Genomic DNA, 71,340 nt, shown 5'->3' on the forward strand with positions numbered 1-71,340 from the left:
CCAGACCGGAAGCGTGATTAAATGTGCATCTCATTTGTCTTAATCATGGCTGGGAGGGTTCAGTTAGTTGGCACAACTCCACTTTGGGGGTGGCGGGTCCTTGGCGCCCAGGGGACAACAGCCCAGGTTCCTGGCGTTGTTGAGCTAACCTTCCTTGACCAAGGGCATGGACTGAGAAAGGGCTTCTGCCCTGTGGAAGGAGGGCACATGACCAGGGTCGTGGCTTGCAGGCTCAGCCCTGGTGCTTTAAATTATCTTTTTTTTCACTGTATTTGAAAGGCAGGCACACACACAGAGACGAACACACATACACACACACACACAGATAATCCATCCACGGGTCCACTCCCCAAAATGACAACATTGGCAAGGCATAGGCTACGGTGAAGCTGGGGGCCAGCGGCTTGTCTCCCACATGGGTGGAGGGCCCCAACACTTGGTCTATCCTCTGCTGCTTCTCCCAGGAGCATTAGCAGGAAGCTGGATCAGAAGTGGGGCAGCTGGGGGCCCCGGCGCGGTGGCGCAGTGGTTAAGGTCCTTGCCTTGCACACCCGGGATCCCATATGGGCGCCGGTTCTAATCCCGGCAGCCCCGCTTCCCTTCCAGCTCCCTGCTTGTGGCCCAGGAAAGCAGTCGAGGACGGCCCAAAGCCTTGGGACCCTGCACCTGCGTGGGAGACCCAGAAGAGGCTCCTGGCTTCGGATCGGCATAGCATCGGCCATTGCGCTCACTTGGGGAGTGAATCATGGGACGGAAGATCTTCCTCTCTGTCTCTCCTCTCTGTATATCTGCCTTTCCAATAAAAAAAAAAAAATTAAAATCTTTAAAAAAAAAAAAAAGAAGTGGGGCAGCTGGGACTTGAACCAGTGCCCAAATGGGACATCCATGTTGCACGTGGTAGCTTAGTTTGCTGAGCGACAGCACCAGCCCCTATGGTTTTAGTTTAAAAAAAATTTTTTTAATGATGAAATTTCCTGTACTGTCCTGTGAGTTGTAATTTCTTCTTTGAAAGTCTTAACAAAGCTTGCAAGTCCTTTGCTACGCTTTCCAACAGAGTGACACTGAACACCTAGGGGAGGCAGTGCCCCAGGCTGGGGTGGGGTTGGGATGGGGACAGGGTGGAGCGGATAATTTTGCCTGCAAGCCTTACATCACTGTTTACAAGTTCATTCCACCGTGCCTCATCACTCAAGTGCCCATAAAAATGGCATCTTCCCTTAGTGACTGCACATTAAACAATGACGTTGCCTTCCGCTTCTGGGTTCCTGGTGTTTCATTCTTTCACCTTCCTCCCTCCTGCAGGTTTCTGGATGGGAACCTGGTCGAGTACTGCCACCTACTGGCCAAAGTGTATATAGGCCACGAAGGGCTGGGGGCTGGAAGAGGTTAAGGCCCAAGGCGCTTGCTGTGTGATGTAGATGGAAGGGAAATTCTGGGCTGTCCTAAATTTAATTACAAAGATTGGACCACGGAAGGGAGGAGAGTTGGAGGGAGTTAGTTAAGGAGCTAAAATGTAATATTTTACTGTCTTTTCCTCCAAATTTTGGAATTAGAAAATGATGGTTTTCAAAAACATTTATGAAACCCAAATCTCATTTTTCATTTTTTTATGGACTCAAAGCCTTTTTTTTTTTTTTAACTTATTATTCTGCAACTTTAAAAGTGTGTGAAAGCAAGGGAGCCAGCAAGCTCCTATCCTCTGGTTTATTCCCCAGACATCCACAATGCTCACACCTGGACCAAGGCCGAAGCTGGGAGCTTGGGAAAGCCATTGAGGTCTCCCGCTGTCAAAGGACCCAGCTACCTGAGTCCTCAGTGCTGTGTCCCAGGGTCTGCACTGGCAGGAGCTGGAGTCAGGAGTCGGAAGAGCACCCCGCCCTGGGACTGCAGTGTGAGGGGTGGGGCTCTTGCCCAAGCCTCTGTGTACGCCAAGGTGTCTATAGCAGCTCAGCAGGGGGTGCACCGCATCAGAATGTCTCACTCCCGAGCAGTGACGCTCCCTCTGGCTTCCTGATGAAGGGTGTATTTTTGGGGTTTCTGTACCACAAAGCTACGAGTTTTTTCCCTCCAGTAACTATTATGTAGTAGAAAGACAGGAAGATACTTTGAGACTGTTTAAATATGAGTTTACTGCAAACAAAGGAAAATGAAAGAAAGTTAATCTGATTTTGATGCAAAACAACTTTTGCAACCAGCGCATTTTTTTCTTACTATGCATTTTCTATAAACTTTCAAAGATTCCCTCCTTGTTGCAATAAATCTTTGCATTCCATTTTTGCAAGCTCTTGGACTTTAATATTTGTAATTTTTTGAGATGTATTTATATTTTATTGGAAAGTCAGACTTACAAAGAGAAAGAAATAAGAAAGATCCTCTGCCCACTGGTTCACTCCCCAAGTGGCCGCCCTCAACAGCCAGAACTGAGCTGATCTGAAGCCAGGAGCCAGGGACCTCTTCTGGGTCTCCTACACAGGTGCAAGATCCCAAGACTTTGGGCCGTCCTTGACTGCTTTCCCAGGCCACAAGCAGGGAGCTGGATGGGAAGTGGAGCAGCTGTGATTAGAACCGGTGTCCACTTGGGATCTCTAGCAGATGTAATGCAAGGACTTTAGCCACTAGGCTCTTGCACTGGGGCCTGGAGATAGTTCTTGCCTGCAGTTAATTTTTACTGTGCTGTTTTCCCATTGGTGGCTATTTCCAGCTCTTCTGCATGTCTAATTAGGAATTCCAGCAGAAAAAAGTGGTGTCCTTTTCCCCTATTTACTGTTCCTTTTCTCCCACTTATACAGCTACGCATTTCCTTTCTCTTTTTTAAAAAATATCTATTTAGTTGTTTGAAACGTAGAGTTACCAAGAAAAGGTGAGGCAGAGAGAGCTTCCATCCATCAATTCACTACGCAAATAGCCACAATGGCTGGGGCTGGGCCAGTCTGAAGCTAAGGAACCAGGAGTTTCTTCCTGGTCTCCCACATGGGACATCCTCTGCCACTATCCCAGTAGGAAGCTGGATTGGAAGTGGAGCAGCCAGGGCCTCAACTGGCACCTGTGTGGGCTGATGGCATTGTAGGGTGGCAGCTTAACCTACTGCCACAGTGCCAGCCCTGGTTGTGCCCTTTCCTGCGTTGAGGCCAATGGCTCTTCACTGTACTCCATGGGTTATGCTCCAATGCCATCATTACTTATTGAGTGCTGTCTGAGTTCAGGCTTAAAGAACACTTTCAAACTGGACCCAGTAGCTTTTGATGTGCCTTCTCATTAAAGAAAAAAAAAAAAAAACACCCTATAATGAGGTAAAACGAGCAGCAAAAATTGCTTCTGTTTGTAGTATAACTAAGTCAAGTTAACATCTATCATTTTTAGAGCAGCTTTATTGAGATATTATTTACATGCTGCAATATTCATTTGTCATCTTTAGCTAATCCCAAACCTTGTGCATCACTCCAAACGGAGGCTCCATGCTCTCCGTGTCTCCTTTTCCCTGCTGCTTCTGCATGCTTCCCAGTTCTTTGCGGGCCATGTCAGCGGAGTCCTACATCACACAGCCACTCTGCTGTGGCTTCTTCTAGGCGGCAGCATGCTTTTGAGGTGTGCAGCTGTGGGCTGGCAGGTGGCAGGGCCACATTCCTACGCACAGCTCACACCAGTCTCTTGCACGGACCTAGGAGATTTTGTTTCCACAATGGGGCTGTTCTGACTGCTGTGAACCCTGGGTCCGTGTTTGTGTGTGAACACTCGCTTCCTGTTCTGCTCCTTACATGCCCAGGAGTGCTGGATCGGATGACAGCTCCATGACTCACGTGTTGAGGAACTGCCAAGTTGTTTAAAGCAGCTGCACCTTTGAACATTGCTGCCAGCCATGGACCACAATTTCCACGTCTCCACCTTCTGCCCCAGCCGGTTTAGGTCGGTCTGTATTGTAGGGGTCCTTGTTCATTGCGGTTTCAATTTGCATCTCCCTAATGACTTGGTGACGTCAAGCAACCCTTCATGCTCTGACTGGGCATTTGTATATCTGACTTAGAGAATGACTGTTCAAATTCTTAGTTCATTTTAAAAACTGGATTATCTGTGTTTCATTGCTGAGATGTAACAAATCCTTTGTGTGTTCTAACAGTCCCTTGTCAGGCAGGTGATCAGAAATTTTTTTCTCTGATTCTGGGGATTGTCTGATTTTGTCAAGGCTGTTTTTTAAAGCATCAAGACTGTAAACAGTATCTAAGTTCAGTTGACCTATTTTTTCTTTTGTTGTTGTGCTTTTGGTGCTATCGTTGAGAAGCTGTTGCATAACCCAATGTCCTGAAGATTTGTTTCTTTGTTGTTTTTTTTTTTCTGATAATTTTAAATTTTAGCTCTTACACTTGGGTTGGTGATCCATGTTGATTTTTTTTTGCATATGATTTGAGGTAGACTTAAAGCTATTTATTGCATGTAGGTATGATGTTGCTTTAGTACTCAAATTTTTTTTTTTAATTTACTTGAAACGCAGAGTGACAGGAAAAGACAGAGAGTACTCTTCCATCCACTGGTTTACTGCCCATGGAAAGGCCAGGCCGAAGCCAGGAGCCAGGAACTTCTTCCTGGTATCCCATGTGGTTGCAGGGGACCAAGCACTTGGGCCATTCTCTGCTGCTTCCCAGGGAGAGTAGCAGGAAGCTGGGTCAGAAGTGAAGCAGCTGGGACTCGAACCGGCACCTGTAAGAGTCGCCAGCATTGCAGCATTGTAGGCAGCAGCTACCGAGCTTAGCACCTTTTATGAAAAACTGCTCTTCCCTCCCCTACAAATTACTTGTAATTTGTACTCTTGGAATAAATGCACGTTTATTTCTGTAATCTGAGTTTTATCACTTTGAGCAACATGCTTGTCGTTATGTCACTACCATATTTTCCTCAACTTTACAGCCACATTTTTTTCCTTTTTTTTTGTTAAATCTCCTTCAAAGGTAGAGAGATAAGAGGCCGAAACAGAGATCTTCCACACCGGTTCATTCCCCAAATTCCTGCAAACAGGACTGGGCGAGGCAGAAGCAGGAGCCTGGAATGTGGCTGGCTAGGACTCAAGCATCTGAGCTATCCTCTGCTGCTTTCCTGGGCCCATTAGCAAGGAGCTGGATGGGAAGTGGAGCAGCCGGGTCTTGAACTAGCGTCCATAGGGGATGTTCATGTTGCAGATGGTGGCTTTACTTGCTACATCACACTGCCAGTCCCAGGAGGAGTTAAGGCACAAGAAATCTCATCATACACCAGTTCAAACTAGCATGTCGTTTTCACTTGAATTTCTGGGAAGCTGAGGCAAATAACTTAGTTTCAGGTGAGTGAGGCAGAAGTTTAGCACCAGTGATGCCTATTTCTATTTTATTGAGATAAAAATGTTCACACTAATTTTAGTTTGGGAAACAGAGAGAGAGATGCATGGTGAGAGCCCGTACTCATTGGTTCCCTTCCCAAAGTTGTGACACTGCCAGGCTAAGCTAGGGTAAGGCGGTGGCGCAGACCCAGCCACTTAGGCTCAGCCTGATCTGTGGGGGCCTAGCTGAGGGGTTTAGCCCCAAATACTGGCCACCTGTGGTTTTCACTGATCCTTGCATTTGTGCAATTCTGAGTGGTCTTTGGGACCTCCTGGTTGGATGTGGCGGGGGATAAACTGAACTCTATTCCCAAAGCCATAATCCTTAAAAATGGAGCCCCAAAGCAAAAACATACCAGTTTTCTGAGGAACTGGCTGCTGATCAGTGCTTCGTGCTGAGCCCAGCGGCCTCAGTCAAGGTCAAGCGGAAGAAAGTGGGTGAGCTGGTCATTGGACCCTCCTGGGCTTGCGTGGAAAAGCTGCTGCATGCCTGGTGTGCAGCTTGCAAGACACAGGGCTCTGTGCACCCTCTCCCAGCACCTCCTTCCCACCCAAGTGCCTTCAGTTCTTCATGAATGGGAACTCTGAAGGGGAAGAATCCCCCAGGAGCTGCCCAATGGGAGGACTGTCTGTGGAAGGGACTGAAGCCTTCAGTGTGTTCGCAGTGGTCAGCTACCAGGAGCCCTTAGGGGACAGCGTTCAGGACACCGCCATGGGGCTCTCCTTGCTTCAAAGCCTGCTTCCAGACAGACCACGATCCTTGTCCTCAGGCAGTGAGCTGGGGGCCTGCTCAGGACCTGGCCCATCCACATTTTCTGCTCCAGCCTCGTTCCCTCCTGCCTTGAGGGGAATATAATACATAACCAACATATAACCAATCACCAGAGCTACTGTGTCAACACTGCGGCCCTGGCCTTCTGGTTTTTTTTTTTTTTTTTTTCTTCTTAAAAACAAATTAATTAGGGCCCGGTATAGTAGCCTAGCAGCTAAGGTCTTTGTCTTGAACGTGCCGGGATCCCATGTGAGCACTGGTTTGTATCCTGGCTGCTCCACTTACGCTTATGCTTCCTGCTTGTGGCCTGGGAAAGCGGTTGAGGACGGCCCAAAGCCGGGATCCTGATGCACCCGTGTGGGAGACCCAGAAGAGGCTATGGGCTTCTGGTTTCAGATCGGCTCGGCGTCTGCCATTGTGGCTGCTTGGGGAGTGAATCATCGGATGGAAGATCTTCCTTTCTGTCTCTTCTCCTCTCTGTATATCTGCCTTTTCAATAAAAATAATTAACTCATTTAAAAAAATCAATTAATTTTATTTATATTGAAAAGGCAGATTTACAGAGAGAAGGAGAGATAGAGAAAGATCTTCTACCTGCTTGTTCACTCCCCAAGTGGCCGCAATGGCTGAAGCTGTGCTGATCCCAAGCAAGGAGCTTCTGGGTCTCCCATATGGGTGCAGGGTCCCAAGGCCTTGGGCCGTCCTCGACTGCTTTCCCAGGCCACAAGCAGGGAGCTGGATGGGAAGTGGTGCAGTTGGGACATGAACTGGCACCCATATGAGATGCTGCCGCCTGCAGGTAGAGAATTAGTCAATTGAGCCATTGTGTTGCCCTCCCTGCCCTTCTGTTTCACCAAAGCAAAATTTAACTTGGAAAACAAAGTTTTTTAATTGAAAAAAAAATCTGCATTAAAAAATATATCAGATTAAAAGTAGCTGTGAGTGACTCCATGCTGGAAATCTAGGAAATCCTGGCTATGCCATACACTGTGCTAAGCCTTACCTACTGCTAGTGTCTGATATTCACCCTAACCTTGTTACATGGACATTTATTCCCACCTTAAAGACAAGGATCACACCGAGAGGACTATGTCATTTACCCCAGGCCACACAACTCAGCATCCGTAAGTCAGTCTGTAACTAAGATCTGCAAGTCTAGGCTTCCCTCTCCCCCTGGCCTGTCATTGTCACTGCTCTGCTCAGTAAGGAGCTGGCAGTGTCCTGGCCCCGTCGGAGCCCTACTGTGCGCGCGCGCACACACACGCACACACACACCGGAGGGGGCTTGGAAGAGCCATTCTCTCCCACCGTTTCGGTTTCTTCCGACAGTCCGTCAGCATAGCACGAAGGGGAAGCTGTAGAAACAGGCAGTTCCTATTCCCCTTCCTCTTGTGGGTGTCGTTCTTTCACTCTGAGGGCACTAACTTGTGATCTCACACATCATGCCCTCTCATGTCACCTCCGTCCAGAGGACATCTGCCAGCTACTGGCTTAGCATCTCAGAATAAAAACAAAAGGCGGCAAGAATTGTCTAAATTTAAAGTGCTGGAAAATCCAACATTTTATTTACTACATTTTGGTGACTACATAAATGCTGAAACATTTGAACACTGAAAAGCATGATGGCATCATCACTTGCTTTTTTTCTTTTTTCTTTTTTTTGCTTAGCAAACACAGCAGATGATATTGCACGGCATAAAGTGAGAACAGTAGTGAAGCTTAAAAAAAAAAGAAAAGAAACCTTAAAAGCAGTACAGGAGATACTCATTAAAAAAAAAAAAAACAGAATAATGCCTAATGCATTACACTTCTTGTTGCTATACACCAAAATACAGAAGAAATATTGGACAGAGAGAGACAAAATATTAGCAAACAATCTTGACTGGGTACAATAATCATTTAGTCTGAAATGTGGATGTAACGTAGAAGCTATCACTGGTTTCTCATCAACAAAGAAAATGACAGCAACATTTGTCTTGTATCAAAAATCTTGTAAGCCCCTCATGGTTGGTTAGGTTTTTAGTGAATTATTTGTTTTCTATTGTTAGGAAGAACTCCCTCTGCTCTTGGAAGGTTTTCTACTCTACTGGTCTTTCTTTTACCTGATGATTGTCGTAGGCACCACCCTCCTTACATAATAAACCATCAAGCTAACTTGAACAAGGAAACTGAGTCACACTCAATTGCAATGACCCAAGATACTCTGAACACAGAACACGGGAGGAAGGGCTAGGTTTAAATGCATGACGGATGAACTGGTTCACACAGGGCGGCCAACACGGGGAGATACGAAAACTACAGAAGCAAGTGGAAGACAATGTTTTCAAGTTTATTTTCTTAAAAAAAAAAAAAAGACTGATCGCTTGGTTGAGACAGAAAGTCTAAAATGAGCCTACAATGACCATGTAATAAACGCAGAACATACCACAATCCAGACAAACAGAAAAGCGCTGCTCAGTGCTCCATCTTCCTGGGTTTTCTGTCATTCACTGCCCAGCATTTGTAAGGAAAAAAACAAGTCATCGGTGGTATTTATCAACAGAGCACTGAAAGATGTTTATTTGCCCTATCAAAACACATCATGAGTACAAAAATGTCCCTAAGAAACTGCTAACGTCAAACCCAAAATCTAAGTCCCCTACTCCTTCCCCACCCTAAACACCCCACAAAAGAAAAAAAGATAAAATTCTTGCATTGAGAGGGAATGTATTTACATAGATGGATTTCTGACATGTAGTGGAAACAGCTCATCTCAGCAAAATAAAACAGAAAGAATGACACTGTGTGTGTGTGAGGAGGCCCTCAGCCTGCAGAGCCTTGTGCACTAGCCTCCTGCAGCCGAGCCGAGCTTCTGAACTGCCTGGGCAGAGAGCATCCCTGGTGTGGGAGACAAAGGATGAAGAGTGAGAAGAGACAAACTCCAACAGGTCTGGGGTTCCTTCATGCCGGTGACCCTCACACCCAAGGATAACTCTTCTGGTTATGTATGTCGGAGAGGGAAGGGGAGACCTCAGCTGTGGGCACCAGATTCCAACACAGAGATGTGGAAGAAAATATAATGTCTTTGAAACATTTTGTCTTACATTGAATTGATAAATTGAACCCAAGCAATTGTGTTTTGCTTCTTTCAAGGGCTGGCTAGGAGGGCAGGGGATGCGTCCACAGCCTGGCCACCCCTAACTTTCTCTTAAGGACAGGACCCTTCTCAAAGCTTTGCCTAATTGTGTGTCTTCAGGCCCTGCCCCGTTCCTCAAAGTGATTGAGAAAGTTAGGCGAACTTAGAGGATTTCCAAATCTAAGTTAGCTTGTCTCTTTTTACACTCTTGACTTCTCATATCCGTGTGAATGGTAAATAATAATAATAATAATAATAATAAATAAAAATGTAAGAGTAATAATAATGTAGGAAAGTCTCTCACGAATGCCGGTGCTTTGAAATATTAAAAAGGTCTTATTAAATTCTTTGGAATATCAGATTTTATCTGCAAAGTAATCATTTCCTTTAAAAAAATTAATAAATTAAAGGAAGAGCCTGAATAATGCCTGTCCTGTCTCTAAACGACAAAAGGGACTGTCCCTTGGAACACTCGTTTTGGCATGTACAAGATTGGAGGGGGACTGGCAGTGTTCACAGCACACACCCAAGTGCCTGCTAGGACAAACTGCAGGACACACACCCTGCGGGGAGAGCAGCTGGTGCCTCCAGCTCATCTTAGCACTGAGAACCCAAAGATTGTAACGTAAAGCTTTGGCCATTTCAACTCTACTATATACACTGTAAAAACTACACAGTCATAAATTAAAGCAGTGATTAAATAAGCACATATAAAATGTAATTAAATAAAAAATCACAGCACGTTATAGAGAAAAATAGGAACCAGTTTCACAAAAAAAGAGATTATATATATATATTTATATATATTTTTTTTACCCTGTGGAAACAAATTTTTCTACAAAACACAAAAACTTCCTAAGTAGCCATCAAAATGAAAACCATTTCTGATTCCATTCTTGCATTTTTTTTTTTTACAACAACCCTTAACCCATCTGGGGAAGATTTCCAGAAATTAAGTCTTCCTTGAGCAACAGAGTAGTTCTGCCAAGAAAATAAAACCCCAAACCAAAGGGGGAAGAGGGTAGGAGAACATTTCAGACACACAAACTACAAAATAAATAAGAATTATAAAGTTTTTTTTTAAAGTAACCTTAACAGTTATCAAACTAGTAGGTTCTGCCTTATCACATAGACTCTCTATACAACATAACCCTAGAACTTTATTACTATGAGGTATTTGGAGGAATTGGTAAAAGCTGCACGGCTTGCCTGGCGAAGGAGCAGGGGAAGAGGGTGGCGGGGTGGGGACCTCGAGGGGGAACAAGGAGGAGGAGCTTTGGTTTATCAGCAAGAAATTGGGGGGGGGAAGTCATCCTTTGGTATCAAAGAAAGGTTCATTGCATGGTTGCACGGAAAAAGCACCACGGTGAATAATTATTCCTTTTTTTTTTTTTTTTTCCATTTGTGGCCTTTCTAAGAGGCTGAGGTATTCAAAGAGTATAAGGTGAGAGAGGTTAACAGCGGTTTAACACTTTGGTTCAAGCAAGGCACTCGTCCTAGGAGTTTACAACATGTTTGCCTAGAGATTCACAAGAGTAGCATTTCCTAAGGATGTTATCATTATCGTGTCGTTATTAAGAATGAAGACAAGTTTACACACAGAGTGAGGAGGGAAGAGGAGGTGGGGCAGGGAAGGGGCGGGTTCCCTCTGCAGACCACGGCCGTGCACGAAACGTCTTTGGTATTCTTTGGTATCAATCATCAATGTGATTAAAATCACCAATGGAAATCGAGTGAGGTAGCGTCTTTGGTTCACACTATAAATAGTAGATCTTTACACTTACTTTTTTTTAAAATTTTTTTTAATGTTTTTTTTCTTTTTTTCTACACGTGGAAGTAGCTATTTCTTACCTTCTGCTTCTTTGTTCTTACTATTTAGGAAGAGTACTGTAAAGAGTACTGTAAAGCTAACCACACCACAATAATCACCCAGAAGGCCCGACGCGTCTCACAACAGCCTCCGCTGTTTGAATGCACCCTAAACACAACTAGATAGAAAAGGGACAAGTGCTTTCTCTTTGTTTGCTAAATGCATAGTTTTCATCCTTTATGTACAAAGAAGGGAGGACCTCTCTGAGGGAAAATGCCTTTGTCTAGCTCATGTGAAAATGTCCGAGGACTCTTTGGTATAGCAAAGTCTGCATTTAACCTGCCAAGACGGGTCGTTCTGGGGGAGTGATGGGAGTAGAGAATGAGTCCAAAAGTAGCATAGTGCTTTTATACTTTCCTGGAAAAATAAGGTTTTTTTTTTTTTTTCCTGATGAAGGCAGGGAGTACAATGGGTGACATGTTCAGTTACAACTTGTAGATTTCCCCACAGTTTTCTTTGGTTTGGGGAGGAGGGGGTTCTTCCAGCTGCATCCAGGGAATGGGGACTAGGGGCTGGGGGACTGACTTCCTGGCCGTCCAGTCTGTCCTGTGAGCTCTCACTGAAGGCTCGGCTTGGGAGCTTCCCACCTCCGCGTCCCTCTTCCAGCAGAGCTGCCAGTTGTGAAACTGAGGGCCTCGATGATTTGTGGCCCCAAACAAACATCCCCTCCACCAAAATGGATAAAAAAAGCAAAACAAAACAAAAACATGCAGAGATATCTATAGCTATTCTCTGAAGCACAGCTTTGGGAAGAACAGAACAGAGCCGACAGAAGAGTGGGGAGAGCTGCTTCAGCTGAGTCGTTTTGGAGGAAGGAGATGTGAAGGGGGCATCAGTGGTGTGAGGCCTGCTCTGTGGAGTGCGGTAGGTCCAGAGGCACGAGCCGTCACCTCACACTGCACTCAGCAGGAGTGGAAAAGCATCTTCCTGCTCACCAACTGCACAGTCACAGCCAGTCCCACCAGCTATAACATGCATATTGCTTGTGAGAAGCGCAGTTATATCTTATGATCTCTAGAAAGCAAAGCCGGGGGCAGGGGGTGAGGTCAAGTAGAAACATTGCTTTTTCAGGCTCTGACTTGTGCATCTGTTTATGAGAAAATATATCTCTAGGCCCTGAAATTGCATAATGGGTGCAATTTAATGCTGGTATGAAAATCATCTTTGGTGTTAGCAAATAGAAGAACTGGTTATTTTCTGATAAAACAATTATGTAGCTGTAATTTTTGAGACTGTGCCTACACAGTATTGGAACAATAGGTTGAAAATGTAATAATGTAGTTAGAGTAATTTTCAGGGTAGTATAGTCAAAACAAAGCCAAAAATATGATTTGTTTGAATATAACTTTTATGTTTCCTGGTGGACTGAATTTGTTGAGATCATGTGTAGACACAGCTTGAATTTCCCTGCCTTTTAAATTCTCACATTTTAAAGAAGTAAGGCTTTCCTCCCTCCTAAATTATAAATACCTTATATAGCTGTACCCACAATTCCCTCCATTCCTGGAGAGAACAAAGCACTAATTTTTTTTTTCCTTTTTCTTCATGTCATTGAAAAGATTAAGACTTTTAGCAAATCTCATAAAGGGTGGCCATTTACAGGGTTGCTTAAGAGCTGAATTATAATTGTGCCATACTTAGAAGGGAAATCTGGGATTTTGGGAGAAACAAACAAAATTATTAAGACAAACTATGTCAAGGCAAATGTAGTAGTTGGTCAGTGGAGAAGCAGATGTTAGCCTCTGTTCCTCACTTTACAGCGGACCTGGAGGGGACACTGGCATGGCTTGCCGGTTTCGCTTCGCTTCTTAGGAGGAGTGACATTTTGCATTAAGATGATTTAATTTTTCCCTAGTAAATCTTACTAAACAACTTAGGGCTAGGAAAACATTTGACTTTAGGTTTCTCGTTCGGTTTGGTGACTCACCGAAACATATCCAATTCTTTACCTAAAGGAACAACACACATCCTCATCTGGACCAATTCAACTGGGATCAGAGAGAACATCTCTGGGTCTCAAGGGATTCCAGGGGTATTACTAGCACGAGTTTATTACCCCACCCCCCCTTTTCTTTGCCTTGATTTCTATAGCCCTGCTTAAGTGATTAGGAAAAACAGAAATTCAAAATTTTGTTTTTGGAAGCTCAGGTCTTTGATTTTACGTGTCGCTGTTAGAGGAATCTACGTTATAAGATATCCAGCTTTACATAGTAGCAAGAAAGAATGTAACCTGCTTTGGCTATTACGTTTCATGAAATAAATAGTTTCCCACCTGTAGAACTCAAGTCTGGTCTTCCACTAGAACTCTGGCATTTTCTAGCCAGCTCCATCAGGACCCCCAGGGCTCAGCTGCACCTAACTCTCTTGTTGATGCCCAAGTCTTATGTGTGAGATAGGCAACAGAATCAGGCTGATTACTTTTTAGGGTGCTTGCAAATTCACTTTCATCATGATAATGCTACCATTAGCATGCTGCATGACACAATTTGTGTGTGTAAGATACTTAAGTAAAAGGCATTCGCTGCTAAGTGCACAAAGCGAATTTAAGTCAAATTAACCCAGATATAGATTTTTTTCTTGGATGGTGTTTAACTCTGCAGTTTATCTACCCTAGTTGAAACATCCTTTTTGTGGGGGTAACAGATTAGACCCTACATTAGAAGGACCCTCAGGCTTTCTAGCAAGGTGAACAGGCTATGGGATCCTGGCTGTGTCTCCGCCTGAGTGACACGTGTGGGTCCTGCGAAGGAGTGTGCCGCCTGAAAGCACATCTGCGCTCCAACTTCCTCTCTGCCGGGATACTAATTGCTTCCCTGAAGCTACATTCTTTCTTGCCAGTTCTGAAAACTCATAGTTTAAATGCTTTGAGTCATAAATAATAGTCATGATTCTATGTGGATGTGTATTACAGCTAGATCAGTTCATATGTATAACTTTACATAGTATCTTGTGTAAAAATAGCTTTGGTTATTAAAATCATTGCAATAAAATACCTGCACTATAATATTAAGTGTGTTCTTTGGTACCTAGGTGATTTATTTATTTATTTTTTCAATGGATGGACTCTCATTTCATTTCTTAAAAAATATCTGAACATTCCTTAACAAACAAAGAGAATGCACTGGTTTAGGTGTCATTCAAATTTCCTTTGCTGGGTTTGAATCTGCATTTAGGTTGTGGGCCAGGCAGGTTCAAACGTTTGCTAGTCTAAACGAGTGAACTCCCACTCTGAATCCAATGAAAACAAACAGTTCCTCACGGTGCTAGTTGCACTTCTGTAGCACAACCCTTCCTGAAGACCAGCCCTGCCTAAAGTCCCTAACCACTGGTGGTGTGTGTATGCGTGTGTGTGTGTGTGTGTGTGCAGGTGTGAGCGTGTGCCTATGCACAGCACTTAGACACCATACACCTTCCCAACGTGGCGGAACAGATAAGTCAGATCTTAAGACGTCCACTCCACGGTTCAAAATCACTATGCTGCTAACCCCTCAGCCGCCAAGCACAGCGAGAACGTTCGTGGGTGGAAGGTGTGAGATCCAGGGTTTTCCTCCTTATATTTCCTGTTGCCGACTTGTTGCTCCGCTGAAGTGTGTGTCTCCGAACAAAGTCAGAATGCAGGTGAGCTAAGTCTTTGGTTTCTTTGGACTATAAATAACACTTCTTTTTTCTTCTTCTTCTTCAAATATTTCTCAGTATAAACCTGCTATCTTGAGGTCCGAGCTAAAAAAAATGTGTGTGTGTGTGTGTGTGTGTGTGTGTGTGTGTGTGTGTATTTCTTTTACTTAAAGCTTTTCCACCGAGGTTTTAGTTTGTGGTTCTTCCTTCATGCTTTGGTACAAGTGCTTGATGAAGAAGATGAGTTGCCTGAATTAGAGCTGCCCTCGTCCTGCCACTTGTCCAGACTCCTCCTCCTCGCATTCATGAAGAAGTTGCTCACGGTGCTCAGCTCCAACCCCAGCTGCTGGGAAATGGTGATCTGCAGTTCTTTGGATGGACGCTTGTTTTCCTTGAATATTGCGTGGAGAGTTCGACGCTGGACATCTGTGAAGACCAACCTGGGCTTCTTGGGGGTGTTGCCTCTGTCCTTTCCGTGTTCTTGCTCTTTCCTTTTGCAGGCTGCAAGAGAACATGGGAGAAGTTAAAAGGAATCTGCTGGCGGGCAGCAACGCATGGCACAAAGGCAGCGCTGATAAAACATGGGGGCTGTGGCTCCTGGCCTGCTTCTGTCCGCTGTCTGATTGGAGCACCATGGTGGGCGGGCTGGGGAGAGGGGTTGGCAAGGAAGCCTAATAAGGGATGGAAGGTGAGGGAGCACATGAAGTTCTCTGAGACCTGGGTGTGCATTTTGGCGTTGGTTTTGTTCCAGATAAGGCCATCGACTCAAATGGGGCCTAAAATTCCTCATCTCTAGAATACCAAGTCTTGGCTAAATGAACTGTCACTCTGAGCATTCGTGTCTACACCTGCACAATGGTGGGGTAATAGCATACTTGTCTGGCGAGGAAGTGGCAGGACACACACACGTATAACACATTTGAAGTGTTTCACAAATGCAAGACTGTGCCCCACAAAGGTTCATGGTCCGCCAATGGTAGGATGTTAAAAGACCAATTATGGGGCTGGCGCTCTCCCATTTGCAGCGCCAGCCTCCCATTTCAGTGCCTGTTTGAGTCCTGGCTGTTCTGCGTCCTGTCCAGCTCCCTGGGAAATCAACATAACATTAGCTCAAGGATTTGAGCTCCTGCACCCACACAAGATACCCAGAAGAGCTTCTGGTTCCTGGCTTTGGATCAGCTCAGCTTTGGCTGTTGTCATCATTTGTGGAGTGAACCAGAGGAAGACCTCTCTGTCTCTTTTTCTCTTTCTCCATAAATGTCTTTAAAAAATAAAAGCCTGGGGCCCGGCACGGTGGCGCAGTGGTTAAGTCCTCGCCTTGCATGCCCAGGATCCCATATGGGCGCCGGTTCTATCCCAGCAGCCCCGCTTCCCTTCCAGCTCCCTGCCTGTGGCCCAGGAAAGCAGTCGAGGACGGCCCAAAGCCTTGGGACCCTGCACCTGCATGGGAGACCCGGAAGAGGCTCCTGGCTTTGGATCAGCATAGCATCGGCCGTTGTGCTCACTTAGGGAGTGAATCATCGGACGGAAGATCTTCCTTTCTGTCTCTGCTCTCTGTATATTCGCCTTTCCAATAAAAAAATAATAAAAATAAATCTTAAAAAAAAAGCCTGATTACAGGTGTAGAAATGCAATACAAAGGAACTGTGTCTGTTCTCCTGGCAATTCTGTGTGTAGGAAAACTGATATCCAGCACAGTCTGACACTGATTCTTCAGTGGGCCAGGAATTTAGTGGGACTCAGCATCAGTGCTACACCAGTCAAGCTGGTCATGGCTTCCAGTGGGGCCTTTCAAGGGGAGGGTAGCCTCCTTATTGTTGTCTATGGAAGTCTTGCTTTTAGAGTCTTTCTCTTCACTCACCTGGTTCATTTCTGGCCTTTGTGTGCTGCTTCCTGTATTAAGAAGCTGCTCTGGCACATCATCCCAGCATGGTCCTTGGGCTCCCAGCCTTGGGGTCTCCAACCTACTGCTGGACTCCATTCCAGCCTAATGTGGCTAACTAGTTTCCACCAACCAAAGGGTGCTCAGGACTGTCTCATTAACAAGGTCCTTTTCTCCTGCCCCATCTCTGCCATCTTCAAGGGACCTTACAACATGCATACAGAGAGCACCTGAGTATGCTCCCAGATAAAGCTCCTGGGCCCCAGCTCTGCTCAGAGTGTGACTTCCAAGGCTGTAACAGGCACCTGGCAGCAGCCTCTGTCCTCTCCACACCTCCCTCCCTGACGCGGAGAGGCAGCTGGGGTGTGCTTGCTGGTGGAGGTCAGAACTGCGGCTCTTTCATGCTGTGTACCTCAGGTAGCTGTCTTGCCTCCAGCTTCACCCTGTGCCTTCCTGTAGTCCATTCTTGGCTCTCCTTAGGTCTGTGCCTCCCCCCCCACCCCTTGGCCTGTACTAACTGCTCCAGACCCTGGTTTTCAGAGTTTCCCTCAGGTGTCCATTAGGTCACATTAGCTCAACAAAAAATCAGGTGGCGAGCTAGCTAGTTAAAGACTTCAGGGATATTCAGGCATTTCCAGTCTTTAGAGTCCAATCTAGGAGTCTCCAAGTCCCTTATTTGTTTATGAATGATGGGCTTGTGTTGCTATATTACTATATTACACACATTATAAAGCATGCACAAAACATAGAAATTGTGAAAGGGGTAAGATAAAAATAAGAAGATCTGGAAATTCATTTCTTCAGGTGTCTGTTTGCTCTAACCCTGCAGGGCATCAGCTCTGCTGGTTCAACTACTAGTATATGTAAAAGAATTTCAGAAGGAATGTGAGAGCAGCTTAATTCTAACAGAAATTTGCAGGCCAGTCTAGTCCTATGATGCTTTTTATAAATTCCCGTTAGTTCACCAGCAATGCCCTTTGCCTACCATAAGGGGCAGCATCAGCATAATGGGAAGCATGTATTAATTGTCCATTTTTCTCAGAGCACTGTGCTATATACACCCAAGTCAGATTCCCTGAATAGAATTCCCTCTCTTCCAGGGCTTACAGCCCTCACTGGGTAACTCAGCAAAGTTCTTAACATATACTGACCAGAGTGAAGTCCACTCCACAGTGTTTGAGTTGGCCAGTGTACAGTAGCGATAGACATGCCTGACTGAGTCACTCACTCAATTCAAAAGTGAGTATCCCACAGGCTCTGCTCTTAAAGAGGTCAGCCTGGTGGACACACAAGCAAGGAACTGCAGGACACATAGGAAAGGACCTGCACTGGAGGACATTAAGGAAGGCATCGCAAACAAGTGTAAAAGGGCAAGTTGAGGTTTGCTGGTGTGAGCAGTGGGCATCATTAAATGTAGGTGGAGCAATGTTGATAAAGAACTGATGGGTATCAGCAGGGCATATTAATGGCTATGTGTATATACAGAGAAGACAGTTATGGAGGATAAACCTTCATGGGAGACAGATCAGAACTAAACTATCTTACAGGGAAGAGGGAGCTACTGAAAGATTTTTGAGTAAGGGTACAGTATGGTTAAATTTGAGTTTAGGGACCCTCCTCACATCTACCCCACCAATGGTGTTTGGGAGATGAATGGGCAAGCAGCAAGATCAGGGACCAGGATGCCACACTGAGTGATGCAGTACTACCCTGATGCCCCTTCAGGACTGAGGCACTCATATTCCAGCAGCTGGAAGAGTTGGCGGCTGGTGACCCTCAGTTGGAATCCACTCTGGGAATTTCCCTTGGTCAAAGATAATGTTACCTTGGTGGTGGTGCTGGTGGTGGGAAGCTGCCCACATCCAGTGGGAGATGGGGGAAGGGAAAGGTGAGGGTATGGGGGAGGGTCATCAGTGGGAATGTTTTGGTTTAAAGTCTCCTCTTTCCACCTGCCCTCACCCCACACCATCAAGTTGAGACAAGTCTGACGGGCCATCCAGTTTCAGAACAACCCACAAGATTGGCTGAGACTATTCTTGCACAACAAGATACTTCAGCTTCATCTTACAGGAGTTGCTCTCTCAAGCACTCTCCAGCAACCTTCCCACAGGCAATTCTCACAACACTGGAGTCCATGTCCCAGAAAACCCGACCTCAGAAGCCAGTCAGGAAATGTCTATACTGAACACCCCAAACTAGACAATGGCAACAGGATGGAGAAGAGTTTCTTAGCAGGTAGATTCGAGAGGAATCATTGGCAACTTGATGGGGAGGACTGACATGGAAGCATCTCCCAGGTTTCTGGCTGGATGTAGCATGGGGGCCATTAAGGGATGTAACTGGAGAAATGAGCTTTATGAGGGCTGGAATCGCTTCTACATGGGACAGAATGCATTGGAAGTGCCCACTGGCCATTCTGTTAAAGATCTCCAATAGGTGATTGTCCAGAAGACAGCAAAATATATGGGGTCTGAAGCTCAGGGGAAAGATCTGGGCTAGAAATATAGACTTGAAAGTCATTAAGACTCTAGATGATAAATAGCACCAGAACATACACATATGGAAAAGGAAATAAGCTGAGTGTTGGATGGATTGTCGACTTAGTTATCATCTGAAAGGCAAAGCTAAGGGAAATTACAAAGAGATATCCATCTTCTACCTAACCAGGATGAGTATCTAATGACTTTCAATCTGGTCTTTGGCATTTGACAAGACTGATTGGACTGAAGCTACCTTTGAGCCTGCATTTTCCAAATGGTGTCAGAGGAATGACCATGCCTCAAATTGGAGCTCTTAGATAACATGGTTTGCAGGTCAAGAGCATTTAGGTAAACCTAAAAATTACTAACATGTGTTAGCACATGCAATTCTTCCCCCCAATTTATTTAATCCCCCAATACTTTTTGGCTGAGATTCTCAATGTCTGCTATGATACTAATGTTGGAGACACAGAGATTGGATGTTCCTGTCCCCAAGATTTCAAGTATCATGGATACTACAATGTCAGAACCCAGGAGATGAGATCGCTTTGGAGCAAGGGCCCCAGCAGGCTCATTCTGTATCTGCAGGGCACCCTGGCACATGCCGCAGGCTGCCAGGGGGGCTCAGCATTAAGGGCCGGTGTTCATGATTAAATGGATATAGTTACATCTGGAGAGAACTCTGGATGTATTTATCAGGTTGAAGTTGCTGAAATAGCAAATAGAATAGAGAACCGACTACAAAGCTTGTTGAGGGTAACTGGGTGATCAGAGGAGGCCAAATTTGGAACAATCCACATAAAGAACATCCTGCTTCTAGAAGCTTTCACAAGCACTAGAGTTGTTGAACTGTTAGGAGAGTATCAATGAAAACACTGCTTTGGGATTTACATAGTATTTTTTCCAGGGTACAGACTGCCCATCGTAAGGCAGGAAATTGCCATCTGGATGTCGTCATGAGTGCCCCCACAGGTATGCCAGGGAGAACGGGTAACGGAAGGGAAGTGCTGCTTAGGGAACTGCTGTGCATGAGTTTTATATGACAGCAGTATTTATGTGCGGCTGTATAGCTTCCATTAAGGATAGACATCTGTTTATCATGGCCCTAGATTAACGGTAAAGAGATTCCTCTTACTTGTGAGAGGCAATACTAAAGAGAGGGAGGCGATCTGTCATGAGTCACCTCCCTGAAGTGGGCAGCAGACATAGATGCAGAATGCAGTGGGGCTGTTTCAGACAGCTGACCTTGACCTCTACCAGTGAAGGGACTTGCAGTGAGTACAATACAGGAAGTAGAAGCAAGCATGGAAGATTGTAAAAGTCAGAGCAGGTGTGCTTCAGAATACATGAGTCAAAGGGAAAAAAAGAAAAGACAGGGCATGAGGACCCGGGCAAAGGACAGAGCTTCTATTTCAGGCAAGCCTTGGGACCAGCAGGCAGGGCAGAGCCGGGAAGTATGAATCTGCAGGATACTGAAAGGCACTTTGTGAACAATGCATTGTGAGCTCAAATCAGTTCAGGAAGTGGTAAACTGATTAATGATAAAGTTTCTTCAATCGCATAGCCTTCAATGTATTAGTATTGGGGCTGGCACTGAGACATAGTGGGTAAAGCCTGTGGTGTTGGACTCTCACACAGGCAACTGGTTCAAGTCCCTGCTGCTGCACTTCCAATGCAGCTTCTTGCTGATGTGATGGCAGCAGGGGATGGCCCCTGCATCCATGTGGGAGTCCCAGAAGCAGCTCTTGGTTCCTGGCTTCAGACAGGCCCAGATCTGGCCAGTGTGACCATCTGGGAGTGAAGTAGCAGAGGGAGCTGTCTCTCCCTCTTTCTTTCTGTAACTCTACCTCTCAAATAAACAAATACTTTTTAGAAAATCTACCAACTATCTATCTATTTGTCTGTCTATCTATCTATCTATCTATCTATCTATCTATCTATCTATCTATCTATCTCAATGTACACCAATACTTTCTAGTTTATGGTCTGTTATAAACTTTAATCAAGGAAACCTTTACTCAGGGAATTTCTCTCAAGGATGGCATTCCTTGGGACAAGGTTTCCTCAGAACTGTGTTAGCAGATCTGTGGTGATCTGTGTCAAGGCCTGAAAATTTGTCATTTGAAACCTGAATCTAAGGAGCTGGAAATGTTTTCAGCTTTTGGTATTGCTGCAATGTGAAACTGTATCCTTATTTATCTAGTGGCCTATTTTCTTTAAACAGTATTATCAAAGCCATTGGCCTAGGACAAATGGAAATTAGAAACAAACCATTGAACAACTAGTCTTTCATTATTTAGAACTTCATAAGTCCTGTCTTAGAAAACATGTGTAGGGCCCGGTGCGGTGGCACAAGTGGTTAAGTCCTCGCCTTGCACGCCTGGGATCCCATATGGGCGCCGGTTCTAATCCCGGCAGCCCCTCTTCCCTTCCAGCTCCCTGCCTGTGGCCCAGGAAAGCAGTCGAGGACGGCCCAAGGCTTTGGGACCCTGCACCTGCGTGGGAGACCCGGAAGAGGCTCCTGGCTTTGGATCGGCATAGTATCGGCCCGTTGTGCTCACTTGGGGAGTGAATCATCGGATGGAAGATCTTCCTCTCTGTCTCTCCTCTCTGTATATCCGCCTTTCCAATAAAATATAATAAAAATAAATCTTTAAAAAAAAAAGAAAACATGTGTAAAACACAGTATCATCAGCTGTCAGTAAATTCCTTGTAAATTGGCTTATGTCCATTTTTCTGCCTTAGTGAGACAAAGGACTTTGCAGTCCTAAAGTGCGGATTGAATTGTATAATAAGCATTTCTGACAATCTATAGGCATAAGCATACTGGCCTGGGAGACACTTGTTAAAACTAAGTGGATTTATAATACAACTTCGAAGATGGAATCAGATTCTGAAAGTCAAAACCCAAACCAAACCAGCTGTGTGGCTGCTGACAGACATGCAAACTCGGGCACAAGATTCCCCAGTCTGAGCTTAGCGTTCCCAGTTGCAAAATGGAGGACAATGGCTTTCTGACCTCATAGAAAGGTAATTAGCATTAAATAAGATGTTGAAGCAATTAAAAGTACCAATCTATAAGGAATATTCTAAAGTTTTGCAAATTAATTCACTGATCCTTTCTTTTTTTGTCAGGATGCAATTATAAATCCTGAATTTATAAGTCTGGAAGGGAGGTGATAGCGTGGAAAAGGCGTCATATTAATTGTCAAATTCTAGCTCAGGTTCCAGCTGTCATTGATTAGCAGAGTGGGTTAAATCCCTTCCCCAACTTGGATGGGACTCTTTAATTGTATAAAGAAGGGACAGGGTTGCATAGCTGACAGCCCCTTCTAGGCACAGCTCTGTGACTTGATGTGTGTACACAGCTTTCAACATCACCCCCGGGGGAAGCAGAGGGTAGTGCAGACGTGGCCAGGACTGTTGGTTTCTCAGTAATGAATGGATCCCTGGAGCAGGGCAAGAGTTAGACTGTTCACTCCAGAAAGAGCTGGGGACAGTTGCTCCTGAGTAAGCCTACACATGCAGCATGCTTACATCTGGGCCATTTTCTAATACCTTTTCTATGCCATTGGTAGGGAGCTGGATTGGAAATGGAGCAGCCAGGGTTTATAAGATTAGATTAATTTTTAAAACTGGTGTTTTTACTTATGCATGATTTGTAAAGATCCTTTAACAACTTATAGTGATACTCAGGAGAAATATGGAAGTGTGTGCTTGTGTGTGGGGAGGAGGGAAAGGTGTGAGTATGTATATAAATACATGCAAAACTGAGGACTGACATACTTCTAGGGAGCCATGGTATCTGACAAATAAGAAGTGAATAGGAAACTACATTTCTGTCACTTCGAAGACAGTGTTTAAATCTTATTTAGTTACTCATCTGAAAGACAGAGGGACAGGGAACACACAGATCACAATTGCTAGCAACATTGCAAATAAATCCTAGTGTCTGTCACACAAAAGACTCCCAATGTTTAGTCACTCCTATTCCCTTGACTTTTGCTACTCCCTCCAGCCCACTGGAGCTACAGTGAATCCTGGCTTTCAATAGCTTGCCACCATCACCCCCTCAACCCCACTTTTTCTTGGGGGACCCTTTAAGGCTCAGCTTGCTGTCCCCTGGAGCTATTCCAGGACTTAAAGTCATCCCTTCCAGGATGCTACCTGAGTAGCAGGGACCCAACCATGTGAGCCATCACCTGCTATTTCCCAAGGGCGCAGGAAGATGGATGCACAGTGAAGCCGGGACTCCAATCCAATATGGGACGCAAGTGCCCAATGCAAACAGCACCATTTAAAAAATATATTTAAAAAGAGAGCAAGAGCAAAAAAGTGCTTTCATCTGCTGGTTCATTCCCCAGTGGTCACAATGGCCAGACCAATGCCAGCACCCGGGAGCTTCTTCCAGGTCTCCCATGCGGGTTGCAGTGGCCCAAACATCTGGGCCATTTTCTACTACCTTTTCTATGCCACTGGTAGGGAGCTGGATTGGAAATGGAGCAGCCAGGACATGAACTGGCACCCATACAGGACACCAGTGTTGCAAGCAATGGTTTTACCTGCTCAACCACAATGTGGCCCCACCTCTCGCCAGCAGCATGCTGTATGTGATGCTGGCATTCTATATGGGCACTGGTTCAAGTTTGGCTGCTGCACTTTTAATCCAGCTTACTGCTAATGCACCTAGGAAAGCAGCAAAAAAATGGCACAAGTCCTTGGGTCCCTGCACTTAAATGGGAGACCTATACAGAGCTCTGGACTCTTGGCTTCAACCTGTTTCAACCCTGGTTGTTGAGGCCAGGATTGGAAGAAGTAAATCAAGTGGATGGAAAATCTGTTTCTTGCTCTCACTCTGCTGACTTTTAAATCCATCTTTTAGGGCCTGGCAGCATGGCCTAGTGGCTAAAGTCCTCACCTTGAACGCATCGGGATCCCATATGGGCGCCGGTTCTAATCCCGGCAGTTCCCACTTCCCATCCAGCTCCCTATTTGTGGCCTGGGAAGGCAGTGGAGGATGGCCCAAAGCCTTGGGACTCTGCACCCATGTGGGGGAGATGTGGAAGAAGTTCCTGGCTCCTGGCTCTGGATCGGCATAGCACCGGCCGTTGCGCTCACTTGGGGAGTGAATCATCGGACGGAAGATCTTCCTCTCTATCTCTCCTCCTCTCTGTATATCTTTGTAAATATATAAATATAAACCTTTTAAAAAATAAATCAATCTTCTAAAAAGCAAGGCATACATATGGGCCTGGGTGGGGAAGAGGGGACAGGGTCCCTACCTCTCACTCCTGATCACCAAGAGAGCCACTCGGAGAAGCAAACTCGTCATGCTCCCCGAGTCCCCCACAATCCTCTCTTGTCAGCTGAAGCTGTGGAACTTGGAAGTAAGGACAGTCTTTCCTGGGGTCTCCCTGTGGAGCCTCAAATGCCAGTGGACAGAGTGCTGCACTTTCCAGACCAGAGCTCAGGCTGAGCATCCTGGGACAGAACCTGATCTGCCTTGCCTGGGGTGATTTTTCTGTGCTCTGTTTATTTTTCTAAGCAGGGCCTCCCACTGTCTTTGGAATGAGGCAAGTTCAGAAGGTACAGCACAGAATGCAATTTGAAAAGCCATACTCATGAATTCTTACTGACAAAGCCAAGGATAGGCTCTGTGTGAAGGAAGGGACCGTCTTCCCAGAAGGTCTGGAAACTGTGATGGCCTGTAGCAGGAGGTGGAGCCATTGCAACATGCTGGACACAGGTCGCCTTCAGCACACGCAGGTGGAAAAAGTCATCCAAACCTCTCCCTGTCTGTCCACCATTCACTTCTTTAACAAAGCTGTCTGGGGACAGACACCTGGTTTAACTGGGATCCTTCCATAAACCACCTGGACTAACCACTCCTCTCTAGGTTGCTATGTGTGAACTGCCTTACAGGGCTTTGCTGCTGCCCAAGGTAGGCACCATGTTTAACTAGTATTATCTCTAGTTGACACATGAGTGGCCTGGGGCTCTGCCAGGTTAAGGCAATTGCCTAAGATCACACCGACTGTGAACAGGAGAGCTTGGATGTGAGGCAGCGGAGGGTACAGAGTGTTGTGAGGACCAGAGGTGTGCACTCAGAGGACCACATGCTCTTGCCCTTTCTGTGCGATTCTGGAACATTTCAGTTCCTGCCCCCGACAGGTGCACACCCACACTTTGTCTTTCCGTCTTTCTTTTTGTTTCCTCTGGCACAGGCTGCACCTGAGCTGAGCCTTCCTGCTGAATGAATGCATCTTCTACTCCAGTGACACCTGCATGTGCTCTTACTGGTCGTGCCGCACACTTTCTGAAGCATGGCCACAAGCTCTCCTTTACTCACAGGAAGAGAAACCCACCATCCTAACCCTTCCCTCCTCTGAAATGCAGATTCAAAGGAGCTGGGAGAGAACCTACTGCCTTGCACCTGCTCATCTGATGGGTAGCAGAGGATAATGTGGCTCTTGTTTCAAAACTTGCTTCAAAAACCCTGAATGCTAAATTCCTAAACTTCTGTTAATGCCTGGTCCACTGTAATGCCATTACATCATCATCTCTCTCATAGCTTAAACTCCAATGACGGTAAATAGGTGACATGGATGTCCCAGGGACGATGTTTATCCCACAAAGGAGTCAGATGGCATGCTGATGAGTGACATGCTAATCACAATGGTCTACAGTGAATTGTAAAGTTTATTGATCCAATTTCTCTAATTAATAGCTTTGTAAAAGACTTTATAACATTCTTAGCAACTGAAATTTACAAAATAGAATTCCTTTAAAAATAATCTCCAATTTTGATTTCACTAAGTTATCTGACATTTTTCTATAATTAATTCCAAGTTAGTGACATTTTCCTTGCTTGCATTTCTGGAAAACTATCTGTAGGCTCTATTTGTAAATGTTTCTCAGCTAATATATATTGTTGTTAGCTTCACAAGGGTCTTTCACAAACCATGAGGAGGGTCCTTGGTGGTTGCCCTACCACGACATGCAAGAACGTCCTCAGGGCCCAGCATGGCGGCCTAGCAGCTAAAGTCCTTGCTTTGCATGTGCCAGGATCCCATATGGGCGCTGGGATCTCATATGTGTATTCCCAGGTCACAGCTCCCTGCTGCTGGCCTGGGAAAGCAGTTGAGGATGGCTCAAAGCCTTGGGAACCTGCACCCACGTGGGAGACCAGGAAGAAGCTCCTGGCTCCTGGCTTCGGATTGGCTCAGCTCTGGCCATTGTAGTCACTTGGGGAATTAATCATTGGACAAAAGATCTTCCTCTCTGTTTCTCCTCCTCTCTGAAACTCTGACTTTGTAATAAAAATAAATAAATATTAAAAAATGTTCACCTAAACTGTTGACATATGTCTTGTTAGAGTTATAGAGTTAGACTACCCGAAAAACAGCCAGGTTCAGCAAAATCATGCTTCAACACTATAAACTGCTAAATACTAAAATTAAAATAGACATGAGACAGCTGAATAGCAATCAGTAGCCATTTTAAGGTGTATAGAACCCGGTTACATATAAACTAATAACTGAAATGTCAATGTAGAAGTCACAGGATGTGGTTCAGAACTTGCATTCTTTTTTTTTCTCTCTTTTAACACATTTTTTACTCAATACCAAGTCAACTAATTCCATAACGTTACAAATTGCTACTGATGTAATGTCGGGCTTTTACTTGATTGGGATAATACTGTGCCAGCTCTACCTTCAGACAAGAGATGGTCTCCCCAAGAATCCATTGAACTTATCTGGACAACAAGATGCTGGACTTTATGCTTGGTTTTTGCTTGTAATGAAAGAATCTCAACTGAATTTGAAATGTGGTAATGCAACAAGGTGGAGGAATCCACCATGGGGGGTGGGGTTTGGGAGGTGGGGGGAATTCCAGTGCCTATAAAACTGTGTCACATAATGCAATGTAATCAATAAAAAAAATAATCAAAAAATAAAAAATAAAAAAAGACTACACTAACAAAATCAGATTATTAAAAAAAGAACCCTGACAACCACTTTTCAGTGCTTCTTGGCCTTTTGCTCAGATCAAATGCAGCACAACCACTTTTCCCACCTTCATTCCCACTCATGCCACATTGCTCAGAAGTTGTCAAGACACTATGGACTTTCATACCTCCACTCCTTTGCTCAAACATTTCCTCCACTCAGAATGTCCTTCTTGCCTCTTTTCTACATGAAAACTTCCCTATAAGGTCAAGGTCAAGTTCAAGTATCTCCCCCCCCCCCCCCCCCGTAAAGCCTTCTTCATTCCATTTCCCATTCAGGCAGCATGAAATTACTTATTTACCTACCTACTGTTCTTTCACAGTCCATAAGACCTGACCATGGTTTATTTCTTGACATACTTAACCTCCCTATTGGGGAACTAGGTTGACAACAGCTCCACAGAAAACAGGAACAACCAGGGTGGACATTTGGACTGTTGGTTAAGGTGCTTGGAGGGCCTGAGTTAGAGCCCTGGCTCTGTGCCCACTCCCAGCTTCCTTCTAACGTGTACCCTGGGAGGCAGCAGGAATGGTTCAAGCAGGTACGTCTCTATCACACATGTGGAAACCCTGCATTGGAATCTGAACTCATGGCTTCATCCAGGCCCAGGCCTAGCATTCACGGACATTTGTGGGGAATAACCTTGTTTTCTGTCTCTCAAACAAATTCAATAAAAAATAATTAAAAATAAAATCTACTTAAAGAGAAGGAAAATACAGACATCCGAGATACAGCTCTTTTTGCAATGTGTACACAATTCCATGACACAGCCATAATCCCTTGATAGACAGTTGATTTTGAAGCAGTTTAGTGGCGCTGTGGGGATCTTCCTGTCATTGGGGGGGGGGAAGGTTGAGGAAGGACAGCTGACCCCTTGCTGGAAGAAACTACTGCCGCTACTCCTCTGACTGGAGCAGAGAGTGGTTCAGGCCCAGGCAGGGAGCAGGATGGAGAAACATCACGGAGAGCAGCAGGTGCAGAAGAAATTAACACGGGATGGAACACTGAAAAGAGCTGGGGGCAGCTCCCTGCTGGTGGCAGGGAGAACAGAGGAGAGTGGCCTGGATGTTTGAGCCCCTGGTTCCTGGCTTGGGAATGGCCCACCTCTAGCTGTTGTTCCATTTGGAGAGTGCATCAGCAGACGGAGGATCTCTCTCTCTCTCTCCTTTCCTCTCTATATTTCTGCCTTTCAAATGAATAAGACATCTTTTTTAAAAAATTTACTTAATTTTTATTGGAAAGTCAGATACACAGAGAGGAATAGAGACAGAGAGGAAGATCTTCCATCTGAAGATTCACTCCCCAAGGGGCCACAATGGCCAGAACTGAGCTGATTTGAAACCAGGAGCCAGGAGCTTCTTCCTGGTCTCCCACGTGGGTGCAGGTTCCCAAGGCTTTGGGCCGTCCTCAGCTGCTTTCCCAGGCCAGCAGCAGGGAGCTGGATGGGAAGCAGTGGGCTGTTGGGATATGAACCTGCACTCATACGTGATCCTGGAGTGTGCAAGGCAAGGACTTTAGCCGCTAGGCTACAGTGCTGGGCCCTAAGACCAATCTTTAAAAATAAGAAGGTAGCTCTGGGCGTGGGGAGGTCTTACAGGCTGGAATGTGCATTTCACATCTGAGAGAGGAAGAACATGTCACTGACACCAAGAGGTGAACCAGAGAACTGAAGGTCTATTTCCTTTTAAATCTATACCTCCCCCCCCCCCGCATGCTGGCACAGTGGCCTTGTCCAAAGGCTGATATATATGCAGTAGGTTGAAAGTATTATTGCACATATATCCCATGATGCATGGTCTGGGCTATGCTGTTTGCAATTAGCATGCATTAGAATCACCTCAGCTGTACCTGCTGAGGTGGAAGGGGGGTGCTAGAGTATGAAGTGGTTTGAAAATGAACCCTGCTCTAAACTTTTTTAAAGTAGGCTTATTTTCTGCACATAAGCAATTTTGGAACTATTTTAAAGTGCATCATATACTAAGGATTGAGCAAGTGAATAAATGTGTCTTTCACATACACACACAAAGAAGCAAGTTTTGGGGTGTCAGGGTTCTCACTGTCAATGAAAGAAAGTTAGAAAAAGCAAGAAAGAATCTTGGGGCTGATGTTATGGTACAGCAGATTAAGTAGTGCTTTGCTACACTGGTTTGCCATACGTACGTGTACACACACACCAGCACACACACACTGAAGGACACCCTGTCATCATGCATCTTACTGGGTGAGAAATTGTAAAACTCAACTGAATCACTAGGGAAATGTCAGATGTACATAAAACAAGAGCAAATATGGGTCCAGCACAACAGCTTAATGGCTAAATCGTCACCTTGCAAGCACAAGGATCCTATGTGGGCGCTGGTTCTTGTCCTGGCTGTTCCGCTTCCTATCCAACTCCCTGCTTGTGGCCTGGGAAAGCAGTAGAAGATGGCCCAAAGCCTTGGGACCCTGCACCTGTGTAGAAGACTGCACCTGTGTGGAAGACCTGGAAGAAGCTCCTGGCTCCTGCCTTCAGATCAGTTCAGCTCTGGCCATTGCGGCCACTTGGGGAGTGAACCAACAGATGGAAGATTTTCCTCTCTGTCTCTCATTCTCTCCATAAATCCTCTTTTCCAATAAAAATAAATAAATCTTTAAAAGATAAATAAGATGGAATACATTCTTGAATCATGTGTAAGTCATAAGACAAAGATGCCCCATTAAGTAGAGGCTAGAAGAGAACGATGGCAGAAAGACCATCACCGGATCAACTGAACCTTGGGCAATCAACCAGTGTAAAGGGAAAACAGATATTGTTTACAACTATTTGATTTATGCAACAGTTTATATATTTCAAATAATTTCAGAATACAACATTTGAAATCATGTTTTAAATATTACTTAATGGTGCTAAGATGTGTTCAATCATAACCTCTGTAAACTAAACTCTGTGAAAGAAAAGAATTTAAAATGAATTTTATATAAGTAGTTGCACAGACAATCGTGAGGAAACATTAGATAAATGCAGATAGAGGAACTCTTGCGAGGGAACTGGGGGTGGTGTTGTGATGTGCAGTTAAGCTGCCATCTGGATGCTGGCATTCCATATCAGTGGGCTGCTCACTTCCAAATCAGCTCCCTGTTAATGAGCTGAGAAAGCAGTGGACGGTGTACTGGGTCCCTGACACTCATGTGGGGGTCCTGGATGGAGCAGTCGCTTGAGCCTTCACCTGTTGCCTCCTGGAGTATGCATAAGCAGGAAGCTGGAATTGGGAGTGGAGCCACACCTCAGAACCCAGGTGCTCTGGCACAGGATGTGGGAGTCCCAAGAAACACTTCACCCTGCCCTGAACAATATCCACAGCCTGTTTTCTTTGATGAAACAAATGCACTAAGGGGACCATTGTTGAAGCACTTGGCGTATTTTTTTTTCCAGTCCACCCAGAAGGGGGTTCACCTGTGCCTTTTCTTCAATTCCATTATTCAGATCATGACACAGGGACACTTTCCGCTGAGCATGTAAACACATTTCTAGGAATGGAATTGGCAGCCAAAACTAACAAAGGAACTCATGGTTTTCCCCTCAAAGTCACCCTCGTGAGAAGCAAAATGCCCTTGGTTCTTTTTTTTAAAAGCGGGTCGGTCGGTCTCTCTCTGTCTCTGTCTCTCTCTCTCTGTCTCTCTCTGTCTCTCTCTCTCGGCCTCCCACCCTTGAAAAGTCATGGATCCAATGAGTACCTGAGCAACCAGTAATGGGTTGCTGCTAAGGGGAAGGAGCTTGCTAGGTAACTCAGAAGTTTGTTGGGAGGAAAACTTGGTTTTCTCTGTGAAGCTTTTTAAGGAACCTTTCTTCTAACTTTAAAAGAAAATGCTATTCACATACCATGTATTAAAATAAATATATATTAACTGAAAACAATTATTCTTTAAAATCTGGGGGTTAATGGTGAAAACCAGTAGATTAGAGAAAAGTAATGTTTTCTCTCTTTATAAGGTACCTGACTTTCCAATGCTCAGTGCTTAGTTCCCATTGCAAACTGATTTGCAAGGGACTCCAGCCAAGACTTGTCAGCGCTGCTCTGCTCTGCCAGCAGGTCTGTGCTTCCATCTTTTCCTGCTGTCATTTAAAACAAAAACTAAAACCTCCTGATCTACCGTTGCTGAGAGTTATTTCTGCTCTCCTATTGTGAGTCTGGGTAAGCCTTTCATCTGGCTGTTCAGGGCTCAGCTGGCTGGGGAGTGACCCCTGCTGCCCACCGCTCCTCGGTAATGGAAACTGAACTGCAGAGACAACTTCACCAGCATCACACATCATCCCTTGCTCAGGAAGTTGCATTTTGGGATGAGGCATAGATAGTCCTCCTGATTCGGCACCCTGAGAAGCTGTCCAGAGGCCCCAAAGTACACTCCTCTTATGGAAAGGTTTGAGAGGGTGGGCTACTCTGAAACATTCCATCTATGCTTGTCCACTCTGTGGTTGCAGGTGTATATATATGCATATATATACATATAAATGGCCAGCTTCCCAGGAAGGGCCATCAGCTCTTGGTTCATCTCCATTTCCCATCATGTCTGCTCCATTTTACTGTGGAAACAGCTCTCAAAATTTACCCACCCATTTCCTCCATCCTTGCTAACAGAGATAACTGGATTCTTACAATTCATCATCATCCCGCCCCCCCATCATCACAAACACACACCTCAACTACCAGGTAGTCCCCTGCTACTTCTGCTCCCATCACCCCACCATCATGCCAGCATACTGTCAAAACAGAAACCTGACCATTTTTGCCTCTTGGAAGATCACAACTTCCTTAAGGCTCTTCCTGGACTTGGCTTCAGGTGGGCCCAATTCTGGTCACCGTGGCACTTGGGGGAGTGGATCAGTGGAAGGAAGATCTCTCTCTCCTTTTCTCTCTCTTCCCTCTGTAACTCTGCCTTTCAAATAAATAAATCAAATTTTAAGAAATAATTTTTTTGATTTTTTTTCCCAAACTTTGCCTTTCCAGAATACACACAAATACACACAACCTCAAAAATCCCGTTAATAGCTCTACGGATCTCTGCCCTGGGACAAGGGTGCTGAACACTCTGTCCCGAGGCCTAAGCACAGAGTCTGCTGTGTAGCAGATGCTCAAATGAATGAAAAAAACTAACTCCTCTTTCTATATCAATGCAATTTCTTCTTTCACATCCCACACCCTCTAGACGGTTGCCTGACATTTTGTTATAGGATTAAAACTTGCCCAACAGTTAATGCAAAAGCTCCTGGGGTTGTTCCAAATGGGGGTTGGAAAATGAGACAAAGACAATCTCTTCCTCCCCAAAGTTAAAATTTTTTTTAAAAAATTACTGCTTACAAAGCAATATGTATCATACACAAGACTTGAAGCACAGTGACAACAACAGAAATGCGTAGGAACCTGCTGCCCAAGAAGAGAGCTGGAGAACTAGCTCTCTTGCGACCCCCTCTTGATTGCAGGGCTTCCCCCACCACAGGCAGCAGCTCGCCTGACCTGGGCATCTTGTTCTTGCTTCCTAAAAAGGAGTATTTGCCCACATTTATGCATCTTGAAACAATCAGCCGTTCAGCATTGCTTGCTTTGAGCTTTGAAAAAACAGCATTGGTCTGATGTGGCTTTCTTTGTTTTCCTTTTCCCTTTCTCTCTCTTTCTCTTTCTTTTTTAAAGTTCCCTATTTCCCCCTAGACTTTCCTATGTTGCGTATAGTGTGGTTTTATCTTTTCCTCACAGTATACTATCACACTGCACGAACATATCAAGAGCTACGTATTGTACATTTAGGGTTGTTTTCAGTCTTCTTTCTCTCTCTCAGAATAATGCTTTTATTCTTAGTCTTCTTCACACATACCCAGGAGCATATGTGAGCTTATCTGAAATGTAAGTAGACACCAAAGATGAGACCTGCTAGATGTGTGTAGGTGCAGGGTTACAAGATGAAGGCAAATTCTTTCTTGTAGCAAATATGTTAATTTATATTGCTGCCAGCAGTGTTTAAAGTTCCTGAGGGTCTCCCTGTCTTTGCCAACAACAGTACAACTGGGATTTCAGACAGGCCATGGCAGAAGGCAGTACCCCTGACTGGACAGGAGACTTCCACCTGACTTCTTGATGGGAGGGCCTGGCTTGACACTGCACAGGAGACTGACCCCCTCAGTCTTTTCTTTTTTTGTAGCACAATTCAAGTTTATTCCATTTGTTCTTGCAACACAAAACTTTAACACCGATTTAGCATTTAGATGGATACTAAATGAGAGACCCAATTGTGTCCAAAGTATAATATTTTGAAAAAAACTTAACTCAAATATATCAAAATGCACAAAGCACTAGTCTTCTTTAGAAAGATATGATTGCTTCTTCATTTACAAATCATAATCCCCCCTCAGTCTTAATATCGGGGACAAGGCACTGCCCAGGAAGAGGACCACAGGGCTACCTCTGGGTGTGGCAGTGGATGCACAGTCCTCTCAGGGGGCACCAGGCATGCAAGGGGGGACCTGGACAACAGCTTGAAGGAGACTCAAACCCAGAAAGGCTCACTTCCCTGACAAGGACTGAGAGCTACTGACTGCAGAGCCCTTCTCCAGGGCACTTGATTCTTAATCCAGAGGCTTTCTTTTCTTGATAATTTAAGATGACAACGACTCAGTAAGTATTCAAATAACCGACCTATTTTTAGAAGGCCGTTGTTGTATCAAAGTGATTACTTTGCTTAGTTCCTTTGCTGTGAAGTGATCAGGGATACTATTACTCGGGGGGTAAGTAGGTGGGGGGAAGACCACCTCCACAGTTGTGGTTTCCTCATATCATTTTAACTGGGCCAGAAAGACACAAGCCTCTCCGGGAAAGCAATCCACACTGAGCACACTGCTCATTCTTTATCCTCGGGTCATTCCTCTACTTACCACCCCCACGGCAAGCGGAAACACAAACTCTGGATTCTGCATGGGTAATTCATCTGAATTTGGAGATCATGGCAAAGTGGCCTCAATGGCTTGTTAGTTGATCATGAAACCTAGCTTTCCAACACTGACAAGAGTCCACTGGGAGCAGGGGTGCTTACTGGGGTGTCAGAGTGTACACAGCAAGCACACACATGCCAGTTCCATGCAGAGGTCTCTGTCTGCACCCAGTGAGACAGAGAGCTGCTTCCTGGCAGGGACAGGTGGGTCAAAGCTGGCTCCTAACGCCTGTTGGGGGAGAGGCTCAAACTGGAGCCTCCCGCCCCTGCCTGCCTGCCTGCCTTTCGGCTCTGCACCGCAGTCCTCATTTACCATAAAAAGAAAATACCTTTTGGTTCAACAACATCCGCAGGCTGATGATAAAAGTGTCCTCTTTCAATTATCAGAGTAAAACTCATTTTCGGGGGGTAGGGGGACTCGCAGGGAAGGAACTCGGAGTAATTTTTCCTAGAAATGCTGATCACAGGGTGTTGAAATGCTTCTGGTTCAAGTTTTCCTCCTGGCAGTCATTTTAATCAGCACTTCCCCTATTTAATGAGCGTGTAGCACCATTACATAATCACCCAGCTCACTGGATTAATGATGAAAAAAGGAACTGATTTTTCCAGTTGCATCATTTGAAGTAAATGTTAACTTTCTTTCTGAGTCCTTAGTTAACCGCATTAGTGTGACAAATATGTCTCTGTCTAGCATAAGTAATTAGAATTTAATCACTTTAACTGCATCTTAATTACCCCAAATGAATTGAAAGGACATTTAATAGCAAAGATTAAATTGCCTTAATGAACGATTTTTGTACTCCATCAATACTTCGGATCGGTTTAGCCACTCCTCACAGGCATTCTAATCGCGGAGCCTGCAGTGAGCAAGGAGGTCACTAGGTGGCGTGCGTCGTTCGTTTGTTTATTTAATTCTCCCCATTGATTTGTTTCAGAAGACGACAGCAAAGAAAGCAAAGAGCATATAGTTTATTGTGTTCCTCTGATAACCTCTCTTTGTGACTGTGAGGTCATTGCCAGATGCAAAAACGAAAGCAGTGCTTTCAGAAGCTGCAGTTCTTGACTTGCATTCTATGCACTGGCATATGCAAGGGAAGGCGAAAAATACATGGGTAGCTGGAAACAGGCAGGGTTTGAGGAAATCCTAAGTTGCCTTCTGGACAAGTGCCAACATATTTATATATACAAGCAGAGTTGTATCTAATCTATTATTTGTGTGTATGTGTGCAGAGTCCTCAAATATGTGTAACAGGCAAGCTTTGGCATGACTAGGCAGGCACTGATGTGGAGCCAAGAAATGTAAATGCTTCCCACACTCCGCCCAGAACACCAATGCCTGGAAGCCTGGGAGGATCTGGGCCCCTGGGCCTTTCTCCAGGCTCGGTCCCCCTGGACCAGCCCTGCCCACATCTAATGAGATGTATCTTGTGCATCAATAATTGTTTAAGTGAACAAATGGATGGGGAGACGGATTGCACATCCAGCCCTGTGATATTCCCCCTGACTGCTTCCTCAAAGGAGGGCAATAAAATCTCTTACAAGTCTCAGTACAGAACAAATGTTTTTGTAAGTAACTGTTGGAGAGCCCCCCAGGCAAGATGCACATTGTTTAATTTCAAGAACTTTATTATGCAGAGATGTTCTAAGTTGGGTGTTTATGGCATTTCCACCTCCTGGGTCCACTGACCTGGTGGGCCCACACTGGCAGCAGAAGCCTGGGTTGAAGGGACCGAGGGTGCATGCAGGACTAGGAATCGGGAGAGCAGAGTTCAAGTCGTCAGTGTGGGGCAGCTGCAGTGCTCAGGCAAACTAACTTCACTGAGGGACACATCCAAGAAGGGGATGGCAACTTCCACACAGACCAGTCATGCCACACTAGGCTGAAACATGCCCTGGGAATCCTTCAGAGTCCCTGTGTCCAAGTCACCCTGCGCTAATTCCATCAGAGTATGAGGCGCTGCCTGCAGCTGTCAGGGTTTCTCTTTGTCTTGAGTGTGTCTAAGCCAAAGGGCTCCACTGTGCAGGAGATCTGGGAGCCACTCGCTGCTGAGTATCGAATGAGATCATCAATGTCCTACCCACAATACTCAGCAAACAGAACATGCACAACAAACGGCCAGCTCTGTGCTGACCAACTGCTGTAGCAAGTCTGATCGGATGTACTTCAGGGTCTGGCTTTATTCAGCAATTGTCTTAATCTCCCTCGGTGAAAGGAGAACGAAGTTTCTAGAATTCTTCCAGTTTTATAATAATGTCTCATCTTTTGGGAGGGAACACATGCAGATGACCCAATAGCAAGACCTTGTGATAAACTGCTTATATCTCTTCATCAAAATCCCCAGGCTGTATTGTGGTTGGTCTTATCACCTAACTCAATCCTTATTAATTTCAGGAAAAATTAACCTTTATTAGTATTAGCATACTGGTATTGAAATTTAAAAAGCCTGTAAAATCTTATTGGTAAAAGGATTTCTGAACGTTCCCTGAATTCAACTCCGTGAAAAATAGGATTGTTCATTTCTTTTCAGTGGACTCTGCTACGCTGATGCTTCTCATATTGAACTAAGGTGGCCTTTTCCTCCCTAAAAGGCTTATTCATTGTATTTAAATAGAGCCATAATGAAAATAATGTCAAATAAATATGTGCTAAGCAATTTTCTCCAACACTGTAAGAATGTATTGGTGGGCAACCACAACTTCAGTAGATTCTCCTCTACTCGTTCCCTAGGTTAGGGGCACCCCATTTTGCCAAGAGTGGGGAACTCTGTTGTTGTGATGGGGTCATTTCACATTCCGCCCATCAAGACTCTTTGGTTGTGTTAAAATGCCCAGTCTACACATTTCCCCACAGACAGGCCACACAACCTCGGTACCATCAGCTGAAGGTCACCGCTTTGAACCACAGGGAATTAGGGCACAGGAAGTCCCATTTAATTTTAAATTGCTTACCTGTATTAGGTTTGGACATTTTCTTTCCTAAAAGAAAACCAGGAACACATTTTACCAATATGCCCTGGAAGAACGATTTCCTCTGAGAACTTTGGGTAGCAGCACCTGTTTGATTAACTGAATTTGCCATGAATGTGGAAATGATGACATCAAAACAACTCGCGGCACAACCTCCTTAAAGACCTCGTAGATTAGAGATGACTATAGATTTTCCCCAGCACGGATCAAAGGGACTGAATTGAACGTTTTAGCTTAATGATCCAGCCCCTGTCACACCCACAGGGAGGCATGTGCGCATGTGCACCCGGACGCATACAACAAAGCTGTGGGGACCGGACCTGGAGATCAGCCACTTGATCGGCGCGGAGAGGTTTGATCTTGGCTACGTTTTGTCTGAAACTTGAGAACGCTAGCGGTAAATTTCCCTTTTCTTGCTGCAACGTGGCAAAGGCATGCAAGACCTGGTCACAAAGAACTGCACAGGAGACTCAGCCGCGGTGCCCTGTCCATGGTCCTGACGCCGCACCCGGGACCTCGGCAGCCTGCCCTCACCTTTTCACCCACCCACACGAGAAAAAACAAACAACAAAAACCAAATTTTCAAACTTAGGACCTCGAGGGCTGCCTCTTGTCTCAAATCAGGTAGTTGGAAGTGAATAGAACAAAAGAATCACTAATCCGCCCGGGATCTTATCCTTCTGCCCCAACCTCCAAATCCAGACCCCCAGGGTCACCTTCTCTACGCTGCCCCTGCATTTTTCCTACAAAAGCCAGCAAAAGCACAACTCAGATGGACAGTCTAGACACGTATCTTCCTTGGGGAGGTTACAGCTGGGGTATACTTTGGGGGAGGGAGGACGTAATGCGGTCTCCACAAGTAGAAGAAACATCCAAGCATCGGTAAGACCTTGCTGGAGCTTCTAGATCGCCTCTTCCTTCCCCCAAACGCTCCTTCTATCAAAATTGCTGTCGTTTTGAAAACGACTAGGCCAGTGGTGTTCCAACAACAAAGACGCTGTCGGGATTCAGCTCCACCGGCTGCGGGTCTGAACAACGGGCGCTCGCTAGGCGCGGGGCCTCGCGGCCTGCAGAGGGCGCACGCAGCTTCCACCGCGTAGCCTGTCCGTCATCCCGGGCAGGTGAGCCCAGGCCGGGCGCAGGAGCCTAGGTCCCTTTGGCAGAGGGCTCAAGGTCACAAGAGAAAGACAGACGTGCCCTGGGCTTTGGAGAGCACAAAAGACGCTCCTTTGCTGCTGCCACACAACTGTGCTACTGTCAACACAGCTTCCTATCCAAGCGGTCAGTTGCAAGACTGCAGGGCTGAGCTCTGTCTCCAAAACACCGTGCCCGAGCCAGGGGGTTGTCTAGGGCTCCTGGGAGCGCTCTCCAAACGCTGCTAAAGCTCTCCAGGCTTAAACTGACCAGATACTCCTGGATAGGCGACGGAGTTTGTCTCTGGCGTGGCGTGGCGTCCTAGCTGCGCTGACACCAAGGTCTCCAAACAAAAGCCATCAGGCTTTCTTCGGGCAGTTACTGGGAACCCTACACACACACACACACACACACACACACACACACACACACACACACACACACATCAGCCTCACAAGCAGGTTCCCCACGCAAGCCCCAGCCCTCGCACATTTATTTTTGAATTTAATTTCTTCCTAGACTCACTGGGTTTGCACTCCCTAGTGGGGATTGCGCAGAGAACTACTATTGTCCCGCACTATCTGAAGAACAGACACGGCTGTGAGAAAGACGTTTGCTTTCTGGCCACTGTCTCCAAGAGTCATACACCTTTTTGGCTTTGAAAAGGGCTTGTGTGTGTGGGTGTGTGGGAACCACCGCAGGCTACCCTAGCGCACTGCCACCATTTGGTCCTGGCGGGCTCTGGGATCAGATCAACTCTGCCAGTCTATGGGCGAGGAGACCATCTCAGGATTTGGGAAGAGGCGCTCCCCTCAGGCAGCCCCCTAGCCTCTGGCTTGGAGGTGGACGTGGTCCGGCGCGCCCTGCCTGCCCTTTGTTTGAGCCGCAGCCGGCTGGGAGCAGCTGCGCAACTCAGAATTCGTGTCTCCGAGATGAGACGCTGAGCGAGCGCATGGCGCCCTCTCCTCCCACTCTGAGGCCCTGGAATCCCTGCCTCCTCTCCCAACCCAGGGGTCTTCGACGAGTGGGAAAGTGCTGTTCCAGGTTCAGCCCGGCATTACACTCCCGCAGGGTACAGTTGAAATGTCACCCGCTGGGATAAATATTAACACAAAGCAAATGGACTTGCTCAGGGGCAGTTATCAATCAGCAAGGCCGCAAGGCCATTCAAGGCAAACACGGTCCAGCTTGGGTCGGGCCAGACTTTCTCAGGGCTGCCTTTCCTCCCTCTGCCCTGGGGCTCAAGCCTTCCTGCAGGTCGTTCTGCGGGCAAATACCAACCAGACAAGAATGGGGGGTTCAGACCTGGAAACTAGATGCTCCGTTGACCACTCCCACCCCCAGCACACGCCACACCAATGCAATTCGGAGGTTTCCTGACTTCCAAGTTGGACACAGTTGGAGTGGCCTTCCACCCACCACTGTCAGAACCTAGGGCTGGGCTGCCACCTCTGGGACCCGCAGTTGCTGTGCCTGCTGCTGGGTGTACACTGTAGGTTCTTCTGCACTGCCAGTTCCCACCATGGAGCCAAAGCCTTCTGGAATATTTAATTGGAAACTAATCTCTATGAGTCTTGATAGGTGCCTGCATCAGAGGTGGAGCACCCAGATGCCTAGCCCAGCATCACCCAGCCCCTTCCCCCACCCCAACTAGGATGGAAGGCACACCAAGCCGAGTCACAGGGTTGTGCATCGCTGTAATAGGGGGAGCAGCCAGGATTACATGGAGGGAACATATGTTTTTTTTTTTTTAAAGGTAGTTAATTTGGTGAGAATCTCCTTTCACCCATCTTCCAATGGCCTGCATTTTCCTGACAGGGAAGCAGCTCCCCAATGCCCTGCTTCGTGCAGAGGGTTTTGGCAGGCTGTGTGGTGGTAAGGAGGGATGGGGAAGACAGGGAGACTGGAGAAGCCATGCTGGTGGAATCTGTGGGAGCACTGGCCTCTATGGAAATCGGTATGAGAAGGGGTGATGGTGGTCTTTGGATGCAGCACTGAGCAATGTTGCAAAGGGTGCCTAACCTGTGGGAGCTGGGGGAAGAGAAAGTGGGCTGGCAGTGATGTTCAAGGTACCCCACAATGCATGCTGAGCGCCCCCCACCCAACTCAGGGACTGCTGCGGGTCATTTGCAGAGCTCAAAAAAACAACTTCACTTTTTTAAAAAAAAATACAATGTTAACAAGAGGGCTTTGTTCATTTGTTTGTTTTTTTGTGACTTAAAAAGAAGGTAGTTTTGTAACTCCAGAAGTCCATAAGAACATCCTGTCCAAAAGGAGGTCCTTATGGACACAGGGTACACTAAGTCCTTGCCCTCAGAGAAATTAGCAAAACACAAAACAGAAAGAGAAGGGTCCCAGTCCCAGTCAGCCAGTGATTAGGGGCCAAGCACTAGTTCTGCTGGAGTCGGATTCCCACCTTTCCAGGCAGAGGCAGTATGGCTCACCATCATGTGCTCCTTGGCTGCCAGGCGCTATGGAAGGGGCCCCTTTGATGACCTCTTGGGTCTTCTGAGCATCTGCCCAGCACCCAGCTCTCAATCAGCATGTGGGCTCTCCCTCCCCCTCCAGCGTGGGCTGCTGGAGCTCGGGTCTCCTAACTGGGAGGCCAGAGGGCACAAGGCCCAGTTCCAGAACCTGCAGCTGTCTTTCTGGGACAGAACGGAAGGCAGAGGGGTCAGGAGGGTCAGCGAGGGTCTCTGCTGGGTGGACAGTGCGGAGTGGACTCTCCTTAGTGGGTCACCTTCACCATCCCCACCTCCTTCCCACACTCCTTGGCGACCTTGGTGATGGCTTGGGTAGAAAGAGCAGAAGGAGCAGCCTCTATGTTCCACTTTCTTCAGAAACAGCACGCCTCCTCTCAGCAGCCTGGGGCATCTGGGTCAGTCCTGGGGGCCCTTGGCCTCTGCGCATCCCTCCACCACCTGCCGCCAGGCGCAGGCGCAGCATTACCACCTTCCTTGTGGCAAATGAGCCCGGGGACTGGGTTTGGGAAGCCTGGCAGGGCACAGGCTCACACAGCCTAGCTCACGCAGCCTACCTCTCGCTCAGAACCAGGGTCGTGTGGAGTGTCCAGGCCCTTGGGGTCGCCCAGGGCTCCAATCATAGGCTCCCTGGCACGAGTCCCCCGACCCCCTTCTTATTGGCAGGCTCGAGGTGGGGGAGGGGGCTGGGGCCTGGTGCTTTGATTTTAGACTGTGAAACGGCTCAGTGCCCCGGGCTCAAAGTGGATTGACTGCTTCTCGTTCTCCAGGGACGAATTAATGGAGAACGATCAGTTAATTAACAAACCCTCATTCTGGCTTTTACCTTTCTTTTTGCAAAGGCTCAGGCCTGGGCACCCAGTGGCAACGAGGGTGGGTTGGGCAGTGGACCCCTGAGTCAATCAACTTGGCAACCTCCAAGCAGGTCTTACAAAACCTACTCCGCCCTCCGTGGCGCTCGGTCCTACCTCCCATTCTGTCCTCTGTCCGCACCGGGTCTCCGAATTCACCTGAAGTCCCGGAGGCTGACTGGATGACCTCAGCTGCTCCCTGGGCCCTAGGGTTCTGCGGGGAGCCTAGAGTGGAGTCTGCGCTGCGCTACGCCCGGGACTGTCTTCCCGCTCAACTCAGCGCTCCAGGCTCGGGTTTCTGGCGCAAGCTCTCTACTGGCTGACTTGGAGGTCCAGTGCGCACTCCCACCCTCCTGCAGGGAGATTCAGTCTCTTTTCGCTCCCCCCGCCCCCGCCACCACCCAATACAAAAAAATCACCACCAGGAATAAAACGAAATACAAGTCCCAAGCGAGCCAACAGCAGCGAAGGAGGTCGGTGTGTTTGGCTGGCAGCTCTCCTACCGCTCTGCCGCCCTGGCCGGACTTCGGCACTGCTTGATTGCTTCTTTTTCGCACATTTCGCCCCACGCCCGGAGTGCGTGCTAACCTTTTACGCCGCGCCCACAACGCACCCCCCCCCCGCCGCTCTCTGGGCTCCCGTAAGCTTTGCCCCAACTTTTCGAGGGTAGTTCCCCGGGGTCTGCCAGTACCCAATGCAAAGAGCTCAGGAGCGAGCTCACTTCCGCGAGTTCAATCAAATTTTGCCGGGCAAACTCCCACACATTTCTGCCCAACATCGGATGGGTGCGAGAAAGTACTGGCCCGCAGCAGTCGTGCGCAGTTGCCTGCACGCGTCGCCTCGCTCTTTCCACACCCCGAGAGTTCCCCGAGAAGCGGCGCTTAGGCCGTGTTCCGCCAGGTGCGAGGCTTTCTCAGAACCCTCCCAGGTGTGCGACCTTTCCGGAGCCATCTCCGAACACACAAATGCGTTCCCGCAGCCCCCGAGGTCGCGCCGCTTTGGCTCTCAGACCCTGGCAGAGCCTAACGCACAGAGCCCTGGAGAAGGCAGGTCGTCGGCAGCCGCGGACTCTCAGCTTCCAGGAAAAGGGGTGGAGTAGGCAGGATGAAACACGACTTTGATTTTTTTCCCCCTCCCTCCTTCGATCCCTCTGGTTTCCTCGCCCCTCTCTCCCCGTTCGTTCGCGGGCACGCGCGCTCGCCCAGCACCTTGGCTGGCTCACCTGCTAGGCGGAGTGCAGACATGCGCTGGAACTCCGGCTCCTGCAGCCATTTCCACATCCTCCGGAAGGTCTCCCGGCCGGACTTGAGTTTGCTCCAGGGTTTGGGGTTGCGCAGCAGGTCCGAGAGGGTCCCCTGGGAGCGGCAGAGCACCCTCTGCGCGAAGATGGCCTGTGGGATGCTGTAGCGCTTGAGCTCGGTGGTGATACGCTGCGCCACCTCTTTGGTATTGATCTCTTCCATCTGCCCTGAATTATTTCCATTGCTGACCTGCGCGCCAGTCACCGAAGGGTTGGGCTCCCGGGCCGTGCCCAGGAGCTGCCCGTGGCTCTGGGCGTTCAGGTGGGCGTGGGGGTGGTGCGGAGGAAGGCCGTTGATGGGCACCATGCCGGCCGAGGTGGGTGTGAGGTGTTGCTCCCCGTGGCGACCGAGCATGGCCGGGTGGTGGGCTTCGAAACCGTTGGGGGTGAGCATCTTGTCGGCGGGCATGGCAGCGCCAGGGTGGGCGTAGTGGGGGAGCCCTTGCTGGGAGTTGTGGATGCCGCCCAGACCGGAGCCGGAGAGGGGCGAGAGGCTCTGGCCCATGCTGGCCACGTCCTTGTGGTAGGGGGTGTAGAGGTTATTCATGGAGGCCAGCCCCCGCTCGTCCCGCATGAGCGTGAAGCTACCGCTCACGTTGCCTGCTAGGCGCTGGTGGTGGTGCGGGTGGTGGTGGTGATGGTGGTGGTGGTGGTGATGGTGGGGGAACTTGTCCGACACGGTGGAGATGGGCGGCAGCGGCTGCAGAGGTGTTAAGGTGGTGTAGGTGGTGGGCATGCTCATACCTGGGGGAGTCTCGCAGGCCATGGTCATGGTGGGGTGCAGGGGGCCGGCCAGGCTGTGCTCGGGGGCCCGGTGGTGGTGGTGGTAGTCGCCGCCGCCACCGCCGCCTCCGCCGCCGTCCAGCAGGGACGCCATGCCCATGGAGCGCGGGTGAGCGGGGGGCAGGTGGCTGCCGCGGTGTGCCACGGAGCTGCGCGCGTGGGGGCTGCCGCCCAGCAGGTCGGCCGGGGCGGGCACCGGCTCATGGCTCACCCCGTGCAGCTCGCCGATCGCCTCCATGGTCAGCTGTGCGTTCATCGTGATCCGGGCGAGCGGGCGGCGGACACAACATCGATGTGGCCGGGGCAGAGGCGGCGAGGAGCGCACGGAGTCCGGTCTTCACATCGGCTGCCGGCGAATGTTGCTTCCTCCCTCCGGCTCGCTGTGCGCTCTGTTGGGTCTCTGTGCGCGCGCGTGTGTATGTGTGTGTGTGTGTGATGTGTGCGTGCGCGTGTGAGCAGCTCGCCTTTCCTCTTGCCCCCACCTTCCCTCGGCGTCCTCGGCTTTTTTTTTTTAATATTAATTTCCAAAAAAAAAAAAAAAAAGTCCGCGCGCCGTTGGGAGAGCGCGGTGTCCCTTCAGCCGGCCAGCCCGTCCGCCCTCGGTCCTCGGTCCCCTTTCTCGCCCCTCTCAGAAGAATCCCGAGGCCCCCGGCTCCCCTGACGCGGCCCGCGCGCCCGCCGCGGCTGCTGCTGCCTGCCCTCGCCGCTCGCCGGCTCGAGCCATGGCTCGCTTCCTATCGCCGACTCTGTGGCCGCGGGTCGCTCGCTGCCCGCCGCCCGCCGCCGGCCCTCGCCGCCGCGGCCCGCCCTCGCGCCCGCCGGGCACACGGCGCAGGCGCGCGCGCCCGGCCCCGCCCCCCGCCCCGCCGCGCGCCCCGGGCCGTGACGTGCCCGCACCGCCGGCGGAGGGGGGCTGCGCGCGGCGAGCGGCCGTGCCGTCGCCCCCTCGTGTCACACACACCCTGCTTGGAGAGCTGGGTGGCGGGGGGTCGGGGGGGGACTTGGGCGCGCACTCCCTCTCGCCCGGCCCTCCCAACTGTATTTCCCTGAGGGTCGGCGCTCCCCCACAGCCTCCCCCGTTCCCGGCCACAGGTACCTCACAGGCCTGCGTCAGCGTGGCGCCTGGTCCTCTGGCCCACCCTGCCTCCTGCCGGCCCTTGGGGGAGACGAGCACTCGGCGCCCAGAGTCCCCGACCCCGGGTTCGGCCTCGACGTCCCGCGCCGCCTCGGTCGGTGTCCTGCTGCGCGCCCGCCGGGCTAGTGACTCGGCGAGGCGCGTGGCGGGCGGGCGCCGCGGGGAGGGAGCGAGCGCCCCGCCGGGTTCCCGCGTGAACTTCCGGATGTCCACGGTCCTCCTGCTGGAGCACCCGGAGACCGCTGCCTGGCCAGGGCTGAGGGAGAGCGAGGGCGGACGCGGGCACTCGTCCCCGAGAGAAGACGTGTCCAGATACGAAAGTCAATTTTGGTTCCCAGTTACACTCCAATCCGGAATCGAACCCGGTGTCTAGGACCTGGCCGGGGGACGCGTGGGGAGCCCCACCCACCCCAGACTAGGACGGTGTACACCCGGCCGGCCGCCACATGCCGCGGCTTCCTTTCATTTACAAAAGAAAGGAGTTGGGGGGGGGGAGCGGAATCTGTAACAAAAGGCAGACCCGTGTCCGCTTAGGTGCTTTCATCCCTCAAGAAAGGACAGATGTGCCCATTGTCCAGCTCTTGGCAGTTACAGCCGGGTCAGCGCTGAGCCCCAGCCCCAGGCGAAGACTGCTGACAATGGGACAGCCTCTCAGAGACTGGGTATCTGGATCTAGATATGGAGCGTGGGTGTGTGTTTGTGGGTGTGTGGCCTGCATTGGGCCAAACAGACTGTACGTTGGTTGGAGACACTGGGCTGGAGCCCACCAGCTGTGCGTCCACTGCACATGCTCCCAGCCCCCACCCCCGAGGCCCTGAGAGGGAGAGGCCAGGGCTGGCGTGATGATGTTCTGGTGATTATGTCCTCAGGACAATAGTTTGGGCTCAACAGTTTACCAGCTAAGAGCATGGACAGACCCATCTCCGTGGCCAGCTTCCACCAGAGCATGGTGAGAGATAGATAGGAGGGGATGAGAGGGGCTGGCCAAGCTAATGTCCTTGAGAACGTAGCCGTGTCCTGGGAACTGGCTAATCTGGCTAGTTCCCACTCTCCCCTCACCAAGACACTCCTGTGTCCCATCCAGATGTGTGTGAAGTACCTGGAATGGGGGGGGGGGGTGTTCTTCTCCCTCTGGGTTTTGTGTCTGCTCCGCTGATGAACGTTTAAGAATTGAGGACTCCCAGAGAGGAGAAGGCCTTGAGAAAATTACACTAGCATCAAGGGATCCAGAAAACAAATTATTTAAACTTGTGTCTGTATCTCTTCATATGCAAAAAAAAAAAAAAACCCACCATAAAGCGTATTATTTTTGTTTCTGTTTTCCTCTCTTGCAACATAAGCCAAACAAAGAGCTAAGCAGCTGACAGCCTTTGAGCTAAACTGTTGTGTCCCTGGGTGTCCCCCAGCTCACCGTCCTCTTTCTCCACCGCCCCCCCATGTTAATCCTGCCGAAATGATTGATTTGCCCTTATGACAACTCTCCTCCCCAAAGACAGTTTGTTAAAAGAAAAAAGAAAGTAAATACCACCAAGTGCACAAATTGTTCATGGTTTTCCCTTTGTGTCACTAATTAGGCTCTTGATCTGCAAACCCTCCTTCTTGGAGGCTTTCTCAGGAGGCCACCTGAGGAGGGCTGGGATCAGGTGAGCTCAACGTGCTCCTTGTCCCCAAGGGACCTTGTGAAGAGTCCGTGTCAGGATGGGCTCCTAAAGGAGGAGCCAAGGGAAAGAGGTGGATGGGTTTAGTAGGTGTTAGGCTAGGTCAGTTGAATGTGTCATCTTTTTTTTTTTTTTTTTTTTTTTGTAAAACATGGATTGAAAATGCAAGAGCAAGGTTTGTTTTGGTTTGCAGATCTCGCTCATCTGGGCATAGCTTGCTTTTCATCCTGGAGTTCTGGTAATTAACAGAGTTTGCAGTAATTTCCCTATCAGAGACAACGAATTCTTGAGCTCTTCCTGAGGATGGGTGATGTGTAGAATGGATGCTTTTCTCAATTGCTTTTCTCAATACTCACCTCGTTAAGGTGAGTGCATGGGGTGGGAAAGGTAGGGCAACGGGCTGGGATCGTTATTCTGCTTCCAGGTTGCCTTAGGAGGACGGGAATTTTCTGGAAAGGGGGTAATATCCCTTTCTTTCCCTCTCCTTCTCTCCCCCAGTCCAGTGCCCAGAACAGTGCCTGGCCCCCAGGTAATTCACTATGGATGAATGAAAGAATTGAAGTGCAAGGAACAAGTGCTTGAAATTTGGTAGGTCAAGGTGTGTGTGAGCGAGGGGATGGCTAATTGTTAAATGCTTAGATTTTCAGTAGCTGCACAGAATTTAAAGAAAAAAAGATAGTGTCAATCAACAACACATAATTATAAACGTATATGTGTGCTTTTCTAAGAATTACATGCATGTATATATTTTTGTATTAAAGAGGTGGAAAATAAGGCTACCAACTGGATGCTTATTACTGATCAACTTTCAGGCAGCAAGGATTTCAGGATGTTTATTTTGTAAATATCAGGAGAGGAGTCTGAGAGGTGGGGAAGGACAGGAGCAATCCCTTTGCTGGGGAGGTAGGAGCTTGCTGTTCAGCCGCCAGGGCTCAGAAAAGTAAAAAGGCGTCAGGCCATTTCTCCCCAGGCTGGCCACAAAGGTTCTCAGAGAGCCTCCCATCAGTCGTGCTGTGTGCTGTGTTTTTCTTTGTGGCCGGTAAGAGATCTCATAGCTTTCATGGGACCATTCCAAAGAAACGTTTCTAGTCCCTCTGAGCCATCAGATGTCCCCCTTCTCATCTGTGGGCCTCACAAACAGCAAAGGGATGGGGGTGGGGGTCAGGACACAGTCATCCACCCAGGGCATCTGGGAGAAGGGGGCCCCTCCCTGCCTCAGTAGTATCTCCCCATGTTTGTAGCCAGTCTAGGATTAGGGCAAGCAGCAAGTTATTAGGTATCTGGCCACAGTGGTGTATTTGGTAATTAGGGACGCAGGGTTTCGCTGTGTGTGCCTCCTGCCAAGCTCTCTCTCCTTCTGGACTCTGCCCACCTTGGGAGATCTCTTACTGAGACGATTGTCTTAAGAGAACATCAGGAATCTAGAAGGCAGTGGCCTGGTGTTTAGCTACTGAAAACCATTTTTTAAAATGAGTCAGGAATTTATTTTTGGAAGTGATGACCAATTATTCCAGCCCCCCTTTCAATGTTTAATCTTTTTATTCTATTTTATGTTTTATGATACTGTTCCGTAGGCACTGGGATTTCCCTTACAACCGCCCCAAACTCCCTCTCCTCTACGGATTTTCCCTATGTTATTGCAATAGTATAATCCTTCATTAGCAGTCATCAATGTTTAATCTTCTATTTATACTTTTCCTTCAACAGTTTGGTTAACTTTTTCCCCTCTTAGATTCTGGTTTTTTTTTTTTTCTGCTCATGAAAAATAAACATTTTAACTCTTCTAAATACTGTTTGCACTTTCCCTGTGTGGTCGCCTTACTGGACTCCCCAATTGTCAAATTTTCCCTGCAGAAGGGCTGTCCGTCCCTGAGGATCCCGGCCACTCTGTGTTCCAGGAGCTGCTCAGAACAACCTGCGCCGCGGAGGTCACCGGCCACTCTGCGCGCATCTCTGGTTGCTGCCCTGGCTAGGGACAAAAGCTAGCGACCCGCGCCCTCACCTAAATCAGCGAGCTTCTCCTGGGTTCTAGCCCTTTGCTTGACCGAGGACCTTGGGAGAGGTCACGCCCTGAGCACTGTGGAGGAAGGGAGAAGGGCAGCCTGAAGCTGTGGGGCAGAGATAGTGGTTCGGGAGTTCTCAAGTGGCTCTCTGACCACAAGCCCACTTTTGGGGCAGTGGGCCGCTTCTCTCCCAAGTTTTCAGCAGTTATGCTTGTTTGGTCTAGACTTCGTGCTCATTAAAATCTGCAACAAAACAGATCGGCCCAGGTCACAGGAATTTTCTCAATTTGAAGCGGCTCATCTTCGAATCTTCACGAGTGAGTGGTGACCAGGTTGGGACTGGAGGGATGGGGAGCTGGTTAGAAGGGGCTTTGTTCAAAGCGGTCCAAAGTGAGGACAGCTCAAAAGGGAGTGGGATGGAGTGGGACGAGCAAAAGGCGAGGCCAGCTAACGATGGTCTGGGGAGTGGGCAGGATCCCCCTCCACACCGCAATCGCCAGGAGCAGGAACGGCCCAAGGCGCGGGTTGTGGATCCCTGCGCTGCCGGCAGCTCCGGTTCCGCGGGGCCGGGAGCTGCCAGGTGGGCTCGGCGACCCCGGGAGCTCAACCCAGCCCACTCGGCCATCTCGCCCAGGCCGCGCCCGGGAAAAGCCGACCCCGGGCCCGAGAACGGCGGTACTTGGGAAGGAAAACTCTTTAAACAAATCATTTTGGTGTCTAATCAATTAGTGTTTGCGCAGTCAAGTACCATAGATTTAACAGAATAATCGTTACCTCCCTTGTCTTTATTTGACCCGCAGACACCTAGAAGATTTAAAAATAAAACGCTGCAGTTCTGGGCTCCCCACCCATTGCAGGTGCCTCCCTCCCTTGCCTGCTCAGGCCTTTTCTTCCTCCAGCCTCTTCTTCATCACTCTGCCCCCTTCGCACTCACACTGCCCTGTCCTCCTCCCGGGTCTTGACCTTCTCACCCCACCCCTTTTCCTACCGCGAGCTGGCACAGGAACCAGCCTCCCGGATCAGGACGCTGATTAGGGCGCGCCTGCCCTTTGGCCCGAGCACCACCCAGGCATGGGATTATGGAGTCGCCCAGCACCCAGTGGCCTTTTCCCTGAACCCTCGCCCTCTTGCCCCTTCTTACCCCAAGGGATGCCCTTTGGTTTCTGTCGAGGTCGGAAACCTTCACCTTCCGGGCGGGGGCCTGCAGCGTGCATCTAGGGGTCTCAAAATTCTGAAATGGGGTGATCCAGGGCAAGTGGGGCAGGGTGGGGAGGGGAGGAAAAGCTGAAGGAATGGCGTTGGTTCTTAACCCTCGATGGACGGCTAGACAAGGTCTTGGTGACTGCTGGACCAGCTCCCAGGGTTCAAGACTAAGAGGTTGGGAAGTTGGGACCGGAGCTCTCCCGGTGCTCCTGAATAGCTACTCCTGTCTCCTTCCCACACACACCGGCCTGGATCCGGTGTCCTTTTCAGGCTTCCCAGGTGTGTTCCCATGTGTGTGTGTCTGTGAACACGTTAGGGTACTCAGGACAGTTGTGTGCCACGCCCAGTCCCACAGGCCACCAATACTCAGCTCTGGGCACTTCCTGACCTTAACCTAGATCCCAGAGGGTTGGAAGGATGGAAAGAAGGGCCTGGAGAACAGGAGGTGAGGCTGATGGGCAGGCCTGATTAGGAGATTTGGGAAACAAGAACACCTCTTGGTTTCTCTAATGATTTAGTCCACCCGGCAGGTGTGTCCAGGGCAGGGGCCCCTGAACCTAGGTGTCAGATTGGTTAAAAAGAAAGTGATAATTCCAAAAGGGGGAAATTGTGAGTGAGCTGGAGTTGAAACCTCTTGCTTCCCTTCACACTGCTGGAACCCCAGCCTACAGTGTGGGGAGCCCCAACTACCTTTAAGCCCCAGGTCTCAGTCACCCACCTAAGAAACTTTGCTCTCAAGGATAGATGATTATAATGTGCTTGACTAATGCTGGCGTTTTCCTGTTTAACATACATTAATCCGAGTAACAAAAAAAAAAAAAATCAATATTGCTAACGACATGGCAAACAAATCCTAGTGTCTCTCACACCAAAAAAACCCTCTGATTTTCAGTCACTTCCATCCCTTGAATTTGGTGGTTTGCCTCTATTATGCTATAATCCTAACAAGTCTTCAATCTGATCCCAGTTTTCAATAGCCTTTCTCCAAAAATCATCATGTTTCAAGCCATGTGGATAATCCAGAACCCTCTGAATCCTAGCCTCCCGCCCCGCCCCCGGGGCTATTGAAGTACCCCAGGACAATCCTAACTGTGTCCCTGTCAGTAGCGTCAGATGCCCAAACTCACTGGCCAATGACTATGGTTTTTGGTGTGTTCTGCCTCTAACAAAACCCCATTGCAACAGCCCCCAGCACCTCCCTGGGGTTGGAGATCGAGGCCGACTCCAAACTCCTTCTTGCGCCATCCTGTCTCTATGGAAGCCTTCTGAAGCCCATCTCAGCTGCCGGTTCTTGTCAAGAATTGATCATTATTATTACGAGTATTTAAAAAATGGTATTTTCCACATGGAAGGAATAAACCAGAGGGGCTGGCTAATGAAGGAACTTAGGTTTGCAAAACACTGTAAATAATTTAGTATTGTATTTCAAGGAAAAAAATAGCTTTCTTAAATCATGGCCGCAATATAAATTGCAGACTTACAGTATGGTCCTGGTAAGTCTAAATTTTTAAAGGAGCAATATTCAAAGAGACATAGATGTCTGTATTAATTATTTATTCGCCGGTGCCTTCCTTCGTTTCTAACTTATTATTAATTAGGCGCCTCTAGTCTTTCGCAGAGCGCTCCACTGAGCCGGTTGCAGCTTTAAATATGAATTAAAAGCAAATCCAAGCTACTGTAATGCGAAAATTATTCCGTGTCTTGCATGGCAGAGATGAATAGCCGCGTGGATCAATACCGTGAAACTCGGCTCCCAACGACAGGGTTATTGATAGCTTATATTAATGATGTTAATGATGGAAAAAGGAAAACAACGGCCCACCGACTTAGAAACTTTTTAGCCACTGAAACCCCGCAATAGAAACGGGAAGGGGGCAGGAATTGGGTTTAAGTGTAATAAGAAAATTATTTATGAAACCGGATAAATGACTTCAGAACCCTGATGCATTTGAACCTTACGCTCTCGGCTCCTGGCAGCCCCGGCTCCAGCTGGGGAGACCGCGAAAACCCCAAGCCACGGAGAGCTGGGAGGACAGGAGGGTGTGTGTGGGGGCGGGAAACGCTCTCCACCCGCCTCCGGCTGGCCGCCCCCTCTTCTCCCGGTCCCCACAAGGGCGCCGGTCTCTGAAGCTTTAGGACTGAGTGGAAATGAGGGGGAGGGGGCTGCTTCCTGGCATCCAGGCGGGGGACAGGTCAGTGGGCTCCAGCGGTCTAGTACTTTGCCCCATTTCCTCACTCGGCCCCCGGCAGGTGGACAGAGTCAAGTGCCTCGGCCCGTGTGTGTGTGTGTGTGTGTGTGTGTGTGTGTGTGTGTGTGTGTGTAGGGAGGGAGTTGGAAAGGGGAAGCGAGGGGGACAGGTCTGGCTTCGCACCTGGGCCTCCGGCCCATGGATCCCTCAAATGCAACCTCATGACTGGTGGCTGAGCCAGTCATGCCACAGGAGCGCTTTGCAGGAAGAAGCTCTTCCAACCAAGGGCCCGGAAACTGGGGAGGAGTCCTCTTTTCTGTCTCCCCAAGTCCTTTGCCCGGTCTGGGGTCTAACAAGGTCCTGACGTCCCGCTGCCTGCCAGCCTTGGGGTTCCCGAGTGTGGGGAAGGCTTTGAGCCAGAGCTGCGAACTCCTCCTGTTAGCATCCCCCCCACCCCATACCCAGCCCCTTTTCCAGCCAACCCCAAATATCGACCCACTCCCCATCCTCCTCCCCCACCCTCCCGCCCTCCACCCCTAGTCGAGGGCCACCGAGAGGGAGGAGGGCGCAGAGCGGGGGAAGCGAAAGGTTAAATCCTGACCCTGGAGGGCGGCGGGAAAGGTCAGAGCCCGGGGGGTCAATAGCAGACCCTCGTCCCATCCCCCGCTCTGCTGGGCCGTGGAGCCACCAGGCCCCTTCCCCCGTTAGGGTCCCCGGCCCCTGGAGGCGAAGGCGCTGGCAGCCGAGGTGGGGGCAGGTGTGCGGCGGCTCCCGCCTTGGCTGAACGGCGGCGCGTGTCCTAAGTTTGGGTTTTTGGGCCAGTGGAGGAGGTCCCGGACGTTAGTTCCGTGTGTCGGAAGCGGCAGGAAGCGACGCGCAGGGCACAGGGCAATCGAAAGCCGGGTAATTTTGTGTATTTTCCTGATTAATTCAAAACCTGCTTTCCCCATCTTTCCCTCCTTGCTCCTCTCACATCCCTTCTAGCTAGTTTCCCGGGATCCATTTTAGTCTCCTCCCCTTCAATCTGTTTTTCTTTCGCCACCGTTCCCTTTCTCCCTCGCTCCCTCACTTTCCCATTCTCTTTCTCCTCTTTATTTTTGTCCCTCCTGCTTTCCTCCCTCCTTCATCTACCCTCTTCTCTAGATGGACGCCTGCTGGAGGGCGCTACACTTGCGGCCTTATAGACGAAAGATCCCAGTTCCACTTGGCCTTGAGATCAACGAATCCTGTTTGTGAAAAGGCAGAATGTCGGAGAAGCCTCAGGCGGGGGTTTGGGGGAGATGGAGACCGAACACCTGTGCAGCCGAGGGGCCTGGCCGCTGGAACTGGCGTCCACTGACGCCTTGCGGGCAGGATTTTTCCCCATGATTCTCCTCAAGGTGCACGCAGGCCCTGAGTCTGCTGCTGGATATCCCGGACAGGCATGAACGCCCTTTGCGCCATCTGCGCCCCTTGGCAACAGAAAAAAAAAATTATTTGCCCTGTTTTTAGTATTTTATTTTGCTGAATGAATGAATGAACGAACGGAGCTGGGGAGCCCTAATCCCTAGAAGCATCAGCTAAACCTTTAATCTTTCCTAGACCACCAAGGGTGGCCCAGTTGAGACTATTATCAAGATAATTAGACAAAACCCAAACTTCCTGCCATCCAGGAAAAATCCCTTCTAGGCTGTCAGACTTCAAAGTCCACAATCAACTGCGTGTTTCAGATGAACCCCGGCTCCTGTAGGCGCAGCCTCATCGCCGTCTACCGGCGAACGGCCTCGCCTTCGGAAAAGAAACACAAGAGACACTGCAGAAAAATCACTTGATTCTAGAAAAAAAAATCAATATAGAAATTAGATTTAATGTCTGCTTATGTGATTAAAAATGACAAAGTGTTGGCTTCTATTTTCATAAAAAGACAGAAGGCCGAAGAAAATAATTTACTATCGAGTTCGGCTTTTCTCATTTGCCTGGCAAAACGCGAAGGAAGCCGACAGGGCGGCTGGTTGGGTAGAGCCATGGTGCAGCCTGGGTGCCCCTGCACCGGGGCGGGAGGCGAGGTGAGTTCGCGGTCAGACACGTGCGCTGCTGTTGTGTAGGCAAGGAGAAAAAAAAAAAAATTCTAGTATCTCTATTTGGGTCAACGCCAGGTCCGTTGGAGGGTTCTTAGCTCTGCTTCGCTGCAACAGAACGTTGGGTCGTCTAGTCGCGTGTCTCTAACTTTTCAAGTCACACCTAGATTCTTGGGTTTCTTGTTCTCAGTGTTTTCGAATATGGCTGTCTTATCGGTTTCTGGACTTGGGCAGTGCCAGAGGCTTGGTTCACTCCGCCACGGGCCTCCCGATCCAGATCTAGCCTTGGCTTCTGTTTACTCTACCGCATCCCTGTGCGCGCGTGGCGTGTGCGTAGTAGTGGCTGCTTGCGCCAGGGCGGGCCGCTTTCCTCCCATACCCGGAGGCTTCAGAGGTTGCTGAGTCTGGGTTGGAACCAGGAAAACAGGGTTTCCGAAACCCCCGTGGGCTGCAGTCTCTAATCGTGGCTGGCTGTGCGCACGTTCCAGGTGTCAAGACTACCTTGAGCGCGCTGGTTACCCCGACGCCAGGGATTAGTTATCTATGTAGTAAACAAAACAAACAAAAAAAAAAAACAGGGAGAGAAAGAAAAATCCACAGTGTGCACCTCATCGTACACCTCTCCCTCCCCGCGTCAAGTCACAATCCACCCGCGTCTCCACGCCGCCGCTCGGGAGTGAGTCCAGCGTGAGCAGCGCGTGTGTCCACCCAGTCATGCCTTATTCCAGAGCAAGGTGACTCCCGGCTGCGCGAGGTGTCGGGACCGTGGATCGCTACAGTTAGGGAGCTTGCTTCACAAGGAACAAGAGCGTCAGAAAAACAGCTTCTGAGCTGAGTCCATTTAGAGTCCCCAAACGCACCTTCAGATTTGTAGCTGGCGCCATTTTTACCGGCCACGTAGTCCCGTTTGTCAAGCCTTTCATTGGCCCTCTTTTTGTTGTAGGGCTTACCTTCTGGTAGGTGTGTGTACAAAACCCATCTCAACCATCACCTCCACGGAGTCCCCAGAGACCTGGCTCCGACAAGGTTACCCAATACTCTTGGAAAGGACCGTGTAAAGTCAATGTTCAGTTCCTTGGCTATCTGGCAGGCCCGGAGTTCCCCTCAGCTCAGCCACCGCCAACTGCTGGGCTCCGTTTCTCTTTTCTTTTGCTCCAGTCTGGCAAGGCCTCTAGTCCTCTAGCCCAAGTCCTCTAGCCAAAGAATCTCCGTGGAGGTCAGGAAGCAGGGGGAGAGACACCCCTGCTGGGGTGGGAAAGGCAACCCCTGGGATCAGGCTGTCAGGTGGCCCTGGTCCTGGGCGTTGCAAGACCTTTCAGGCCAAAGCCGGCCTCTCCTGCTTGCCTGGGGTTGGCTCCTCTTTCTTTCCCCTCTTCTCAAAAGCATGGTCTCCTTTTCCAGCGTCCAGGGCCTTGGAGCTGCCAGTCCAGGTGCCAAAGGTCAGGTGTTGGCCTGGGCTTCGTCTGCACCAGCCTCAGACAGAAACGCTGGATCCTCAGGCCTGTCACTGAGGTTGGCTGCTCACTGCCCAGGCTCCTTCCAGTGCCCCCCAACTCACCCAGTTCAAGGCAACATGGGGTGGAGAAGGGGCCGGGTTGAGGGTTGCATAGTTTAAGACATTACACTGAGATCAAAAAATCACTCATGTGGACCTTTTAGGAGGGTAGTTTCAATTTTTTCCTGGAGGGGATGTTTTCATAATTTCTTTCAGGGTCCAAATTGGGGTAGGTTTGACCACAGAGGGAAGAGCAGTCTTGATTCGCATCATTTCATTGCCCCAATCTGTTCAAAGCTGGAAATAGGATGCCAGAAGGGATGGAGGAGAGGCAAACGAGTGCCCAGTACTGCAAGCAGGCACTTCTCTTCCAGAGGGGTCGACCTTTCGCCTGAATGGGGCCAAGGCCAGCAGACTAAAAAGCAGATTTCTATGCGCATCCACGTGGCCTGATGTAATGAACACATCTCCGTCAATTCCTGGAGGCAGAGGGCTCAATTTACTGGGGGCTTGAGCTGTGCCAGTCCCCAGCCTCAGCTCTGACTGACTACAGGGTAGCCAAGTAGTTAGAATTCTCTCTCCAACGAAGCCTTGGTCAATAGAATTCTCAGTATCAAATGAGCAATAATTTGCTGTGGCTACATGCTAGATAATGAAAGATGTTAGCGGGATCAATAAAAAATGAAAACACTTTTACTTACATCTTGAGTTACTGTTTTAAGAGGGTAAGAGATGCAGGAAAACCAAAGCTAGGTTCTGAGCCCCCCAACACCCTCTTCAGAGCCTGAGGCCCAGTGCTTGGTCACCACTTGACTTGTCCAGGCCTGTACCTTTTCACCTGCTCTGACAGGAGACCAAATGATTTACATCAAATTAGCCCCACAGAAATCAGTAAGTAATTTAACTGCCAGAGTTTAAATTTTTTCTTCTACCCCCCCCCCCAAGCCAGAAACAAATTTTAATTTGTTTTCCACTATCCCTAAAGGTCACCTCCTTGGTGTGGCTTATGAAAAAATATTCAAGTGTCCCGAAGCTGGATTGTCCTTTGAACTGATTGAAAATGTGTAGTTGGCTGAACTGGCTGGGAGGTCCGTGTTTTTTGGGTGTACATACGGAAGCAAAGCAAAGTATTTAACTCCTTTAGATTTGGTTTTGTGGCTTCATTAAATCTGGAAAAGTTCGGATACTAAGCTCTTCCTCCTCTTCCCCAGGCATGTTAACTCCCTCATCTTCTGTCATAATCATTTCATTCGTTCCATTTGTTTCCCCAGTATGCTGGACGTTTATGTGTTCCATCCAGTTTTCTTTTCTACCCGGTCAGTGCCAAATGCTCGCTCACATATTTGATCTTTAAAGAACCAGCTGTGAAATTATCGGGCAAACAATCTACATTAAAAAAAAAAGTCAAACATGCAAAGACTTTAAAAATGAATAAAACATCCGTTTGTGCTCTGCATAAGAAAGGTCACAACAAAAAAGCTCCCAACACCCAGCGTTCGAACCAGTATAGTGAGCGGAGAACATGGGGAAATGAGTTTGGCCGCTCCCATGGGTTTAAGAAGCCTACATTTCCCACCAAAAACTTCAAAAAACAAACCAAAACAAACCACACATTCAACCACCTTAATGCCCTCTGGCTAGAGGAGTTGGCTTTGCCCCCAGATTAACAGTCGGGGCTAGAAGTGCACTGGCCTAGGATCTTTCCCGTGTTTGGGTTGGATTTGGAGAGAGCCGTAGACCAGCATAGGAAGTGTAGATAAACCCCTAATTGCAGATTTCACTCCAGTGACTGAATCGCCTGGCTCCATTTCCACGAGGTACACAATGCAGGTGGGGGTTGGCCTCGGCGCGCTGCCCAACGGGAAGATCAACACACAAACCCCAGCCGCGCCTCAGCCACCTTGAACCCCTGGCCCGGGGCACGCCCGAGTCGTTTACACCCTGCCAGGAGGGACCCCTCTGCACTCTCATTTGCTACTTGAAACTCGCAGGGAGGACCTGTCAGCGACTGTGGCCGGGCAGGAGGGTTGGGAGGGGGGCGCCCCCGCTCCGCTCCCCCGGCGTGACGCGGCCGCTGCCCTCCGCCCCCAGCTGCTACCCGGCTGCGTGGCCACAAGCTCCACGCGCGGCCCGCGTGCCTGGGCGCCTGGAGCCCCTGCCCCAGCCTTCGCCCCAGTCGGCGTTCACACCCCACACCCCTTCCCCCGCACATGCCCACGAGTTCGGCTTACCCTGGTGGGCGAGTCGCGGCGCATTAGCGGATTTCATGGCAACTTGCTTCCGTGACAAGCGATCAGGTCCATGCGCGAGGATTTGCCCCTTACGAGGGAGGGAAACGAGAGGCCATTTGCATAATTTCAAATGAGAAACAGGGAGGTGGGGGAGCAGTATTTCAAGCCCTCCCCTCAAATTTTCCTCCCTTCCCCGGTCTATAAATCACCATCCATTCCCTCCCCCGCCCCCGAGCTCTCTCCCAGCGCCCTGTGCACAACAAGAAAAAGTCGTGAGCACACGTCGCAGGTGATACCTTTTATTGCGCTCGTTTTTAACGCAGGGGTAGAATGGCCCGCTGCGAGACGACATGCTCGGCGGTCCGACCCCAGGGCCAGGTGGGCCAGCCGGGCAGCTCCCGGGCCCAAGGAGCTTCCTGCCAGGTCGCGGGTAGAGGCGCGCAGGGCTCGGTGCCCAGCGGCTGCCCTCGGCGCCCAGGGTCTGAGTGGGGCGCGCCAACCCGAATTCCCTCCTGCTTCTTCTTCGGTTCCTTCTTTAAGTCCAGGCAAGGATAAATCCCGTCCGTCCCCCCCCCCCCCCCCCCCCCGCTTCCCTTCGCTCACTCCCTCCTTCTCTCGCACGCACACATTTACAGCCATAAATAAACAGCTCCCAGTTAGACCAGGAAGCAGAGAAGGTAGAAGAACGGAGAAAAGAGAGGGACCAGTGCCTCGCCTTTGCCCTGCGCCGAGTGGCTCTTTTGGTCAGGCCAGCCTGGCGTTTGGGGATGCAACTTGCATTTGAATAGCTGCCTGGGCTCGTTACGGACTCGGGAAAGCTCTGAAAGGGAATCACTATGCAAATTGTCCCAGTTACAATCGAAAGGTTCGATCTCTAGGAGCTGCCTGACGGAAGTTGATGTCAGCTCTGTGTGCATTAGGGTTGCATTACCGCCTTGCTCGGCCCCTCACCACTCCTGCTCGCGCCTGCCGTGAAGGCTTTTTTTTTTTTCTTATGTGTATATTTCCCCTTAGTAATTAAAAAAAAAAAAGGCTGAAGGTGATGGTGTGGCTGGCTAGGGCCTGGAAGCCGCTGGGCGGTGAGGGGCGAAGTCCGGCTTTGGGAGGGGTGTCATTTTTTTTTCAGCAGGTGTTGATGGTGTTTCTGAAATCAAACATTTAGAAAGGGTTTTCTGAACGCTTTGCGCAACGAGGCGGGGGCGGAGGGGTGGAGGCAGAGGCCTCGTCTGCCTCCGCCCGCCTGCTGGATCCTACAACGCCGGCTGCAGATCAATACCCGCTCGCTGTAATCCCAGTAATTGTAGGGCTCGCAGCTTTTATTTTAAAGAAATAGGACGCCAGGGCGCAGGCAGGCGGCTGAGACAGCATGGTCGGGCCGCCGTGCCTCCGCGGGTCTTGTGCAGGTCATTTGGTACCTAGGAGCCTGGGACACCCCGGCCTCCCCAAAAGTCGGCAGGTCGCGGGACTGTGGCGCCCTGGCATTGGCCAAGGTCCACCTGGGACGTCTGCCCGACCAGCTGGGCTCATGTGGCTTCCAGGCCGGAATGGCGCCAGCAGAAAAGGGGCTCTTAGGGGATTAGGGCTACGGTCCAGGCCCCGGGGCTGGACATCTTGTGTGTGGGAGCTGAGTCTGGGCTGCAGAGGCCCCAGATCTCTGAGGCCCGATGGGGCTGGTACCTGGCCTTCAGTCCTGGGAAGGGGGCCGCTTTGCCTCTCTCTGCCGCCCTCCAGACTCCCGGCTAGCCTAACTGACCCCTCCTTTGCTTGGGACCCCGGGTCTGTAAGCCATGGCAGGGGCGTTAGGACCCGACGAGCTTTCTGCCCGCGAGGCCCGCTGGGCCCCAGCTTTCTTCCTGGTCTTACTCGGCCAACGCCCACCGACTTCACCATGACCAGAAACCAGCCTGCCGCCTAGGCCACCCTCCCCTGGCTGGGGAGGGGGTGGGGTAGGGTGCCGAGGGGCTTGGGACAGCAGCCCCCGCGTCGTCCCTGGTCGCTCGCAGCTTCTGGCGCCCCCGAAAATGACCATCTGTCATTCAATTAAGGTTTCAGGGCAGCTGATGGGGGAGCCAGGGTCAGCGACCCCAGGACAAAACGGCCTGCTGCCTCAGATAGGAGAAGTTCAAATGTTAAATGCAGAACACTGTGCCCTCTCCCTGTCCTGGCCCCCACCGGACGGCTGGACCGGCCGGTGGACAGCAGCGAGGTGAAGGGCAGCGGTCATTAGCACTTAGATTTCAGCTCTGGGCCGGGCTCCTTCTGTTGGGCTATTTTGACCAAGGAACCTTTAACCCCTTTTGCGCCAGCTTTCCCTCTGGGGAAGGCCAGATTGTCTGGAAGAGGGAAGAGGGAGGGAGGGAGAGGAGGGAGAGGGAACGGTGGAGAGAGAGGGAGATGGGAGAGAAGGAGAAGGAGGGAGACAGGGAGAGGAAGAGACAGAGACTGATTTCAGATGCACCGGGCATAAAAGGGCTCAAGGTGCATTTCTGTAGGAAGAGCACCTGCTCACTGACAAGATGGAATAAAGTTCATCGGGAAAATAAGTTCATTTATGATGACCATGCAGTTGGTGAGTGTGGGAGAGCCAGGAGAGGATCCCACAATTCCCCTCTCCCAAAGATGTGGATGTGATTGCCAATGGCCTTCAGCTCCCTCTAGAAGATCACTTCCCTGAAGTGTTCAGGGGGGGCATCTCCATTGTGACTGGTCTACTTCAAGGTTGAAAATGGGCCAGAAAGTTGCCCATTCCCTTTTAGACTTTCCTTATAATCAAATGAGGGAAAGTGTTGTTAACCGATGGGATTCATCCAGTACATCCATGAAGCCCCCACAGGCTTGTGGGCAGGTAGGTGTTAACAGGTTCAGCTTCTCCAACCTCTGTGGAGGCCAGGGTGGCCACAGTTAGCAGTTTTCAGTGGAAGATTGAATTCTGCCTCTTAATCACTAACCAAAGGCTTGAACACAGCTCTATCAGCAAGATCCATCTGCTCCAGGCTCTGAAGTCTTGGTTCTTTGGCAGGCTGCTGGCTTCCAGCTCCAAGTTCTCAGCAGTAAACCCAGTCTTTACCTTTTGGAAGTCACTATCACACAATCGATTAATCAATCTGGCATTCAGCATTGAAGCACCTTCGCAAAAATTTCTTTGGATGACCATGAATCATGCATGGTCTGACGGTATATTGACTGTGGTAAATGGTCTTTAAGGTAAGGTGCTGCAACAAGTACCTTTAAATAAAATCAAAATAAAAAAGTTTACCACAATCTGAACTAATAAATTGTTCAGTCATCTTTCTATTGACCCATACAGCATCTTTCTTCAGGAGCATTTGGAGTTATTTTTTTTTCCCCTCTTACAAACACACCAGAACAAATTGATGAATTGAGCTTTCACTATGCTAATTTAGACATTATAAATATTTAATTAACATCCCTAATAGCCAGTCATGGAGGACCCCGCTCTACTTTACACTCTTCTTAATCTAAAGTAAATGCTCTTCCCATTAATAGCCTGATGCCATTTTAGCAGCTTCCTCAGAGAAGGGCCTCATCTAGCCAAATGGAAGGTCTCTGCGCGCTCTGCCTCTGCCAGGCCTTGTTGCTGTTTGTGAGGGATCTTAGGAATGCTGCTAATTCTTTCTCTACTCTTCCTTAAGTGAGACTCTCCTAAGAACAGGGGAGGTTTTTCAGTTCCAATTTATCAGGGAAAGTCATTTTTTGGAGCTGGTACTAGGTGAAGAATGTGTATTTTGTTGGTTAAAGTATTCTGTTTGTACTTGTTTGAAAGGCAAGGAGCCAGAGCTCCCATCCTTTGGCACCTGGATCTCCCATGTGAGTGGTGGGGATCCAAGTCCTTGAGTGGTCACCTGCTTGCTCTCACGGCATAGTTATCGGAAGTTGAAATCCAGAGTGCAGACTTGGAACCCTGGCACTTTGATGTGGGATGCAGGGCATCCCAAGCAGCATCTTAGCTACTGTAGCAAAAGCCTGCCCGTAAGCTGCATTCCAGAAGGGTTTCTGTTAACAAGTGGGTCATAGGTAATGAATGGGAAATTTCCAAACACGGAGTGTTATGCTCTTCACAACACAGTGTGTTATAGGGGAAAGGATTCAGAACTGAGAGCCATGGAACCTACGCTCAAGCCCTGAGGCACTTGTTGGCAACTTTAGAACCTCAGTTTTGTTTTTAGAGTGGAGACAATGTCTTTGCTACAGAGTTAAAGATTGAATGGGCCAATAAATTGTTTGATATGTAGTAGAGACTGGACAAATATTTGGTTAATTTTTGAGTGGCTGCCAAAAATTCATCAGCACCCCCTCACCTTGTCTTTGCTCTTGTCTCTAAAATACACTGTCATTCTAACCAAACATTGCATAAGTACTCGATGGCTGGCAGTATTGTTTGTCTCATCAAGTCTTTGATCTGGTCTCCCTAACTAGAAATGAGGTATACTCTCTGACCAAGAGGTGGTATAGGAACGGATAGTGTAAGTCAGATTTTCAAAAGCTCTGAGTCATAAACTCTGAACGCTGAAATGTCCTTACACAACAGTCCTTGTGTGGTTTTGAAAGATTCCAGGAGCAGTGTTATATTTCCCTGGGGGCAGGAATCAGGTCGGAACTGAGAGCTCAAGAAATTAGAAACTGTCTGGGCTGCTCTCACGTGGGCACCGGAATCTGAAGATGCTGAACATGAAACGGCTGAAGAAAGGAAAAAAAGCGTCCGATAATTTAAGTGTGAAATGTTGGAAGGATAAGCCATCTTCTGCTAAGCATATTTCTCAAAGGATCTGAGAAAAAAAAAAACAGCAACGCAGAATCGATTTGTTGGATATTGCTGCTTATAGAGACAATAGAAACCTTGAATTCTTTTTGTTCGCAAGCACAGGATGAATACTACTTGATTTAATGCATGAAATAATAGTAAAAAGAAAGATGTTTGTCTAGAGAAAGATCCTAGTAAAATCACATAAATCTCATTTTTGAAACAGATCTATTTTTTTAAAGATTTACTTATTTTTATTGCAAAGTCAGATATCTAGAGAGCAAGAGAGATAGAGAGGAAGATCTGCTGTGTGCTGATTCACTCCCCAAGTGACTGCAACGATCAGAGCAGAGCTGATCCTAAGCCAGGAGCCCGGAGCCTCTTCTGAGTCTCCCATGCAGGTGCAGGGTCCTAACGCTTTGGGCCGTCCTTGACTGCTTTCCCAGGCCACAGGCAGGGAGCTGGATGGGAAGCAGGGCTGCTGGTATTAGAACCTGCACCCATTTGGGATCCCAGCATATTCAAGGCAAGGACTTTAACCACTATGCTATTGCGCCGGCCCCCATAATTTAATTTTTTAAAAATTTAATTTATATTTATTTGAAAGGTAGAGAGGGAGTGAGAGACAGAGAGAATGTCAAACAGACCAAGAGAGTTCTCTTGTCTGTTGGGACTAAGTACTTAAACTATTGCCACTGCCTTCTGTGGTACGTGCCAGTAGGAAGCTGGAATCAAACTCAGGGACTCCAATATGAGATGTGGACATCCTAAGTGTGGTGCCAAATGCCCATCCTGATTGTTGTTTGCTATTTATTTATGTGGCAGAGATAGAGATGGCAATAGAGATGTAGAGATTGGAGACCTCCCATCTGCTGGTTCACTCCCTGGGTGTCCGCAGTGTGCTGGCAAGAACTCAGTGTGGTCTCCTGTGCTGGTGGCAGACACAGCCTGAACCATCACCTGCTGTCTCTTACACATTAGCAGGAAGCTGTAACTGGAAGCACTGAGTATTGAAGGCAGTGCGATGACTCAATTGACTAATTCTCCCCCTGTAAGATATGGGTGCTGGTTTGTGTCCTGGCTGCTCTACTTCCTGTGTATAGCCTGGGAAAGCGACAGAGAATGGCCAAAAACCTTGGGACCCTGCAAACATGGGGAAGATCCAGAAGAAGCTCCTGGCTCCTGACTTTGGATCAGCTCAGTTCTGGCCATTGCAAGCACTTGGTGAGTGAATCAGTGGATGGAAGATCTTTCTCTGTCTCTGCTTCTCTCTGTCTCTCCTTCTCTCTGTAAATATGCAAAAAAGATAAATAAATCTTTTAAAATTTTATTTTTATTGCAAAGATATACATATATATGTAATATATATATAGAGGAGGAGAGACAGAGAGGAAGATCTGTCTGATGAATCACTCCCCAAGTGACTGCAATGGCCAGAGCTGTGCTGATCCGAAGGCAGGAGCCAGAGGCTTTTTCCGGGTCTCCTATGTGGGTACAGGGTCCCAAAGCTTTGGGCTGTTTTTGACTGCTTTCCCAGGCCACAGCAGGGAGCTAGATGGGAAGCAGGGCTGCTGGTATTAGAACCGGAGCCCATATGGGATCCTGGCACATTCAAGGCAAGGACTTTAGCTGCTAGGCTACCACGCCGGGCCCAAAATAAATAAATCTTAAAAAAAAAAAAAACAAATCAGTGGTCTTTACTGGTCTTCCATGTAAATAAGTGCCTCCTTATTCCAACTTTTTTTTTTTTAAAGATTAATTTCATTTTTATTGGAAAGGTGGATATACAGAGAGGAAGATCTTCCGTCCCATGATTCACTCCTCAAGTGAGCGCAACGGCTGATCCTATGCTGATCCGAAGCCAGGAGCCTCTTCCGGGTCTCCCATGCAGGTGCAGGGTCCTAACGCTTTGGGCTGTCCTCAACTGCTTTCCCAGGCCACAGGCAGGGAGCTGGAAGGGAAGCGGGGCTGCTGGGATTAGAACCGGCGCCCATATGGGATCCCAGGCGTGCAAGGCGAGGACCTTAACCACTGCGCCATGGCGCCGGGCCCTCCAATTTTGTAATCTTCTTATATGTTATCCGATTTTCTAAGATTTAATTGCTGTTTAGACCTCTATCCATGCTTTATCAGTTGATTTGCCACATAGACACAGAACATCTGGGAAAACGCATGTTTCTGCCAGCCAGAAACAAAAGCCCAAAACCATCTCTTTGGTGAAAGTTGTTCAATTCCTTTGGATCTCAAGGTTTGTAAAATAAGGGTGTTGTACCAGATAATCTCTTAGTTTCCCTTTTTCTTCTGCAGGTCTTGGAATCTATGTTAATGTGCCCTGTTGAATCCTTACGCTAGCAATTGTAAATGATGTAGTAAATTTGAGCACATTTGCTGTTTTCAAGCGTAGTATTTAATGTGCTGGTGTGAAAAAGTTGTCTACTATTTTTTTCCTTGCTGCAACATATTTTTTCCTGATCTAAACATACGATGCTGCTAATGTTTTTGTTGTCTATTGTTCTTGTAGAATTTGATCATTCAATACAAAATCGGTAAAACCCATAGCTTACATTTTAACTAAGCCAACTCATCTTATTTTTTCCCTCTCATTCCGTGAACCTGAGTGGAAGTCATTTGTTTGAATTATCTGTGTACCTGTGACCTGATATTTGATTTCTGAACTAATTCTCCAACACACACATGAGTTCACTGTGGTTAGAACATGTGAGTTTCAACTACCTTGGAGGGTATATTTTATTTTGTGAAGCAAAATGTGAAATAAAAGCAATTGCTAGTTGCGTCTTTGTTCCTATGTTGCTGTGTTTACAATAAAGGCAATCTTCGGGCAGAGGGTAGTATGGGACACCCGGAGGTGGAGGTGGAACGCTCCGTGGGCTCAAGGGCACCTAGTTCATGTTGTCACCTGTAGAAACAAGTTGGTTCACTCCACAGGGTCGTGTTTCCCTGAGAGCTACACTGTGCTGCTAGTGTAAGCTGTTTGAGGCAAGCACCCATACAGCTCTTTCATGAGATTTGGCAGCTAATCTGTTAAGGAATCTCCTGTTGGGAACAACACAAATCCGCTGTGTACTTGTACAGTCAAAAAATGTAGACATTCACAGAAATAGTCCACAGAAACCCTTCTTAATATCCCTTTTGGCTTGTCTCACCATTCTCAGGGTGAAAATGAGAGCATTTTGCTCCCTAATTCATCTCAGAACCCCCCCTAAATCCAGCTTGGTGGTGCTCTTCTCTCCGACTGCATTGTTCCATCTGCAGTGTGTACGTCAATCTTTTTTTGTTAGAATAAAAAGGAGGTGACATTGGATAAAATATTATAGAAGTTTCTTGGGCCAGATTATATTAGCAATACAGAAAAATTAGCTGCTCAGTAAATACTTGTTAAAAAAGCAAGCAAACTAATAGTTCTCATATTCTGGAGATTGTCCTATTTAGTTAAAAAATATCTAAAAATGCTATGAATACCATCAAGTTGGATAGAACTAGATCTTAGGTTGACCCAACTGTAATCACTTTTGGTGGTCATGTGAGGAAATTTTCTTCTGGTTGCAAATTTTGCAGTTTCATTAGACATCATTTTGCTTGAAGGGATGGAATATGGAAGTAGAGTAATTAATAACTAAGTTTAGTTTTTCCTGTTTTGTTGAAGATAATAGGAACACGACAATAATTTTATTTTAGAATGCTCCACAACATGTTTCATAGATTTTTTTTAAAAAAGATTTATTTTTATTGGGAAAGCAAATTTACAAAGAAAAGGAGAGACAGACAAAGATTTTCTACCAGCTGGTTCAATCTCTACATGACCACAATGGCCAAAGCTGAGCTGCTCCGAAGCCAGGAGCCACAAGCTTCTTCTGGATCTCCCAAATGTGTGCAGGGTTCCAAGGACCTTAGCCAGCCTCCCATGCTTTCCCAGGCAACAAGTAGGGAGCTGAATGGGATGTGGAGCAGCCAGGACACAAACTGGCATCCACATGGGATCCTGGCCCTTGCTGCCAGAGGATTAGCCAATTGAGCCATTGCCCTGGGCCCTCATAGACATATGTATGTATGTATATATACATATATATGTATACGTATATCTTGCCATCCACCTCCTGATCACCTATCTGCCTCCTTGTCTATAATCTCTTGGTTAGGGTTACCATTCAGTCCTTGTTTTGCCAAGGGTGGTCCTAGGGGTTAGTCTTGAATGTCCCGTGTCACAAGTAAATGGAGTAGATGATTATCCTATTTTGTGTATATAAGCATACGAACTCTATTCCAAGAGATCTTTAGAAATACATCAGATAGCACCTGTTATTGTCTATTTTTAACGGAGACTGCTTTTACTGGTCTGTGGAGAATAGATTTATATTCTTATGATGTTTAACAGATAATCTTGCCTCACAAGATTTTCAGTATGTTTCAGCATCAAATAATTGTTATTCTTTTAAAGACTTAGAGAAATCTCTTGGAGTTTCTTCCAGCTTTGTGATGCTTCCTTTCCAAATGTAGTCTATTCACACCCTGTCATGTCCTAATGACTTTTCTGTCAAATTTCAGTTACAGAGAAACACCCCTTTCTTTGGAATCACATTTACTTTTCACAAATCTCTCCAACAGACATAGAAATGCCTTCTTGTCTTATCCAGTTTTTTCTTGTCGATTTTTCATCTTCTTGCCTAAATCTCCCTGCTGCAATTGCCTTTCCACATACACATCATTTACTATTTTGACTGCTCCTATTTTCCAAAAACCCCTAAAAATAATAAGCATTTTGTGAAAGTACAAAGGAAACATGCTAAGACAAGTCTAATTTGGAGGAGTTGTTTAAGATTTGTCATAATTGGATCAGGCTTTTATATTAGTCACTAAAAACATCTTATGCTAGTTGAGGCAGGGTATATAGAGGTAGAAGGAAAAGAAATAGAAAGAAGGTTTATGAGGGGTCAGTGTTGTAGTGTAGTGGATAAAACTCACTGTAGCTGTCCCAGCTGCTCCACTTCTGATCCATTTTTTGCCAATGGCCAGGTAGTGGAAGATGGCCCCAAGTTTTTGGGATAAAGCTCCTGGCTCCTGACTTTGGCCTGGTCCAGTTCTGGATGTTGAAGCCATCTGGGGATGAACCAGTACAGAAATGATCTCTCTCTGTGTCTTTCCCTCTTTTTCTGTGACTGTTTCAAAAGAAATGGATAAAAAAAAATAATGTTTAGAAAGCAGAATTATATATCTAAGTTTTTAAGAAATAAAATTGCATTTTTAAGTTTTTAAGCTTGGTATTATTTATTTAAAAAATTTCTTTATTTGATTTGAAAGAGTTATAGAGATGAAGGAGAGACAGATAAATCTCCCATTTGTTCTTTCTCCAAATGGCTGCAATGGCTAGGGCTGGGCGCAGCAGAAACCAGAAGCCTGGACTGCTATTCTAGTCTCCTGTGTGGGAAACAAGGGTCTAGGCACATAAGCAGGGAGCTGAGTTGTTAGTGGAGCAGCCAGGGCTTGAAGCAGTAGTCATATGGAATGCTGGTGTTGTAGGTGACAGCATAATTTACTGTGTTACAATATCGGTTCCTAAAATTTCTATTCACATATCTTAATACTCACAATAATTCTGTGTGATATTGGTATGTTTCTGTTAGTGCGATCAAGTGACACATCTTTTTTTTTTTCTGTTTCTTAACTACTTTTCTTTTTCTGTTGCATGCTCTGTATACACATAGGAATATAGATACATTTGTATATGCCTTTTGAAAGGATTACAGATGAGCTGTGTCCTGGGAGGGCAAGCTGAGAAGGGGAGACAGCCCTCTCATGTTCATGGGTTCTGGCAGAAGCACTCGGGGACTGCAGAAGCAAGGGGTCCCCAGTACAAGTGATGACATACGGGCACTTCCTCAGCCTGGCCACTGACAGTGTGATTTGTGGTCCTTTTCTTTACCAGCTGGTCCACGTGGGACAGCAGCCCTGCTTCAAGGTGAAGATTGGGATCCTCAAGCTTGACTGCATGGTTAGGTTTGCCTCCTGGTCCCTCTCCGTGGTAGCTATGTGATCTTGTGCCTTGGTTTCCTCCCCTACAATATGAGGTACTAATCATGCCTACATCAAGGGTTACTAGGAGGACTGAACGTGTTACTACTTGTGAAGCACTGAGAAATCTACCGTGCAAGTGTTTGCTAAATGAAGTAAATAAGCAAGTTAGTAGATTTTCCCTTCCACCAAGTTTGAAGGTATATCTCCCACTTCATCCCCTCTCCTGTTCTTTGAAGACCTTTTGGCTATTTTTGGAATGCTTGGCTATTTTTGGAATGCTTTTCCTCATAAAATTGGTGAAGAAATCTAAATGTGGATGCTAATAAATGCGGTGAGTATGTTTGTTTTTTTTTCTCTTTCCAGAGTTTTGTATCTGTGAATGAGCTCCGAGGACTGTGATGAGACATAGGGCTACTCAAGCCTCTTCCTTTTATTTTAAAATATTTATTCTCATTTTATGTAAAAGAGAGACTCAGAGAAATCATTCATCCACTGGCTCACTCCCCAAATACCCTCAACAGTCAAGGCTGGGCTAGGCTGAAGCCAGGAGCCAGGAACTCTCTCTAGGTCTCCTGGTGGGTGAGAGGGATTCTAGTACATGAGCTATCATCTGCTGCCTTCTTAGGGCGCACATGAATGGGAGGCTGGGTTGGAAGTGGAGCTGAGACTCTCATATGTGTGGCAGGCTGCCCCACAATGTCTTAACTTCTGCACCAAATCCTACCCACCTGCCTTGTGCACATTTCATGTGGGAAGAATGCCTACAGACTAGCTCCTGTTGTGCTACCGTGCTAGGCAGGTGTGGGTACAGTTTGGCCATCAGATCCTGTTCCAGAACGGGGTCAGACTGGTTAGTTTGGAAGGTGGACTGGTAGGAGATAGTGGTGGACCTGTAGTCTGAGATAGAAGACACAGGCATGACTTCTCTATGGATGCAGGTCCACTGCGGCCTTCTTTATGTGTTTGGCTAACTGATGGAGCCTTTGGGAGTTTGGGAGCTGCAGAAAATGCCTGTGGTGTTTTCAGCCCAACTTAAGCTGACTGAAAAGAGAGGAAAGGGACTCAGCACAGTTGGGATGCCCTTTTACCTTCTCTCGGGACACACTGTCCTCTATGTCCAGTATCCCTGTGCTTCCTAGCACTGACTGATGACTCCTCCTTATTTGTGAGTCAAATTGTGCTTTTCAGGTAGTACTTGCTTAGCAAATGGTCAAAAGCGGGCAAGAGGGCCTGGCACGATGGCCTTGCCTTGTACACACCAGGGTCCCATCTAGGTACCAGTTTGTGTCCAAGCTGCTCCACTTCCCTCCCAGCTCCAGGTTTGTGGCCTGGGAAAGTAATAGAGGGTGGCTGAAGGCCTTCAGAATCCTGCATACATGCGGGAGACCTGAAAGAGGCTTCTTGCTCCTGGCTTTGGATTGGTTTAGCTCAGCCGTTGTGGCCACTTGGGGAATGATCTGATGGGTGGAGGGTATTTCTCTCTGTTTCTCCTGTCTGTAAAGATGCCTTTCCAATAAAAAAAAATATTTTAAAAAGTGAGCAAGAGGAAAACATCCATATCTGTTAGATAGTCATCTATTGGATGGTCACCGGGGCCAACATTATGGCTCGGGGGTGAGGTCATCACTTAGTATGCCAGTATCCAATATTAAGGTACTGGGTTGAGTTCTAGCTGAGCTGCTTCTAACCCAGCTCCCTGTTAATGCACCTGAGAAGTCAGCAGAAGACAACTCAAGTACTTGGGCCCCTGCCAGCCATGTTCCTGGAGTGGAGTTTCCGGCTCCTGGCTTCAGCTTGGCCCAACCCTGGCAGTTGTGGGAGTGAACCAACAGGTGGAAGACCTGTCCCTTTTGCCCTGTTACTCTGTCTTTAAGATTAATCAATGTTAAAAAAAAGAAACAGTGGTAATCACTCTATTGTTGGTTATAGTTAATTCCTATCCCTTCTGTGTCATATATTTTCTAAGTAAATAAATAGAGACAATGTGTTTAATACACACCAAAAGACACAAGGGAAAAAATACAACCAATGTCCAGGTAGTCACTACACTTAAGAAGCCAAGTGTTTGCTTATTGCTACTGAAATTTCCCACGTACCTTTTTGCTACTGAGTCTCTTCTGTGTAAAAGATAATTCTTATTCTACACTTCTGTATAGCCTTACTGTAGGTGCAGTTGTTACTAAGTAAAGCAGTGCTTTGCTTGTTTTTCAGCTTTTTAAATGAGTTGCTATGCAGTTTGTGTTCGGTACTGTTGTGTTTGAGATCCAGACATGTTGGTGCAACTCTAATTGTTTCTTTTTCGTTGCCATATAGAACTTCTTTGATGAGTCAATGACCTGTTACTCATCTATTCTCACATTAATCTAAATGAATAACTAAGTTGCCTTCACAATAAGTTAGTCTGTAGTTGTTGCTACATATGCCGAAGGCTTCTCTTGGGTATGTGCCGAGGTAAAGACATTCTTAAGTTTTACTAGATATTGTCAAATTTTAATACCTGTGCTCATTATTTTACGGCTTCACCAACATTTGCCATGCCACACAGAAAATTCTGCTGATCTGATGCTGTGGAATAATCTTTTACCTTAATATTTATTTGCCTCTTTCTTATTGAAATTGAATCAGTTATTTTTATGCATGTGTTTTATATAATTAATATTATCCTATATATCCTGTATCTGCATATTTGCACTTAAATATGCTGTTTTTAAAATTTAAGTTCAATTTTAAACTTAAAATTGGAGCCCAAGTATCCTGTCCTGTTTTATGCTCTTCATAAATATTTTTTAGTGGCTATAGACCTTTCCAATATGTGACTGGAATAAAACCTTGGGTTATTATTGGAAATTCAGGTCACATCCAGATTTCCACGATTAGAGCTGCAGTTTTGACTAGAAAGCCTTTAAGTGTTTTGGATGATTTCCTCAGGTTGGAATTAAGAAGGCAAATCCTTGGGCCAAGTTGCATGCATGCTTAGGATATCAAATTGCTTGGGCCAGAGTTCTTGCCAGCGATCTA

The 71,340-nt window shown here is 47.9% G+C and overlaps 1 protein-coding gene across 1 annotated transcript; it reads right to left on the reverse strand.

The window, feature by feature from the left end:
• Positions 1-14,883: 14,883 nt before the first annotated feature.
• On the reverse strand, positions 14,884-43,987 carry ONECUT1 (one cut homeobox 1). Its single transcript, XM_040969531.1, has 2 exons — positions 42,699-43,987; positions 14,884-15,217 (listed from the first exon to the last, which is right to left on the reverse strand). The coding sequence occupies exons 1-2, from the start codon at positions 43,813-43,815 to the stop codon at positions 14,925-14,927; spliced, it is 1,410 nt and encodes a 469-aa protein (XP_040825465.1). The 5' UTR covers positions 43,816-43,987; the 3' UTR covers positions 14,884-14,924.
• Positions 43,988-71,340: the final 27,353 nt, after the last annotated feature.

This window comes from Ochotona curzoniae, unplaced genomic scaffold (assembly GCF_017591425.1).
Source record: "Ochotona curzoniae isolate NIBS_2020 unplaced genomic scaffold, NIBS_Ocur_1.0 scaffold_4701, whole genome shotgun sequence".
In the NCBI taxonomy this organism is placed as follows: Eukaryota; Metazoa; Chordata; class Mammalia; order Lagomorpha; family Ochotonidae; genus Ochotona; species Ochotona curzoniae.

Coding starts and splice junctions, on each gene's coding strand:
- ONECUT1 (XM_040969531.1), bottom strand. CDS start 43,815: ATGAACGCACAGCTGACCATGGAGGCGATCGGCGAGCTGCACGGGGTG. Junction 15,218..42,698: donor GTCTGCACTCCGCCTAGCAG/GTGAGCCAGCCA, acceptor GTTCTCTTGCAG/CCTGCAAAAGGAAAGAGCAA.